Below are 69,693 nucleotides of genomic sequence, written 5' to 3' on the forward strand. Positions count from 1 at the left end.
ATATATATATATATATTGAGTTTAGAGAACTAAATTATGATTAACATAATGATTAAATATTATTGTGTGATTTGTTTGGTTGAAATGTAGCCCAAACCTCGTATGGCCCATGCATGCACATAATATGTCTCACACAATGATCATTCATTAAGCAAGTCCACTCTATAACTTTAAGTCTTTATCTAAAATGGGAAACGGCTGAACCAAGAAAAAGAAAACAAGCCACATATGTAGAAAATAAAAAGAAACAAGTTGGCCCAAGGAACAAATGTCTAAAACCCAAGTCAACACTCTCTTTGGTCAAACACCATCACAAATACTTGATCCAAAATTTAGTGGCTGAAATTTGAGAAAGAAAATACAAGTCCAATCACAAGCCCATGAAACAAACTTGATGAATTAAAAAGAAGAGAACCAAAGTTGCCCAAAACCTTCAATAACCTATACGGTGATCACAAAATCAAAGGATCCCACTTTGCAAAGTTATCATTCTTGGTTACTGAAACTCAAATTCCAACTTAATTAACTTTATTCCTTGATAACCAAAAGTCTTACACGTTACTTCATGTCTTGAGTAATGAAAGCGAAAATTCAATTTGATTTAATTCTATTTAATGCTTCTCTCGAAAGCTTTCTTCCTTTTTCCTTCTCTCTCCTCTGCTTCGGTCACATCAATCTTTCAAGGAATATGATAAAAGAAAGTAGAAGTCTCAGAAGAAAGATTTGAAGAAAAGCTATGAAGGATTTGTTCCACAAAAGGAAAAATCTGTGAAAAAGGACCAAAAGATTTCTTTGCCATGTAAGGAAAGAAAGGTCTCGATTCATGAAGCAAATCTATCTTGAAAGCACAGCAAAGATTCATTTCCATTTCTGTGAAGAGGATAGCCTCTAAGTCTCAAGAAGGAAGAAGCAAAAATAGAAAACTTGAAGCTGTCCTGGGTCAGAACCACATCAACATTCAGAATCAAATCTTAGGGCCAAAGTCAAGATCAATGGCCAAGATTGAAGAAGATGGATGAAAAAGGATGAGAGAGATGCATGCAACAGATTCGGGCTCTCTCTCTCTCTCTCTCTCTCTCTCTCTCTCTCTCTCTCTCTCTCTCTCTCTCTCTCTCTCTCTCTCTCTCTCTCTCTCTCTCTCTCTCTCTCTCTCTCTCTCTCTCTCATGAAGCCGCCGCTACTCTGATGTTGGAGAAGAAGACAGTGCTAGGGTTAAACGTGATTCAACTTTGGAAACTTCACTCTTCTATATTAAGGGTGAACGGCCAAGGGTTGAAGGTAAGGAGTGAGAGCACACGTTTGGGTTCCCATAGCTCTTTGAGCTGTTTATTCTTCTCCTTCATGACTTTCATTGAATATTTCTTTTTCTCAGTTTAGTCTATCTGTGTTTCATTGGTAAAAGGCAAAATGTGAGGTTTTGTAAGAAAAAGCCAATGAGTGAAAAAAAGAAGAGAGTTAAAGAAAAAGTCATAGTTATCTCAGAAATTCTTTGTATGTATTTCTGTTTTGTTGTCATGATCATGAGGGAATTTCCTTACAAATTGGGTTAGCACTTTACGGTTGAAAGCTAGGTTTGAATCCTAGTCAAGTTCAGGTTGGGTTAGAATCTGGACTTGTTCCCTTACAAGTTGGGTGAGCACTTTACTGTTGAAAGTTAGGGTAAGTCCTAGTTAAGTTCAGGTTGGGTTAAAATCTGGACTTGTCCCAGATAGAATTGGGTAGATTCTAGGGAGAATTAGTGAATGTATTTCTGTTGAAAGTTAGTGAAATTCTGTCACTGTTGTGATAAGACTGGATGTAAGCTACATTGCACTTAGCAGCTGAACCAGGATACATCTAGGTATGATTCTCTCTTCTCTGCTTCGTTTATGCTTCTGGCACTCAGAAGACAAAATGAAAAATGTCTCTCAATCTATTATGAGACAAAATGAAAATGTCTCTCAACTTCTTATGAGACAAAAGTAAAAATATCTCCTAAAATTTTTTTATAAGGGCAAAAGTAATATTCTACAAAAAAGGTAGCTAAGATTCAACCCCCCTTCACTTAGCCACTGATTACCATATATATATATATATATAACATGCCCCTATTTTAAATTTTAAATAATCCCACTACAAATAAATTAAGCCTAATTATTAAAATCCCCAAACCCACTTTATCTTTCTATTATTTTGACTATTAGTTAACCTAATTAAATTTAGTCTTCTTCTATTCTCAGATTCCAGCCGTCACTCATTTATTCTCTTAAACCCTCTTCTTAGTTTCATATTTTCAATCTTTTTTTTCTATTCCTTGTCTAGTGGTCATCTTCTCTTCATCAAAAGGTAAATTTTAAATTCTCCATTTTATTTTATATAGCTCTATATGACTCTATGTATCTTTCAATTTCATTGTTTCTATTTTTGATATTTTCAATTACAAATTTTAATTCAAACAATTATAGTTTAGGTATTAAGCTATTTTTTTATTCTATTCATGAATTTATATATTTTATTTTATTCTCAATTTAGTGATCCTTATTGAGTTAATAGTCAAAATTGTCCCTAAAAGATATTTCAATCTCCATTTTAGTTCTCAAAAATAAAATTAATCGAAATCGTCCCCGAAAGATACACGACTTGGTCACGTTAGTCTTTCCGTCAGTTGGATGATGACGTGTCATGTGGCATGATGTCGTGGTGGGTTAATGCTACGTGTCACAAGATGATTGGTTGACGTGTCAGATCAGTGACACCTGACACACCACGTAATGAAAAAAAAAGATGTAGAAAAAAAATAGTGGTATAACTTTATTTAGGTTAACATACATAAATTTTGTTTTTGAACATATAACTTTGTTTAGGTTAACAAATACATACATTATATATATATATTCCTGCAATATGTAATAATGTAAGAAAAAAATTTTAGAATAGAAAAGAATAAGAGAGATTTTGAGAAGAATTAAAGGAGAGATATAATTTTATTGAAAAAATTTTTAAGAAGAAAAGATACAATTACTAATTTTTTGTTTGTCAATTATATTTTTATTAAAATTAGTAGTATCAAAAAATATTTCAAATTTAATATTATCAAGAAAAAATAAAAAAAAATTATATAAGAACTACTTTGATTAATTTTTTAAATTTTAGAGATGAAAATGACTTACGTCTGAAATTTCAAGGACTATTTTGATTATAAATAACTTTTTTACATGTCAACTGCGGAGTTAATACTCAAAATGACCCCTGAAATTTGACCTATGACGCAATTAGTCCTTAAACTTTTAATTGACTCAAATTGTACCCTGAAATTTTGACTCGTGCCTCAATTTGGCCCTTTCGATGTTTTTCGTTACTGGAAAGCTAACATGGCAATTTTAAATGACACATGGCACTGTACGATTAGATGATGTGGCCAAAATTTTCAAGACATCAATTTAACCCCTCACAATTTGAACATAAAACCTAGCGCAGCCCAATTCTCTCAAATTGTCGTAGTAGTTTCTCCAATCTTGAAGTATGATGTTGGGTTCAAAGTGGCATCCGATGATAATTGTGATTGATGAATTAGTGCAAACTCCCCTTCAAGCTACACGCATGCACACACACACAAAAAAAAAAGGTTAAACAAGGTACTTCCACTTCTCGTTGCTCTAATAAGACAATGAAGTATGTGTTTGGATTACCGTTTGTAAACGGAAGTTTTTATAAAATTGGTTTTGTAAAATTGATTTTGATCAAAAGTGAGTTAGTATTAACTTGGTTTATGTTTGGTAATTTTTATTTAAAATAGATTATAATAAACTAAATATTGTTTGTATTACATTATTCAAAATCACTTATGAAAAATTACAGAAAAAAATATGAATTTAAATAATTATTTTATGTTATTTTATAATTTTATTTTAAATATTTAAATAAATTTTAATATTTTTTTAGTATTCTCAGTATTCTTTAATACTCTAATAGGATTAATAGAATCATAATACAAAATAAAAAAAATATTCCATACAAAAAGAAAATAACAATAACAGTAAAAAAAACTCATATAAAAAAAAACAAAAATTTTATAAAGAATAATAATATACATAAGAAAATATTAGAAAAAAATATTATAAAAAAAACAAACATATGAATAATGAAAGACATAATTGGTATACAGAAGATAAATTTTAATCTAACTTGAAAAGGTGAATGAAAAAGTTAGAATTTGTAACTTTTGGTAAATGTGGGTTAAAGATAGAAATCACTTCTACGTTTAGAGAACTCAAACGCACTTCTCTCTTCTCCAATGCAAATTCAAACACACTGGAAATAAGATTGTCAAAAATATACAATTATAATGGTAATTTCACGTACCTTTGCGACTTTTCCTGCAGTGCAACTTGCACAGACAAGTCCACTTTACCTTTGTTGGTTTTTTTAGAATATTTTTATTGACATTCTTTACATTACTCTCTTGTTGGTTCAGTTTCTTAATCTCCAATAGAACTTTGTCATCACTGGATTGGAAGGTTGCCCCTTTAACCAGAATAGACCTTACCAAACCCAAACCATCCAATTCTTTTGGGGGAATTGGGGCTGCGTTAGGTTTTATATTCAAATTGTGAGAGGTTAAATTGATGCCTTGAAAATTTTGGCCACATCATCTAACCGTACAGTGCCACGTGTCATTTAAAATTGCCATGTCAGCTTTCCGGTAACGAAAAACGTCAAAAGGGCCAAATTGAGATACGAGTCAAAATTTCAGGGTACAATTTGAGTCAATTGAAAGTTTAAGGGCTAAATTGTGTCGATGGTCAAATTTCAGGGGCCATTTTGAGTATTAACTCGTCAACTGCCACGTGTCACTGATCTGACACGTGGCGTGCCAGGTGTCACTAATTTGACACGTCAACCAATCATTTTGTGACACATGGTATTAACCCACCACGTCATCATGCCACGTGGCACTTAACGTGACACATCATCGTCCAACTGACGGAATAACTAACATGACCAAGTCGTGTATCTTTCGAGGACGATTTCGATTAATTTTGTCTTTCGAGGATCAAAATGGAGATCGGAGTATCTTTCAAGGACGATTTTGACTATTAACTTGATCCTTATTATTTATTTGTTTATCTTTTGTTTTATTCTATTATATGTAATTATGTTGCATATAAATTTTTAAAGTGAATTGATCAATTTACTAATTTGGAATATATATTTTTTTATTTTTAGAAATATTAATGAAAAAAATATTTCTCCACTAGAATATGAAGTCATTCCATTAGTCTATTCTAATAAAAAGAAGTTCTTAGAATTCAATGTAAAAAGTCTGATAGCTGATCCTGGACAACGACCCAAAATTTTAAATTATGATCCAAATAATAGAGATGAAATATGCACTTTTTTATTTTTAAATTTAAATTAATATATATTTTAATAGTAATGTGTATTATTTTTTTTTTCCTAACATAAATTTTCTGAATCCATCACTGACCATACAACGTAACGTACATTACTTACAAAAAATAATATATCATATGAAAATAACGTTTTTATATGAAAATGTGAGAATGTATTTATAATCATTGAATTAGTTTTAATAGTTAAGATTAGACATATCTAATAAATAACACTATAAATATATTTATTGAATTTATGACAATACATTTAAAGTCATTACATTTATGATCATTATTTTTAATTTTTATTAAAATATATCTAATAAAGATATTAAAATAATTAATTTCATATAACCATAAAAAAGCATAATTAAAAAACTTTACACAAACAATACTTTTTTAAAAAAATGGGATCATATAATAATTAAAATTATTCCATTTCAATATATATCCCTCGTATCCATATATATTGTTAATAATTTTCCGGGGCAAAAAAGCATTATTACTAACTTGTCTTAGGGACACTCCAGCTCGATGGTGTACACATTTTGATTCCGATTTATAGAGAATTTTGTTCTTTCAATTCGCCTGTTCGTTACTGTTTCAACGTTAGTTCCTTCTTTAATTTTTCGTGTGAACAGATTCAGGCTGTACTAAGCTATTTGATATAACCATCATGACGAACTCCTTTCACATACATGATATAGTGGGACGGATCCATAAATTAAATTTAAAAAAAAAATATTTTTTAGTAGTTTATTTTTAATTTATTTATTATATATATTTACTAATAATAATGATCTCAAAAATAAAGTTGTAATATATATTAAAATAGAATATTTTTAATTATTATATGATTTCAATTTTTTTAAAACATATTGTTTGTGTACATTTGTTTAATTATTTTTTTATGATTGTATTAAATTAATTATTTTAATATTTTTATTAGATATATTTTAATAAAAATTAAAAATAATTACTATAAATACAATAGCTTTAAATATATTATCATAAATTCAATAAATGTATTTATAATATTATTTATTAGATATGTTTAATTTTAATCATTAAAACTAATCTAATAACTATAAATATATTTTTACACACACACACATATATATATTCCATCAAAATATATATATACACACGATAAACAGTAGGTAGGCTGCAAAAAATAAAGAAAATGATGATTAAATTAAAGGAAGAACTAACTTAGAATAACAAATTGAACTCGTGTCTGATGATAGCAATTTTTTATTCTTGCAACACGATTGTAAAAACTGTGACATTATTAGCCTTGAGAAAACCTCAAATTAGTCTCTACCATATATTTGGTGATTAAACAACAAATTAATTTCCACAATATTTTTTTAGTACGCACATTCTTGAAATTATAGAAATAAAATACTTTATTTCCTAACTCACATGATTAACTAATATTTATTTAGGAGATCACTCATATAAAAATGGTAAAAACAATTTTTTTTAAGTTATTTATTTGGCAACATTTAGAAAACATACTCTAAAAAAATATAAATTAATAATAAAAGTATAAATTATAAATGAAATTGAAGATCTAAGAGACGAAAAAATTATATTAATAATTTTAAGTAATATTAATTCAGACGACATTAAATTTCTTAAATCATTACAAAATAATTTTGTTCAAAATTTTAATTTCAAAATAAGTTTTATTCAAAGAATTAAAAAAAAAATAAAAATTACTAAATTAAAAATAGAACAATTAGCAATAAGAATCAGTAGATTAAAATATAAATCTTTAAAAATAAAAAAATATTAAAAAATTATTAAAATTGTAAATAAAAATTCAACTCGTAAAAAATTATTAAATTTGTAAAATGAAAAAAAGTTAAATTAACGATTTTAAATAAAAGACCTAATATATAATAATATATTTATTAGACCAAATCAAACGTTTTTATTTAAAGGCGTTTTAAACGTCTTTTGCCTGATTCTCTGATTCTCTGTTCTTTATTTTTTTTGTTGCCTATAGTATTTTCTAATCTGATAGGTTAATGACTAATCCGTTGTGGATGAGAGCTTTATTTAAAGATTTGTCGCTGGTTAATGGGTTGCTCTATGCACAAGATAGAATTCGATACCAAATTACCAATACTTATTTAAGTGGACGAATGAGCTGATTACCTAAATTGATTATTTGCTCTTTATTTAACCCTGTCTCACATGACACCCACTAACCAACAAGGTAGCGTTCATAACTGAAGGGGCCGAGGGAAGAAATCCAAACAGATTGAAAGGACGAGGGGAATCTGGGCCATGATTTTATCTCCCCATCACCTCTTCATTACTGATTGCATTGCAAGTCCAAAGGACCACAGGTATTTAAATTTTTCTTTCCTATGGATTTCAAAACTAATTATTTTTTTTGTCATGCATTTCAATGTCTCTAAATAACAACAACAACAAAGCCTTGTCCCACTAAGTGGGGTCGGCTACATGAATCAAACGACGCCATTGTGCTCTGTCATGTATCATGTCTACAGAGAGACCGTTTACATGTAGATCTCGTTTGACCACCTCATGGATGGTCTTCTTAGGTCTTCCTCTGCCTTTCGCCCTTTGTCCATCTTCCATCTCATCCACCCTCCTGACTGGATGTTCTATCGGTCTTCTTCCCACATGTCCAAACCACCTGAGACGCGATTCAACCATCTTTTCCACAATGGGTGCTACTCCAACTCTCTCCCTTATATCTTCAATGTCTCTAAATAATAATAATAATAATAATAATAATAATAATAATAATGTCAGGGAGGGACCAATTTTGAGAGTTGACTCTTAGTCGATGGCTCCCACTTTTGGGATTCGTATTTTGACATACTTTTAACATATGAATAGACCCAACTACATTGTTGGGAACGAGCCGAAACAAATTGTACCCAAATAGAAAAAGGACCCACGCAAAGGGTCCAGTGTCTTAGGTGGTTTCGATGTCATTTTAATATGTCCTACAATAAGCCCAACCCAAAATCAACCATTCAGTTTGTTGCGACCAAAAGAAAGAAAAGATTCACGCCATCAACCAAAAAGAAAAATCGAGATTTGTGAACTGATAATAGGTATAGGCAGCGGAGAGATTTGTGAATAAGTTATTCTGCTATCGCTCACCTCATTGCTCAAATTATGTGGCATGTTTAGTGTGCACATTGCAGATATATATGCTTGGTGGGGGATATTTTCAGAACAAAAATGTTATTTATATTAAAATTAGTCACTAAAATCAATCACTAATATATTTATATATAAATATATGTAAAATTTAATTTATTTTTAATATTTATTTGTATTCCAACATATATTTTATACTAATAACTGATTTTAGTATACATATAATATAGTCATTTTTAGAATTGTGAATATAATGCCTGGTTCGATATTATATGTGTGTTATATAAACATACATACTATATTTATATTTAGTTTGGATAAACAGATTAATTAAACTCTTTTTGAAAAAAATAAATAATAAATATTTATATAAAAAATAATTTATAAATAAATTATTTTATATTTATTTTTTAATCTTAAAAATATTTGTTTTAAAAGAAAAATAATAAAAAAAATTATTATAAAAAATGAATTTTTTAATCTTTTATAAATATTTAAATAAATCTTTTAAAAAATTATAATTTAATTTTAAAAATTATACTAAATATTAATGTTATAATTTTTTATAAATTAAAAATTAAAAAAATTACTTATAAACATATTCAAATCGGTCCTTAGTGGAGTTGCCCAGTTGGTCCATGATTCCATGTGCTGTGTTTGTAAAAATAAACCAACAATGGACTCTTATTGGTTTTCACATGGTCAGGTTCTCAACTACTATACTAAGTATTGTGTGGGTAAATGTCATAACTATTCCGGGTTCAGCAAAAGCGTATGTATATAAAAATACAACTTATGAACAAAAGTAATATTTTAAGTTTATATTATATTTGAATTGTAATACTTGTATCAATTTAGTTTTCAAGTATCAATTTAATTTTCTAAGTTGGACAGATGAGCCGTGTAGAATAGAAGATCGAAAACAGTGTTTGAGGTGCTTCTGTATTATCATCTGTCATATTTAGATGAAAAAGAATAAGAAGATATTTCAGAATAAAAATAAAGGAGCTAAAAAAATCTTTCACATGACCATGCTTAACTGCGACGAGTGTAGAGATGTCCATTTCTAGTGTTGTTAATGGCTATGTCGAAGATGACTTGTAGATTTCCTTTCTTTGACTTTTGGTTTTTTTGGAATTGCCTGATCTATTTGTATTGTTTAACGATGTATGCTCCACTTGAGTATGTTGAGCTCTTTTGTTTTAAAAAAAATATCAAATATTATATAATATAAACAATAATTTTATACCATTTTTATAATTATACCTCTTAAAAATTTTTTTACATATATTCTAAATATTAATGGTCACATAATCAGTTATTCTAAAAAATGACTATATAAATAAGAATTATTGAAATAAGCTTAATATTAATGAATTCTAAATCCCTTGTGGCTACTCTCTTACTAGTTTTTCATTCTTGTACTAATTTACATGAATTCTAAATCCATAAGTAGCCTCTTTTCACATGGTATTTACTTTCCTATTTTTTTCACTTATAAAATATTAAAGGGAATACCAATTACCAAACACAATCTTGTAGTTTGACATTTATGTAGAGTAACGAATGTATGAAACATTCCTTGTGGTTTATATTCAACTTTGGTTGTGCGCCGTAACAACCCCTGCTCGCCACTTTTGCCACAAGTGAGAGACACACGGATTTGTGATTATTGATTAATCAACTTTAAGGTGGGAATGTAGGTATTTATATTAATTTAAGTAACCCAAATCTATGTTATGTTAGGCTAATATATGCAAAATCTGAGTTGTCATTCCCTTGGGTAATGGGTATTTTGCTTTCAATATGCAAGGTTTAGGTAAGAAGTGCGATAAACCTATCTAGTTAATGTTCCCTCCAAAACGATTCCATTCCCAATAAATAAAGATCTATGTAAATATCACAAGTAATGTTTAATAGTAAGTTATACTATATTTTTGAAATTATTTAAACCACTTGACATTCATTTGGTATCACTTATACTATATTTTTGAGTAAGTTAATAGTAAGTTAAGTCTTAATTAAAATAAGCACAAAGATAAGATAAGGAATAAGATATCAAGGGCAAAAGAAAGAAACCAAGAACACGTGGGAGAGCAGGCATGTTTTGGCTACAAGCATCTGGAATTTGTGGAACAAACTACTTGCCAACTTCCAAATTCATGAATGTTACTTCGAACCACTTTGGATGCATTCATTTTGGGCTCATCTTAGTTTGATTTATGTACCATTGGCATGTAATTTGTCATTTTTCTAAACAGTATATGTACTCTTGATTCATGCGAAATTTCCATCGTGTTTCTTTCCAACACTCTTTTTTTATTTTTAATTTGGACCCGTCATTATTTTATTTTAAAATGGCTAAAATTTGTGGCGGGCATGCTAACATAGTGTAACATGCACTTTTCCCGGGCTTTGCACTTATAAGGGAGAGTTTTGGTCGAGTGACAAGAAAATTAACCTTTGTTTTTACTTTAAGACAAAAATTTACAAAATGTAATAATAAATCAATCAATTACATGGGTAACGTTTGGCTATTGAACAGAGTGAGGAAAAAGAGGGGGGGACCAAAAAGACTTTTGTGAAGAGTGAAAACTCAGGTGCAGTCGTTTAGACGTAAAGTTGATACTTGAGAGCCATTAAATGATTTGACTGATTTGACTAAATTTTTATTTAACGGCTCTCATGTATCAATTTCACGTGAAGTCAATTTCACCTGCATTTTTACCTTTGTGAAGTGACGAGGACTTATTAAAAGTTAAGTGGAAGACTTAGCATAATAATAAGTCTAGGTCTTTTGTAATTTAGTATTACTAATTTTTGCATGTGATTTGTTATTCCACAGGCAACTAAAACCGAGAAGAATGTACAAATTGTGCTCGACTCTTCATCACATTTCCCAATCTTATTATGTATTGTTTATGTTTATTACTCAACCATTGCAATCAATCAATTTTGTTATTTGTTTGTATCTTATAGTATGTCGCTATAGCCAAATAAATTCCAAATTTCCAATAGACTTGGTTTGTCAAAAAGTAAATGAATAATGCTCTGAAATTAAACTATACAATGATGTCAATTGCTTATTAGACACGTTCAACCTATTTCGTTCTTCATTCTTCAATTTGTGCAGATGCTCCAGGTTTGATTCAGCCGAAAAAGTAGACTCTCTGAGCAAGTTGATTTACATATATTGGTGTAGAATCATTGGGTTTATAGGTGTACATTATCTTAGAATCTGTGTTACTATATTTATATGTCGTAAAAATAATTTCGATTTTTAACTCCAAAGAGGAGTATTATTGTAGTCTATCTGATCTCATGAACTCTGCAACTTGCTAAAATTTGTAGTCAATTTGCATCACGTGTTAAGAGTATGTATGCTGCTTAAACTGTACTACTAGTTTGAATAGTCATGTTTGCTAAAATTGAATAGTCTTATTTTCTATGTTCGTTATAATAATTATTTTAAAACTTGAATAGTTTTGACATGTTAGCAAAATAGCATCGAAGTCGATGATAGTAACATAAAAAGCTACACAGAAATTCTTATTTTCAAAATTACCATAAAGAAAACTCTTAAAATTGTGGCACAGAGGAGAAGCTCAATTTGATTCAGAGGAAGGAAGACTTGGTAAGATGAGATATTTTTTTACTTGCTAGATGTATGTATATCATGTTGACGGTAATTTAAGAACATGGTGATAATGTTTGTAGGCACTGAATGTGTTGTCAACTCGTAATTGGACAATTCATTGCATGACTGAAATTTTTGCATAAAACGGTAAAACCCCATCTATTTGAAGCACCATCAAATTAAATCTACCGTATTTACCATTAAGGACCATAATTAATATATATAATGTTAGTCAGAGGGACCTTCTTCCACTGAACACAAGAAAACAGACATTGTTCCGCAGCAGCTTTAATTTGGCCTCGTGTAAAATCTCAAAAATAATTTTTATTTTATTTCTCCAAAAAAAAAAAGAAAAAAAGAAAAAATCGCAATCATCGCATTAGCCAGCGGGTAGTGAAATAATTTGTGGATTTGAACTTCAAGTTGGAGAGTGAAGAGAGAGCGCCCCCGCCCCGTAACCCTCATTTGTTTCATGTTCTCTCCTCTCCCACCTGCCACGGTAACAACAACACTAGAACTAGAGCTCATGAAGCCCCTCTGCAGATTCTTAATAGTAGCCATGGCGGTGTTTTCTGTGGTGGAATCTTCCAAATCTATATCTTCATGCAACACCGGCAGCAGTAGCGTAGAGCAGAGGCTGGTAGCAAAGGCTTTCAAGTCTGTATCCGGCTTCAACTCTTCCTCCTCCTGGTTCCGAAAAGGAGTATTACTTTCCAACTGTTCATCCCAATCTCATGTCATCAGCATAAACCTTCCATCCAAGAATCTCACCGGAACCATCTCCTGGGGTTATCTCATCAACATCTCAAACCTCCAGCTTCTTGATCTCTCAGGGAATTCCTTACAAGGCCGTGTCCCAACTTGGTTATGGTCAACCTCATCCTTACGTCACCTAAACCTCTCCAACAACAGGTTTGGAGGTAGCGTCGTCTTCACTACCACCGCCGTCATTCAAACGCTCAACCTCTCCCACAACAGGTTCACCAATTGGGTGGTCCAACACCATCCATATCAACGCTACTCTTCCTTCTTCCCAAACCTTAAAATCCTTGACCTCTCTCACAACCACTTAAGGACACCCCTCCCTTCAGGCTTCACCAACCTCACCAACCTTCAATACCTTGACTTATCAAACAACAACCTCACCGGAACTTTCCCTTCCGATTTTCCTCCACTCAACAACCTCCACTTCCTAAACATCTCTTTCAACCGCTTCAACTCAACCGTTAGCCTCAACAAGTTCAACAAATTCGGCAAAGCCGCCTTTATCCACGCTGGCAAGAATTTCACCTACACCGCCACTACTCCAACTCACAGCAACAACCATTCCGCAACTACCACCCCAGCCTCACAAGTCATTCACACAAGATACAAACACAAACACAAACACAAGACACACATTATTATCGCGGTTTCGTGTGCTTCTTCCTTAGCGGTTATTTTTATCATTTGGGCGCTACTACGCATTGCTAGGAAGAAGAAGAAGGAGCGTTGCAAGATTAAGAAATGGGCAATATCGAAAGCGGAGGACATGATGAGCGGCGTGATGGTGGAGAAATCAGGGCCGTTCGAGTTCGAGACTGAGTCAGGGTCCACGTGGGTGGCTGATCTGAAGGAACCATGTTCTGCGGCCGTGGTGATGTTCGAGAAGCCGTTGATGAGCCTGACCTTCAGGGACCTCATCGCTGCCACGTCACACTTCGGGAAGGAGTCACTCCTGGCGGAAGGCAGGTGTGGACCCCTCTACAGGGCTGTACTCCCCGGCGATCTCCACGTGGCAATCAAGGTACTGGAATACGCCAGGGACGTTGATCCTCGTGACTCCATTGCAATGTTCGTTGACCTCTCAAAGCTCAAGCACCCAAATTTGTTGCCCCTCTCTGGTTACTGCATTGCAGGTACCATCACCGTACCCAATACTGATACCACATACAGTGTCTTTCATGTTTCAAAGTTTTTTTATTCTCTCAATTAATGTGCTTCACGGGCTTTAAATTTTCTAGTGTCCTCCCCACTGCTCCATAACATGTTCTGTCGCCATTTCCTGCGTTTACAATATTAAAATCTATCATCATTCGCTATGATTGCCTCTGGATTCTGGAAATTCGCGCGCCCTCTTTTTTAGTTTCCTATAAAATTAAATAAAATTAACTGCATGTCTCTAACCTAGGAGATGTCACTCTCACTCAACTTGAGAAATTTGAAGGCATCAATACGAGCGTGATTAGTATTTTATTAGTTTATTGAATATGTGGTGTGGTTTTGATTTTGAAGGTAAGGAGAAGCTGGTACTGTACGAGTTTATGGCAAACGGCGATTTGGGGAGGTGGCTACACGAGCTTCCAACGGGGGACACCAACGTGGAGGACTGGACACGCGACACGTGGGAGATTCAAAACGGCGTCGTTGAGGGGTCATCAGAGAAAATGGGGTGGCTAACACGTCACCGTATTGCGGTTGGGATAGCGCGTGGACTAGCTTACCTTCACCACGCGGGTTCCAAACCCGTCGTGCACGGCCACCTCGTTACCTCCAACATTCTACTCGCCGACGATTTCGAGCCACGAATATCGGATTTCGGGCTGCGGGGAGAACCGAATCCGAATTGCGGGACGGAGGGTGACGTGTACTGCTTCGGGATGGTGCTGATGGAGATGTTGACAGGGAAGGGAGGGACGGAGGAAACGGTGAGCGCGGTGAGGAAGGCGGTGAGGGAAGGGGAGGGGGTTAGGGTTCTGGAGGAGAGGCTGCTAGTGGGCGGTGAGTGGGAGAGTGAGATGGTGGAGAGCCTCCGAGTGGCGTACCTTTGCACAGCTGAGTCGCCTTCCAAGAGGCCCACTATGAGGCAGGTTTTGGGCTTGCTCAAAGACATTAGTCCAAACCAACCACTCACCCCGAGTTGACTCGTCTTTTCTTTTTCTTACTTTTGGATTCCACGGTTGACCCGGGATTCGGAATGTGAAAAGAGAAAGTCTAGGGAGCCAATGACGTAAGCGTACAATGTGAACAATGAAGGTTTAGAAAGTATTAGAGATATCATTATTAGTGTTACGTTATCCTGTCAGGTTACGCTTTTGGGATGAGTGGTTTCAGAACATGGTATAAGAATTTCAAATGTGGAAGGTCAAAAGTTCGAACCTTGGTGAACCCAAAATTAACTTTTTATAACATGAGATGTTTAAACCAAAGATTTAGCCCATTGTACATATTGTACAATTAAGCCATTGGCTCTCTAGCACTACTCATGTGAAAATGTTATTATTGTTGCCAATATTTATTATTGATATAATGAATTCAATTATTATTATAAATGTAGAGGCCATTCTTTCAAAATGAAAAAGAAAAAATAGTTGGAAAGGAGTCAAGGACAAAAAGGTGGACAGGATGAAGCCATGAAAGGGAGTATTTTCTTGGGTGCGCATACGGCGGCAGAGAATCCCACTGAGAGGTTCCTTATATTGTTGATTCGTTCTCTTTCTTAATTTTGTTTACCATCATATGGTAGCAGGTAGGTTAGCACCACCTGTCCACCAGGGTGGCTACTCACATTCGCACATACTTTTTATACGATGGAGATTTTTTTGGTTCCCATACTAATTTTATCTAATTTACTTAAAAATAAAATTAGAGTAAAATGAGATCTATTTTTTTTTTTTAATTTCATGAATAACATTTAAGCACTATAAAAAAGACCTTGTGTAAAATTGGCTACTCATGTTTAGGGATAACAATCAAGATTCGTAAAATAAACATGAGTATTCTATGATAAAAATACTTGAATATTAAAGTTTTTAAGGTGATTATCCAATACTACAATACGTTTACTCTTAAAATTGTTTGTCTACTTTATTTAATATTTGAGAATTTGATATTTATTATTAATTTTATATATAATATTTGTAGAATATTAAGTTTATTTATTTTAATTATAATAAAATTAACGTAATTTTATTGAAACGAATCACTTTTATGGGAATCCCTTAGAACTTTTCTTTTTGGAAAATAAAAATGAGAAAGAATATTTCTCTATTATAGAGAATAGAAATAGAAATGGATGAGGAGAAATTTCATAATGGTGAGCGGGAAGTGAAGCCTATATTAGCATTCCTACTTCGTATCTATCCTATATACGAAGGATGGTGTTAAAGTAGATATTCTTTTTTTATTGATCATCAAAAGCTCAATTAACACTATCTTTATTTAATAAGGAATCCATAACTTTTTACTCTTCTTCCGACGTTGGATGATGAAAGGCATATAGATGCTTGACGATGCAATTTCCTTTAATAAGAGGATGCATGAGAGGATACATATCTATATATGAGGCAAAATAAAAGGAGGATATCGAACTTTTCCATTTGTTGATTTTATTCGGATTTTAAATCAAATAAAAAAATATTAATTAAAATTACGATAAAAAATAGAATAAAATATATTTTTTGTCCATAAAATATGGTAGAAGTTTTAAAAATACTCTTAAATTTTATTTTGTTTCAATTCTGTCCCATAATAAGTTTTCGATTTGCATTAACTATATTCCTGGCCGCTTAGGACCAAATCAATAACAATTTCATAATAACAACCATCAACACAAGCAAATCAAACATAACTTTTATGTATTTTTGTTGGATTGGTCTTAAATTTTTTGAAAACTTAACTATCGAAAATACAAATCGAAAATTTTTGGGACAAAATTGAAATAAAATAAAATTTAAGAATATTTTTAAAATTTTTACTAAACTTCAAAAATAAAAAATATATTTTATCCAGAAAAAATAGGATCCACTTTATTTTTTGGTAAAAGAGAAAGTTGGATGAAAATGGGAGAATCTCGCCTAACTTTGGTGAATAATATACCCAATTTTAATGTGGTTTTTATTATTTTTGGAATTTTAAAAAATTGATTTGAGTTAAAAATCCGGTTTATTGCGTTGTGGAATTGTTTATGTTTGGCAAAGAATATCATATGCAGCAAGTTACGTAGGAAAAGTAAGAGATATATATAGAGAAAAGTTAGTTGTAGAGGAGACAGAAACAGGTAGCTGCTATGTATTGCGGGTTACGTGTTTGCTTGCTTTATTTACTCAAACTCTCAAAGGGACCATGTGCCTTATCATGTGGTTAAAGCGTGCAATAAAATTCGGTCCATTGTACATTAGCATGTTTTCTGAGGAGAGGTTATCTAAGTTGCTTCGAGTGATTTCTGTTCAAGGTAGCAAACTATCAAAAGTATAAATGGAAGAGTCATGCTGTTTTGGATGTATATTGTGAGAATGGAATAAGACCAACAACAATATTACCCAACCAATAAATATTATTATTTTAAATTAATAATAATTTATATTTAAATTTATAAGAATTTGCACAAAAAAAATATAATTTATATTTATCAAAATTAAATGAAAATTCACGTAAAATTGACTGTACATGAGTTTTTATCATTAAATTAATATAATTTTTTTTAATCAAATAGAGAGACTCGAACTCACAATCTCTAGATGAGTATAAGGAGACTATGCGGTTTGAATTATAGTTTGTTGGCATTAAATTAATATAATTTATATTTATAAAAGATAATTTAATATTTATACTGCTCAATAATCAAAATTACTAAAAATTACTAATCCAAAAAATTTCTCTTCTAATCATTCGATGGCTTTCGTACAAAATTCCATAAAATTGGCACGGATGCAATAGCTAACTCGTATATAAACTTGACTATTAATTTCGAAGGGTTTTCTTTTATTTATACAAGTGAATTTTCATACTTGTATAGTTGTATTATGATGGGATTCAAGTCAAACTATTTTGACCTTTGCTCCAATCAAATGAGATGGTTTCACAATGTCAATACCACACCTAGAAATTTACTAATCTGGACCAATAATAATCTTGTTTTTCTGTCTGTACCAGTTTGCACTATTATATACAGTAGTATCTTAAAACATTTATTATAACAAAACCTAGTAGAATTCTGTTAAATGCTCTTGATCACTCATTAATGTGTCTACTACATATATACCATATACGTAAGACTATCAGTAATTTAACGGCGAGTTGCTTTAAGTAATTAATCTAACTTTGATAAATCATCAATAATAGATCAAGACATGTACTTGATAATGTTTGTGTTCTCTCTCCTCGGATCTCTCTCTCTCGTAGTCTCGTGTCATAGGCAAGATCAATGCATATTGTGATATCACGTCAATGTAGTGTGAGAATTGATGAAGCTACTGATTCTTGGAAGAGTTCCCAATCAAAACGTGATCAATTAAATTAAATAAAAAGGGCCAAGTTAAAGATCTGAACATACATGTGGATCGGATCCATGTATGGTAAATTGGTGACCTTCTTTTAATAAAATCACCCTTTTATTTGTGGCCTTTATATTTTTCCGTTTCTTATATTAGGCCCAAAGAGAAAGTCATATGCAATAATTTCTTCTTTTTTGTCTTGATGTTTACGCCAACGTGACGAAGCAGAGGAGTCCCCTTCCCAGTTCCCACACAATTTTATTCAAAGAATACAATCCAAGATCCTAATTATTACAATTTTCTGGGACCAGTTCATATCTTATAATATACACTAGTTTCTTGAACAATTCATATTCATTATCACTAACATTTTCAGCATTAAGAAAAGTAGGTTTACATTTTACAGTATTCATAACTGTATGATGATAGATTAGTAAAGTGAGGTTCAATTTCGATATATATATATGGTTCTTTTGCTTTTTGCTTTATACATACACAGATGTTTCCAAACATGACACACAATCTGACTTCTTACTTTACAATCTTATTTCTTTTTTCTTTTACTAAAAAAACTCCATCATCTTGCTGTGAAATTGATAGGATAATTGAGCTGATTCCGAGTAAATTAAAGTAAGTGGCACAAAGACGGTGGTACCTGCATGCATGCAACTTGGAATCTAATTGGTTATTCGATTCACAAACTCAAATGTGAGTTGTAAATATATGCCATCCCTTCCACATTAAATTTTGTGCCACTGAGCAAGCTTTAGAATTCAGTATACGGGACCATGACAGGATTGACGAACCCACTACGTTGTGTTCTCCAAAATCCATCCATCAATGCATCGGTATATACTGCAATTCACACATTTTTGGGCCTATGGACAATAGTGTGGGCCTGCCAAGTTATCGTAGTTGGGCCTGAATGTAGCAACAATTCAAATTGAATCAATTTTCGAAGGAGTGGACTAGGGTCCATGGGGAAATAAAATATGCAATTTCCCTTTTTGGTTACTTCGTTCCATTGTGACTAGATTCAGCGTCATGAAAGTTAAGGTGCGAAAGCGAAAGTATAGGGTGACATGGATCCCCCCTATCCTGTTACTGTAGGGTATCACAAGTCAAATATGAAAGATCATGTATCCCTTGCCTTTGATAAGTCAACATAAATTAAATATGCTCATGTAATCTTACGGTTTTGTTTATAAATTGCACAAAGCTAGCACTTACTTTTTGTTAATTAATAATAATTTATAATAAAAATTATCATCGTATAAAGATATTTTATTTTAACTATTAAATGATAGATTTTAGGATTTAATTTTTATATGCTATAAAAATATTATTTTTATTTAAATTTTAAAGTGTGACAAAATAAATAAATCTCACTTTTTAAACTAAAATCATGGTAAAAAAGATGTTTTTGACAATTTTTATTAGAGTAGTTGCCAAAATTTATTGTTTGGATATACTTAAGTAACAGTCATCCGCTCCTCCGAGTTAAGTAAGAGTGACTTGGTTTGGTTGGTTGGATATACGTAGGATTTGTGCTTTTAGAGGTAACTTAATTAGGAGTATCATTTTGCGTCTTTTTTTTTTTTTCTTTATTTACATAAAGGAGCCCTACTGTACTATTTTTTTGAACCACTTTTAAAGTTTTAATAATCTGACATGGAAACGCACTATAGTGCAAGATGGACCATGATAATGATTCCTCGCTCATCAAATTTTGTATTATCTTCCTCTAAAAGTATTTGTGAACGCAGACTTTTTCTTTTGTTCAAGGAATGCTATGAATATTCTTGTAACATTCCAAGTTTTATTATTTCCTTAATTATCATTTTACTTGTGGCGTTATATGTTTTACTAACTCTGCTAAAAATTCATGCTTACCATAAATCCAATGTGAATCTAGAATATACACATTATAATTGATTTCTTTTGCTTCTCCTAACACAAGTACACAACTTGGTCTTCTAGGCTTTAATTTTATAGTGTAATGCTTATATGGCATGTTCCATTATTATCAATTAGTTACATAAAGGGATTGTTTGGACAAATTGTCTTGAATTTGGATATTAGAGATTTGTGCTCGGAGAAGCATCTATAATAATACTATACATTATAGCACATAAATTGATATGCCTAATAATCTAATAAGAATTTTTTTTTTTCCACATTTTTAACCTCACATGGAAACTCACCACTTAGCATTTTTTGTCATTAATATCCTTTTATGACGAACACACTTTAGTACTCACATTTAATGAAATAAAATAAAATAAAGAAAGAATATCGTTGTAAAGTGTAAAGTTTAATGGGAACAGTGAAGCAACGGTAACATTTGAGTTCAGTTTTTTGGAAGTTCCTTAAGGGGCATAATAGGAATAAAGGAAATTTAACGGAACCCTTTGATATAAATAGTGTTGTTCCTTAATAAATGAAAAAAGCACACCTTGGAAAGTTAGAACCGCTAACAACAAAATCGAACTGAGTTAGTGCTTAGTGTTAGTGGGCAGCAAGAGACCAATTTTCTTCTTCTCTTGCTCTCTTTTTCACTTTCACAATTGACTCCATTAGTTTCTGCCAGAATTTTCGGTCTTGTTCATTCACATTCACCAAGTGCTTTCTTCTTTTCAATCTGAGAGGATCAGAGCAAAGCCTCTGTGTTTTTCATGCTTCATAAGGATTAGTTGGATTTTGAAGGTTTTGCAAAAGTGGGGCGGTGATCAATGGCGGCTACTAAGGTAGAAGATATAAGCTACCCACCAATGGACCAACTTCAGGGCTTAGAGTACTGTATAGACTCAAATCCATCTTGGGGTATATCTCTATATCTATGTCTATGTCTTCTTCTCTCACATTCAGCTGCATTCTTTGGTTTTTCAAGTTTCTCAGTGTTTATGTGTGTAAACAGTGGAGACAATAGCTCTGGGATTTCAGCATTACATCCTGGCCTTGGGAACTGCTGTCATGATTCCTACATTGCTGGTTCCTTTGATGGGTGGAACTGATGTAAGCCTTTTCAAACTTGTTCATTTCATGGAATTCTTTCACATAGTATGCAAATCAAGGAAAAACCCTTCCTTTAATAAAATGTGATCTGCTAAATGTGGTAGGTGGGTCCCTCTCCATCCCAGTGAAAGGGACTAATGGAGGGTCCTGAAAAAATGAAAATGGCCTTACACTGGGTGATAGTCATAGATATTGTCTTATATGGTTTGCAGGGTGATAAAGTGAGGGTCGTACAAACCCTGCTATTTGTTGAAGGAATTAATACGCTTGTCCAGACACTCTTTGGAACCCGCTTGCCGACAGTGATCGGAGGTTCATATGCATTCATGGTCCCCATCATGTCCATCATTCATGATCCATCTCTGGCAATGATACAGGACCCTGAATTGGTTAGTGTTATTTTCTTTAACAATTCTATTTTGTTGTCTGCTCTCAACTTTGTCATAGTTAATGTTCTTAACAGAACCATAACTTTGTTAGTTGATTGGTAGGCAAACTTGAGTCAGATTAGTGGAATTCTATGTAATTGCTTTTCCATTTGTTTGTAGAGATTTCTTAGCACAATGAGAGCAGTCCAAGGTGCACTAATAGTAGCATCAAGCATACAAATAATTTTGGGTTTTAGTCAAATATGGGCCATTTGTTCCAGGTATGCTCAGTTTTTTTATTTTGTTGAAATGCATGTTACACTTTTTGAAGTCAAAGAGAGAAACTTGGATTGGAGAATTTGCCAAATAATTATTGTGCTTTACTTTGCATTCAGGTTTTTCAGTCCACTTGGAATGGTTCCAGTAATTGCATTAGTTGGTTTTGGACTATTTGACAGAGGGTTCCTTGTGGTACATATAACACCAGCCCCACTTACTGCATTATTAATAGTGAAATTTACAATTATTTTCTCATCACTAATATGGTTTAGTATACTATTCTGAATATGAATCATTTGTGTTAGGTTGGGAGCTGCGTTGAAATTGGAATTCCCATGCTAATACTGTTTATAGCCTTATCTCAGGTACAATTCAAAAGTAGGCAATAATGGATTAGGATTCTCTTGTGTCTATCTTTCTTAAGGCATATAATTTTCTGTCAAAACAAGCATGATAATATCACAATCCAATAGTTTTGAATGTGTTTTATGCAGTATTTGAAGAATTTTCAGATAAGACAAGTACCACTATTGGAGCGATTTGCTCTACTCATAGCAACCACAGTTATATGGGCATATGCAGTACTCTTAACAGCCGGAGGCGCATACAAAAACCGCCCGGAGATAACTCAACGTAGCTGCAGAACAGACAGGGCTAATCTCATTTCTACTGCTCCATGGTTTGTAGTTGGACCACAAAGATCCTTCTAGTTGAACATTTTTGCAGTGTATAGCAATTATTGTGTGGAGAATTGCCATTGACTTTTGCACATTTGGCAACAGGATCAAGATTCCATACCCTCTTCAGTGGGGTGCTCCTACATTTGATGCTGGTCATGCTTTTGGAATGATGGCTGCTGTTCTTGTCTCGTTAGTTGAGGTGACATATATAGAAAACCAATGATGTTGTATGATACATATAGCCAACTCTATTTAGCAAACAAAGTGCTTTAGTTTGTTACATTGATGATGATGAATGATCTATATCTTTTGACAGTCAACCGGGGCATACAAGGCTGCGTCTCGTCTAGCAAGTGCCACACCCCCTCCTGCTCATGTTCTGAGCCGTGGTATTGGTTGGCAGGGAATTGGAATCTTGCTGAGTGGCCTTTTTGGAACATTGTCTGGTTCAACGGTATCTGTGTAAGTGTTGTTCTTCATATGTCTGTAACTATGGCATTTTTTTGGGACAAGAAGGCTAATCCTTTTGGGATTGTGACAGAGAGAATGTGGGGCTTCTAGGAAGCAATCGAATTGGTAGCCGAAGGGTCATTCAAGTTTCAGCGGGCTTTATGATATTCTTCTCAATGTTAGGTGAGTGTAGCACTTGGAAAACTAAACCTATGGATTCACTCAAGCTAGTTCTCACATAAATGAAATGTATCGGTTTTTCTTTTCAGGAAAATTTGGAGCTTTGTTTGCATCCATACCATTCCCCATTTTCGCTGCTGTATACTGTGTCTTGTTTGGTCTTGTGGGTTAGTACTACTACCATTTCGCCTTTTCTTTTACTTGATTTGTCACTTTGTTTCCTTATGAGGATTTGCTATTCTCTTTTTCAGCTTCTGTGGGGCTATCATTTTTGCAATTCACCAACATGAACTCAATGAGGAACCTCTTCATTACTGGTGTTGCCCTCTACTTAGGTCTGTCTATTCCTGAGTACTTTAGAGAATACACCATCATGGCACATCGTGGCCCTGCTCATACAAGAGCTGGATGGGTAAGTGTACTTAAGTTCTTGAATGTTTCTTGTTTATCCATTATTTCCTAAAGCAAGAAATCATTTGTTTGTTTGTTTTTGCAGTTCAATGATTTCCTTAATACTATCTTCTTTTCTTCCCCAACTGTTGCATTGATTGTTGCTGTTTTCTTGGACAACACTCTTGACTACAAGGATAGTGCCAAGGATAGAGGAATGCCATGGTGGGCAAAGTTTAGAACATTTAAAGGAGATAGCCGTAACGAAGAGTTCTACACCCTCCCTTTCAATCTCAACCGGTTCTTCCCTCCATCCTAGAGAAAAATACTATGATAGAGATATGTTAGAGGAAAGGAAAATCATCATTTCCAGATAAGCTTGCATCTTATGATGATCAGTGCGAGAGAGAGAGAGAGTCAACATGTAACTTAAGGTGGCAGAAAGTGTTCTTCTGCTACCTCTCTTTATTTTTCACATGTCATATATTGAATTGGTTTATTTTTCATATAATAGAACAGTTATTTGTTCACCTTCCCATTTTTCTGGATTTTTTAATTCATTTCACTCTGATTTATCTTTGGTATATTGATTCTTTCAGTTCTTTGGATTCATAAGATGACAGTATTATAAACATAAAGGTATTAAGGGGTTATGGCTTTAATTACACACAGAAGCTAATATATATATATGTCATATATAAAAGTTATACCAAGTTATTATACAATGAATCTAAGTCAGATTACTTTTTATAAGTGTGCTATGTCAACAATTTTGAATAGATGATAATTTTGTAATTTTATAATATAACATAATAATAATAACAAAAATTTAATCATCTTAATCAATTAACTTTAATATATATCAATAGACAATTAAAGTAAAAAGAAATGGTTTAAAAATTCACAAATAATACGCCCACCGTGGGGCTCGAACCCACGACCACAAGGTTAAGAGCCTTGCGCTCTACCAACTGAGCTAGACGGGCTTGATAATTCAAATAACATAGTTATTTTTATTCACTTAAAAGGTCACAAATTCGAGTATCTATCTCTCTAATAAAAAAAAATATTTATATTAAAACTCTGCTAATAATTTTTAGTTACAAATACATAGTGTGGAGTTCAGCTATTTAAGCTTTGACACAACATTTACTTACATACTAGATATACATTTAAATATATCATGATTAATAAAATTTATTTATAATTTTATACTATATTTTTTGTATTTTTTTATTCTAAAAAATATTTGCACCATCAAGACAACAAATGAAGAGGATGAATTTATCAGTCTAAAATCAATTATATTAGATGATTTAGTTGACACTTAATCATCTCAAATTAGTTAAATTAGATTTAGACTCACGCAATGAATAAAATAGATATACATTGTATAAAATATATAAATTAATTTAAAATTTAATAATTATGAAATTAAAACTTTATACATAAGTTGGACTTTAAGTAAAATTGTGAAAATACCAAATCCAAATTTATTTATTTGATTTCATATTATTATCTTTATTTTTATTCTTATAAGACTACTTTTATTTATTTTTATATTATATTTAAATACTATAGTATAAATATAAAACTATTAAATAAAATATAATTTTGAATATAATGTTTCAATAGTTGAAATTAACATTCAATTTTTTAATTTTATTTTTTATAACTCACGACTACCATGTATTTCCAACAATATTACAACTAAATGATATTAAAAAATATAAATAGTTGGAAGGAAAAAAAAAGTGATATATGCACGATATAACTAATGTATACAATTACACTGAAAAATGAAAAAAAACAAAAAAAATGTAAAAGACATGATATATAATTGAAATTAACATTTAATTTTTTTAATTTTATTTTTCATAACTCATGATAATACCATGTATTTTTCAATATATTACAATTAAGTGATATTAGAAATATAAATTATTGAAAGAAAAAAAGGAATGATATAACTAATAAATACAATTAGATTAAAAACAAAAAAAAAATAAAAAATTGAAAATGTTTAATGTATTAGAAATTTATCCTTTAAACATATGTTTAGCAAACTAAAAAAAAAAAGTTGTAGTCATCAACAAAATTTTTCAAATACTTGAGCAAAATATTAGTAAGAATGGAGAAAAAAGAATAAGAGGTATGAGATTATGTGAAAAGAGGAGATAACAAGAGGTGTAAAGTGAAGATTGATTTATATAGTAAATATGAGAATGTGAGTATGAAAGAAGATGATCAATTATGTTTTATTACTTAATTTATATTTTTTATCTATTAAAAAGAAATAACATTAACATTGAAATCATATATATAGTATCCTATATAAAAGTAAAGAGTAAGAAAATATAAAAATATAGAATAACCTAAAGAAAAATAAATGCTATAAGAGTGACAAAAAAAATAAAGAAGAATCTTAAGTTATAATTCTATATAGTAATAATAAGAAAGAATAAATATAAAAGAAAATGAAGAATTATGTTTATACCTAATAAAGAAAAATAATATTAACATTGACGACATATAGTATCTCATATAAAAGTAAAGAATAAGAGAATATGAAAATAATAAAATATCCTAAAGAAAAATAAATGTTATGAGAATGAGAAAAAAAAAATCATAAACTATAATAATAAAGCACATGAGAAATAAAAGCAGAAGATTTAAAAGAATTTCATTTTAAAACAAAAGAATTAAAAAGTAATTCAATTAGGTAAGTAATAACTAATAAGCAAATTGTGCTAATTAGCTACTTATGTTGATGTTGCATAATATTAAAAAGTTAGAAGACTAACAATGTATCAAAAAATTATTTTAGACTTTGTTTTAATATATATTACTAGATTAATAGCTGTGTAATATGGGGAGAGTTAAATTAATTATACTATATAATATATATTTAAAATGTTAGATTGTTTAGGAAGATATTAGATAATATATAAGTTAACGTTAAACTTAAAAATTAATTTATAAAAAATATTGTACAATATATTTATTTAATAATTTATATATAATTCAGTATTATTATTCAACAAAAAAAAATACCATTTTAATATAGATAATAAGTATGTTTAACCATTATTAAATAATGATATGTAATAAATTTAATTGATTAAATTTTATTTTTAAATTTTATTAATAGCATATCAAAATTGATATAAATTTTGTAATGGTTAATAATAAATGATAATTTAAAATAATAAAAATTAATTCAAAATTTAAATACTATAAAATCAATAAAGTTATAGATAACATTTTTAGATCTATACTAATATATAGTATAAGTAATTCAGCTCTCTGTGCATTGGGCGTATTCGTCCATAGATCAAATCGGATATGTTATTATTGGAATAATTGTTGGAGACTCAGATGGTGAATATGCAAGCATGATAACTTATATGTTGTTCTATATCTCCATGAATCTAGGAACTTTTGCTTGCATTGTATTATTTGATCTACGTATCGGAACTGATAACATTCGAGAGGATTATACACAAAAGATCTTTTTTTGGCTCTCTTTTTAGCCATATGTCTCTTATTCTTAGGAGGTCTTCCTCCACTAGCAGATTGTGTTGATTGATGGTGTTAATTAAGGTTGTCTACACATGCACTCTGGAGATCTTGGCTGTCTGTAAATGCTTTTACCAAACTTTCTCATTGTAGCTTTCTGACCTTCCTGGATCATTTTCTTTACTCTTTCTTCAAAACTGTTCCATCCTATGGTACCATTCTCCCACAAGATTGCTGCCAGCCTCTTCTTGTTAGGCCTCAAAGTGGGAGCATGATCACCACCATAGTAGCTTCTGAATCCAGACACCATTGCTGAGAGTTGGCTACCAGAGTCTGTCATGGCAAATACATCAGCAGTTGCACATGCAATAAAGTCCAAAGCAGCAAGCTGCATTAACATCAAACCTTCATTGTTAAGTATTAGTAATCATGCTTCAACTGAATTTGAAAATTATTAACATGAATATTTATTACCTGAGAAGAAAAATTCTTAAAAGGTTCAAGTTCATTGGGAGCAAGGAAATCTTCCTTTGTAATAACATTGGGATAGAGCCTGGTGAAGGGATTCATTCTTGAATCTGCTCCATAAATACCAGAACCAGCCAAGTAAACGTAGGTTCCGCGCTTGAAACCAAGACCTGCTAGCACAAGTGCTGCTTCTTCTGGTGTCAATGGACATCTTCCCATTTTCCTCAAAACCATTGGAGATATAGGGCTACAACATCATATATATGTCATAATACAAGGGCATGTATCAAAACAATTTTTTGAAAAGTATATTGCAGAAACAATCATACCTTGTTGAATTCTTCAAGCGCTCAACAAGAAAAGGAAAATGGCTTTCTCTATAGGCTTGAAGTTCCCTTCTCTCACTTTCACCACCTCCAAACTCACAAAGGGAATAGGCAACCATATCAACTTCAAATCTCAAGTGCAATGCAAGATACTTGATTGACCCTTTGGCAGAATCATGATCTTTCTTCTTGTCAATGAACTTCCCTAGCAACTGAGTGTCTAACATGCTTCGCGAACCACTATGCTTTCTAATCCTTCTTACCAATAGCGCACCAACTTCTTGAATTTTCGGAACAAACTTCAAAGCATGGAAATTGCATTTGCATCTTAACCTCTGCAATTATTTCAGGGGTGGACCATTAGCCTTGAGGTAAACTATGCAACAAAAAGTATTCAAAACCATATTGTTGATAAGGTAAATGTTGTGACCTGAATATGAGAAGGCAAGGGATCAAAGCCAAGTCGATTTCCAAATCCAAGGAAGTGAACAAGCCCATTTTTTAAAAGAAGAGGAAGCACAATTTTAATATAGTCAGCAGCTGTAGCCTCCTTTGGAAGATCAGCATCTGTAATCTAAAATGCAAGGTGTTGTATTGTTATAGTTAATACAAGTGCAAGTTGTCTTATGAAGTGCACAAAAATGTAAGATGTTTATAATACCTGGCTGCCAATTGCTTCAGGGTCCAAAGATTTCATATGAGATGGGAGCTCCTTCACAATACTGATATCATCCTTCAACATATTCATGAAATGCTCCTCTTGGTATATGTCACCAAACTGGCTGTATATTTACCAAATTCATCAAATACTATCACTCAAAAATTGACCACAATGATATAAACAATTGCTTATTATATGATTTTACCTGGGGTCGTTCCAAACATTGCTGTAAAGAAACTTAGGAATAACAAGAGTTGCATTGAGGAGGGATGCCACAGCAACACCATTGCAAATCTGTAATCACTGAACTAGTTTGGTCACTTCCATTATTTGAGATGCCAAACAAACAAAATCCTAGCTTGTAGGATAGGAGCTAATGCATTAAACAATGTGAAAGAAAACAAAGTTTAATTTGTTCCATGTATTGAATCTCAATTACTATTATTTAGTGAACTAATGATTTGTTGTATGTCAAGTTCATCAATCTATCTATCTATGATCTATCCATTTATAATATATTAAAGAGAGACCATAATCGCTATAAACATGCATTATTGGATGATTTATTTCTTCTAACCACGTTAACTCAAACTGTCAAACTTACTGCAACTCGTTGTTGATTGAGACCTCCATTTGCACTGACTAAGATATAGCCATTATTTTCCACAAGGTTCCCTGTCACAATATCAAGGATAATAATAAGATGAAAACAAACTTGGCATTGCCATACACATATATGACGATAATAACATGATACGAACCTGGAGTGTTGTGAAGATTTCTGTGTGCACAAGGTTCCCATGAAGATGCTATTCCATACGGTTCCACCCACAAATTGGATGACTCTTGCTTCAACTCCTTCTATAATGCATAATAAAGTAGAAGTTACACAACATGCATGGTAACAGAAACCATAGACCATAATAATCTGAAAATTTGATACAAACCTCAGCAAGTGCGCTGGAAGCCATGTTTAAAAGCCTACCATACATTTCTATTGGTGATGATTGTTTCTTGCACGTGTAGGAATCTGCACTACTCTTCTCATTCAAATAAAATAATGCGTAAGTTGATAGAATTAATTCAAGAATATAGCATAATAAGGTGCTCTTATATATACCTGCTGAAGAAACGGACTTGAAGTATTAGAGGGTGTAGCAGAATCATGGGAAGAAATCGCAGTAACGTAATCAAGAAGGAAAAAACAAGCCAGAAATCCTAACATGATAGCCATGGTCATTATTACGTTCTTTTGGAGCCACAATTGCTTCTTCCCTGCATAGAGTCCCTTACAAGAACTAGTGCTGTATTTTGAAGCATCATCATGATGATGATGAAGCAACAAGGTAGTGTTGGAAGAATTCCAACCACTGATCCTTCTCCAACATGGAGGATCATTATTATTATTATTATTGCATCTATACTTTGTAGCCTTCATTATTCCTAATAAGCCTAAACTTCCATTCCCCATTATACCGTACATACTTGCCTAACTATTGGTTCCCTCTTCTTTCAAGATTAACAAAATGGGCATTACACGATGAAGTGATGATCATCCATTTCAAGTTTGGTGTGGCTAATGAGAATGTAATAAGTTTCTCATATGGATTCCAAGTGAAGCTAATTAAGGAGTAGGTGTTGATGTAAGAAAGCTAATAAGAAAGTACAAAAATGCCATGCACATATATATATATGATGAGTGAAGTGGAAGCAAAAATAGATGAAAACTGAAGCATGAAACAAATGTAACAGTCGTAACCATATTGAACAACGACTTGCCTGCAGTTGCCACCAAACAAACTAATTAAAGCGGGAAAACCTTCCAACTTGGTTTACAATTCACAATTTTACTTCTTTCAAAGGGTCACAGCGGTAACAAAATTTCAACGTTTTTTCCTTTTATGTTTTATGTTTGGTAATTATAGGTGGAACGGAATAGTTCAATTTCATAGCAATAACTTCACAACATAAAGTCGTTATTCTTAACAATATAATTTATTTCTAATTAGTTCTATCCACATCTTGGACAACTCAATAAAATCCCTTAAGAACAAAATCAAGGTTTAGTTGCGATTTATAATCTATTCTATTCAGTGATGTATAATATATGGGTTGATTTACCATCAATGTAATTGTTGCTCAGCGATATAATTATTTGAGAAATATTAAAGGATTATCAAAATTTATTGTTTTTAAGGATTAGTTAATTATTAATGTTTAAAAAATATAGGATAAAAGATCTTATTGAATTACTAAAATAAAAAAATTAAATTAATGACTAAAAATAATAAATTTTAATAATTTCTAATATTTTTTTAATGGAGGAAGAATTTCTAATCCATATATGATGACAAATTATGCGAAATGGTTTAAAAGCCCGTTTAGGAAGTTTTAAAAGTAACTTTTTTGAGTTTTTGACTTATAAAAAGTACTAATATTAATGTCTAGTGCAATTTTTAAAACCAAATCTAAAGTTATTTAAAAATTTATAAAAAAATTAAAAAAAAAATAATTTCTCTCATAATACTATTATTTTTTATCATATTTCTATAAAATAAGTATTTTTAAAATTAAAAATTCAAACACAAAATAATTTATTTATAAGTTATTTTTAATATAATTATTTATTATTTAAATTATTTTTAAAAAAAAATTAATTAAGTTGTTTATTCAAACTGACTCTAATTTGGACCCAACAATGGTAATTAAAACATAATGAATGATTAGCAGTTGAGAAGAGACCAAAATATAAATTATGCTGGGTGTTGTGTGGATTGTTGAATGTGAAATCCGTTAACTTTGGCGGGGTCGTTACTCGTTACCAACATAATAATATATTAATTTAAAAGCCGCTAGCATTCGTTCCCCTTTCTCTTTTCGCCCAACAATTCCCCTTTTCTTATAACTTCTAACTCTTTTTTTGCTTTGTTTTCTTTTTGTTGACCCTACGAAAAAAAGAAAGTTTCCTTTTTTCATTTTGAAAAGCATTTAATAAACTTTATCTGATGGATCCCCAGACATTGATTCTTTATCTGTGCTAATTTTATTTGAATAAATTAGGTATTTGTTTTTAAGCATTCAAAACTTGAATTCCTGCATGTAAAAACGAGGAAGAGTCAATTGACCTATCCCTGTAGAGCTGACCTTCAAATAAAATATAATGTACTTATTTATATTTTCATCGGTCAAGGTTGGTTTTTTATTTTTTATTTTTTATTTTTTAACTGCAACCCAGAAGTTTGACTGAATAAACAAGACATATATGGTTTGACATTGTTCATTTAAATGTCAAATTTGAACATAACAAATATTTATACAACTTTGACAATATTTTTCCATGCACTTAATTTCTAATTTCTAACTTCTCTCGTTGACTTATAATGAATTAATGATGCACACCTTTTTATTTATTTATTTTGACTGTTAATGTGTATATAAATTATCATCAAACCTAATAATGTGTTGCTAAAAAAAGAAAATTTGATATGAAAATTGCAGAGAGAGAGAGAGAGAATGGTGAATTGATAGTGAAAACTGAAAAGTTGTAAGGAAAAGGTTGAGAGCTGGAATCACATGGAGTTGTCGCTGAAGCTTGCTGTCTCCTCCATCCCAATCCCATTATTCCCTTGACAATCATCCATCCATCACTATCTTCTCTTCTTCACCCGCTTCCACTCCACTCCATTCTCTTTCTCTTCCTCCATGGCTCACCTTAAGGTACCTACTTTCCTCTGCTTTTCCCTTTTCGTCCTTTTCAAGTTTGTTCATGTCATTGATGTTTCATGTTTGGTTGGTGAGAGAAAGCTATCCAATTTATACAACTGGGTCTAAAAAAGCCTTCCACTTTTCCTTGTTTCAGACTTTAGAGGAGCGTGCTGTACACTAGTGTTCTTGTTTCTCCAATTGTATTTTTGTTTCCTTCCTAACGTGGCTCAGCAACTGTTAGGGTTTCTTATGGGAGAAATTCAGCTCCTTTGCACAACATTTTTGTCTATGAGCCCGAAAGACAAGATCCCTCTTTTGATTTTGATTTTTTTTTTTTTTTGGGTTGGTGGGTAGGGGACTAGGGGTGTCTTGTGACAAGTTCTGAACTGAGTTTTGTGTAGGACGATGAAGATATTTTACGAGTCAGTCTCAATTGGTTGTGATCTTTTGCTTGTTATTTACTAGTTCCTGTTGCCTTGTTTTAATTTGTTGTAGCAACTTACTAATAAGTTGAGATCTCTTCAGTTTGTTGGAAAAATAAAATTTTTAAAACTTGATTATTTCCTATGCAGTCAAAAGGATTATTTATTTATTTATTTTCAATATGTAGTGGTGCCAATGCTTTATATTTACAATAAGCAGTGTTTCAAGTTGGATAGTGAGACATGTGTACAGACACTCATTCACATCTATAAACCTAGCCAAGAAATCCATTGTGTGTTTTTTATCCAACAAGCTTACTGAGTGTGTTATTGTATCTGTTATATTTGCGAATTGGTTACCTATACTTTTCCTACTTTGCGTTGATTGTAGTGACAAATCATGTTGAACTGCCTTGCGAAATATTTGAAATTCTAGTATTGTTCATAATTGTGACAATTTTGACAGGAACTGCCCGCTTCTGTTGTTAATGGGAATGATTCCCTCCCTGGTAATATAATATCCACTACAATTGGTGGAAAAGATGGGGAGCCCAAACAGGTATTGTCCTTGTTCCCTGAGTTCATAGTTGTTATGATTTTCTTTCGTTGAGTTGTAAAATTTACAACATTATACCTTCATACTTTTGGATTTAGACAATTGCACATCTGAATCGTGATAGATCTTGGATTGAAACTTTAACATCTTTGTTATGAGAATTTCTGTAGACTATAAGTTACATGGCAGAACGTGTCGTGGGTACTGGGTCATTTGGAATCGTTTTCCAGGTATGCCAATACTTGATTTTATTCATCACTTTTATGCTGCAATCTCCACATCTTGTAATAATTCTTTCTTTTAGGCAAAATGCTTGGAAAATGGGGAGGCAGTAGCCATCAAGAAAGTTTTACAGGACAAAAGATATAAGTGTCGTGAACTAGAGTTAATGCGCATAATGGATCATCCAAATATCATCTGTCTGAAGCATCATTTCTTTTCCACTACAAGTACTGGTGAGCTGTTCCTTAATTTGGTGATGGAATATGTTCCCGAGTCTATGTATCGAGTCTTGAAGTTCTATAGCACTGCTAACCAAAGAATGCCTCTTATCTATGTTAAACTTTATATGTACCAGGTAAGTCTTAAACTTTATTTTAAAAATTAAAAGAAGGAAATAATTCTTTCCTTTTCACTTCTCACATGTTTGGCACACATCCAGATTTTCAGGGGGCTGGCTTATATCCACACTGTCCCTGGAGTATGCCACAGAGATTTGAAGCCACAAAATATACTGGTTGGCTTAATATGCTTTCTAAATGGACTTTATAAGTAATAGTCTTTCCCATAAGTAGCTATTATTTCCAGCTCTGATGTCATTCTTGTATTTTCCCAGGTTGACCCTGTTACACACCAGGTTAAGATATGTGATTTTGGAAGTGCAAAAGTGCTGGTATGTTGGCATAAATATATATTAATCCATCATATTATGTTTCCTTGTGTCGCTTGCATTATTATATTTAGTAACTTTGCCTAGGTTCTCCTGTAATTCTGTTAGAATATTAACCAAGTATTATCAATTGTAATGAACTTTCAACTTTTTAACAATGTCAATGAAGAGGATCTAACTGATATGTTTTTTTTTGTCAGGTCAAAGGAGAAACTAATATATCATATATATGTTCCCGGTTCTATCGCGCACCAGAACTCATATTTAGTGCTACTGAGTATACTACTTCAATTGATATTTGGTCAGCTGGTTGTGTCCTTGCTGAACTGCTTTTGGGCCAGGTTTATATCTGCTTTTTCTCTGAGTGTTTCAATGTGGCATTTATTGCGAATCATGCAAACAATCTTTGGTTTTGTTATTATCTACTGCCTATATGTCAACTGATATACAAATGGTATTTTGGCAGCCATTGTTTCCGGGTGAAAATGCAGTGGATCAGGTTGCAGAGATTTTCAAGGTGCTACAATTGATGCCACCTGCTATGTTTCTACTTTTCTATTCTGGTATTACCATGTCATTATTGTCATAAGAATTTAGACCTATAATATTATGTGGTTTCAGGTCCTTGGCACACCCACTCGAGAGGAAGTCCGCTGCATGAATCCAAACTACAACAACTTCAGGTTTCCACAGATAAAAGCACACCCATGGCACAAGGTTTGCATTTCTATCTCCCTTCTGCGACATGTTTTTTCATCTAATCAAAGTTGAGTAGATAGAAAGGGACATTCTAAAACATGACGATTTTTACAGATATTCCACAAAAAGATGCCTCCCGAAGCAATTGATCTCACTTCCCGGCTTCTGCAGTATTCCCCTAGTCTCCGATGTACTGCAGTGAGTGAGATTGCTGCAAATATGATTTACCTGTTCGGTTATTGGCTGATAATTTTACATATGCATAAATGAAAAGATAATTTAGAAGTTTGAGGATGGTTCTGCTTTTGTTCTGCAGCTAGAAGCTTGTGCACACCCATTCTTTGATGAACTTCGTGAACCCCATGCTCGCTTGCCAAATGGTCGTCCATTTCCACCACTATTCAACTTTAAACAAGAGGTGACTGTGCTGGAGCTTCAAATTCTTGGAAATTCTATTAAACTTGGATAATTTTGAATAGTATGATTCACTTTTCTGATCAACCATCAATATAAACATTCTATGTAAACAACTATGAATATAAAATATAGTCTTAAGAAAGAAACACCAGTTTTCAATCCGTCAGATTGCTTGTACCAAGGGGACCTCATAGGAGAAATCATGTTAACTATGAATCATCATGATCTGATAGTTATAGTTACTTTGGTATCTTAACTAGTAGTGATTTTTACCTGTTGTGCTGTTTGTTGTTACTGGTTACAGCTATCCACAGCACCTCCAGAGCTTGTTAACAAGTTGATCCCTGGCCACATGAAGCGGCAACTAGCGCTGCAACTTCCCCATTCTGCAGGAACATGATGTTAAGCCAAGGGCACAGTATTCTGGTTGGTAAGTTAACGCTTAACAGAGGAAGTTCCATCTTTTGTGTAATTTGCCATGTATTTTGCCGCACAACACAACCAGTGTAAAGTTTGCGCCCGACCGGAACTGAGGCTCGGGTTTCTGGACGGCTGCAGTTGATCCATCGGTTCAACCAACATATATACCTACTAAACTCCTTTTGCTTCTTTATGGTGGATCTATATTTCCCCAGGCAAATGGCTCTGGGATTCCATGATATTTGTAAACATCTACTTCTAGTATTGGTCACAATGCTTCTGTGAAGGGCAAAGTAAACCAGAGAGAGGATGGTTCATGAATGTTGAGGACGGATAAGGTTGATTTGTTGGGTCTGGCTATGTCCCCATGTCAATATATGTGACTCACTGGCCATGTTGCACATAAAAAAAAAAGTCATGTTCTTATTGAATGTCAATATGCTGTTTCTTCTCTTCAGTCTTCACCCTCTTATCCGTATTAAAGTTTATTTATATGAATTCTTATATTTCATGCGTGATATTGTTTTTTTTTTTTTTTTGGTGCTCATGATATTGTTATTTTATATACAGAGAATTATTTATTTCTCCCTTGTGTTCCAATATTCTCTGAACTTTTGAGGTTATGCCATGATTGATTAATAAGAATTTTGGGAAAAAAAATTAATCAAGATATTTTTATGTACGCAGACCATGTGAAGAACTTGCCTTAGGTATATTTCTTTATGGAAAAGTCTACGGGGCCAGCAATTTTATTGCATTTTGGCCAGCATGTAACCAGCAGAGAAAGGTGAGCCATTGGATGAAATCTCACACCAATCTCACACCATCAAATCATCATTGATGGCTAGTTGATGGCTACCAATCACAAATGTTGCTGGCCCTAGCATTGTTCTTTCTTTATTAAACATCAGCCGTATTTGGCAATGATTTATAAGTCATTTAGTACTAATTCTTAATGGAAACAGATCTGGTAATCTAACATGGCAGGTTGTTAAGATAGGCTAGAAAAAAATATCTTGTTGGATAGAGGTAATACTTTGTTAATTAAAATTAATTAATGAATTAGAAAGATCATCATTTTGCAGTTTGCACGTGACTTGCTGGTTATACCAACTTCCAGAGTCAACGTCTTAGTTAATCTTAGACCCAAGATTAAGACTGGTGTTATTATTCTGACTTTTAATTACACATTTCTTCATGATTACAAACAATATCAAAATAACACAATCTCAATCAGTGTACAAGACAGACAATATTGTATAGACAAAATATTTTTCAGGAAATGAATGCATCCATATGTTGAACAAATATCCCATGCCGTTGGAAGTAGTTATTCTTTAACTTTTTCATAGCTCAAGCTTACTGAAGCTTCAAATGTACCAAATCTATCGGCATTAGTCAATTTATACGTACCATTTTGCCCTATGTAACACTAACAACACGAGTTTCGTACTTTGAAAATTTGACCAGTATTTATTTGAGTGTTGACAGTTACCAGAGAGAATATCTTTCTTAGGAAAATCCAACTGGATGATACTTTTATCTGTTTAGCATATATCTCTAAATGTAATAAAGAATTGAGTCAATTGACACGTGAATATTGTCCCATTTAAGAACAACCTTCATTAGTTTGAATAAATTAAGGGAATACTTATTTTTGTCTTCACATTCGTACACACACCAAAATATATATAAGGTAAAGTGTATAGTAATGTGCAAGTAGACGTTAATTTAAGTTAGACATAACTAGCGCCAAATTTCTGTTAAAGATTCGCGGTTTAAGGAACTTGATTAATTAAGGTATAGTGTTAAAATAGAAAGATACTTGATTTTGTTTGTTTGCTCTGGGAGATGCAATTCATGGCAATAGCTAGATTCTTAACTTTCATTAATGTTTGTTTGTTAATGCAATTATGCAAATTCTGTTACTATGTCGTATGCTTAATCACAAATTAAATGTCAATTTTTTCATATCACAGAAGAAAAGCAAAGGTGGCAAGATAACTTCAAAAAGAAAAGTCATCAACAAACAGGAGTGTTTATTTTTGTTCCCACTTGTGTTATTACTAGTTGACTTGATATCAAACCATCACATGAATTGCGGTGCTCAAGAAAGTAGTATTTTATTTTTTTAACACAAAGCTGCATGAATAATCAATATAAAGTTAAATTCGTTAACAAGACTATAACATTTTTGGCAGGTAATTAGATAAAAATAGCTATTAAATGGAATAAATTTTGTATTTTGCAATTGAAAAAAATAAAATAAAATAAAAAAGTAAAAAGGGTTCTGTTGTGAAAAGCATGGAATGAAGACAAAAACCCTGAATTTGCTATCCTTTGCTTTGGACATGAAATGATTCAATTGCACTCAAACTCAATCCCTTTTTCTTACCATTTTCCAAGTTCCTTTCTTCACCTAACCCTGCTACTCTTCTTACCCTTCTGTTCACATTCACATTCATATATAAATTAAATATTAATAATGCTCTTTCTTACAACACCACCCACATCCATAAGCAGTAAAGCACTTACCTTCAACGCGGTGTGGATGGATTCTAACATGCCCAGACTTTAATTTCTTTCCATAAGTTAGTATTTTGAGGTAAACCCTTTCTCTTTTGTCACTTTCTCCTTGTTTGTTTGGGTGATTCATTATGGTTAATTTAGGTGATCCATCATATGACCAAAGTTCCTTTCTTTTTGCCTTTTTCATGATTTTGTTGCAATCTCTGAAGATTGTGTGTTAAATCATGAAGCGGGTGGTTGAATGATGTGGCTTTGCTACCTTTCATTTGATCACATTATTCATACTCTCTTAATAATTTTTGTTCTTTTGGGGTTTGTCAGCGTGGGATGCATGGGTTACTAGGAGTTTCCTTTCAGGTTTGGAAATACAAATTCAGTGGAAGGGATTGATTTTGGTGTGATGGATCAGGCAAGAAGCGAAGACAGTGCTGAGGTGTTGGATAATGTAGTTGGAGAAGGAGTTGCAACTGATGCAGGAGATGGTAGTGAATTGGTTGAGAGAGATGATGTAGTTGGAGAAAATGGAACTTCAGATCTGGGTTTGAATACGGAGCTAGAGGAGGAGGAGGAGACTCGAGTGGTTAAGGATCAGGAAACAGCTGACTTGCAAAAAATCAGTGATACATTGTGTGGGGTTGAGCAAGGAACTAGTTATAGCTCAAGAAATTTGGTCAGTGGGGAGGTTGTACTTGAGACCTGTGTTGTAATAGATCCTCCTGCTCAGATCGAGCATGTCCATGGAAAATCGAAATCAAAAGCCAATGAATCAGGGTTGAGCAAGCTAGCCATGAAAGCACCAAAGGCAGTGTCTGAGACAGATAAAAATTCATGTGCAATTGATATAAACAAAGAGTTTAGTGAGAACTTGGAAGGTGAAATGATTTGTAGAATTTGTCATCTGGCATCAGGGCAACCAATAGAAGCAATGATGGTTGGGACTGCAAACAATGAAACTAGTACAGATTTGATTCAACTTGGTTGTGCATGTAAGGATGAGCTAGGCATTGCACACAGTCATTGTGCTGAGGCATGGTTCAAGCTTAAAGGAAGCAGGTAACAGTCTCTTTTACCTCAATATCTGTTTTTCTCCTAATTTTATATATTCAAGTGTTTGGTGTTTTGGAATGTTATGATATGATTAAGATTTAAACATTGACCTTATTCATCGTGCTGGCACTACCTATTTTTAATGGACAATACCAAACATTTCATAAGGATTCCTAAATTTCCATTTCTTTAATAATGATATTTGTCTTAATTTCTGAAAAGAAACCGTCACTCCTGCATTCTTCTTGCTGTATGTGTGTGAATAATATGTGGTAGGGGTTTCAATGTTTTTGTTTTTTTGTATACATGACTTGTCCTGTGGAATTGCTGAAATTTTGTAGCATTACATAAAACCAGGAATGAAATTATACATGACTTGTTTTGTTTTGTTTGTTAGACTTGTTAATTGAATAATGTAATGTAGCTCATATCTATTTTGCTTCCAACTTTTACGTCTCTAGTTGGAGAACCTCTACCACATGACTGCACCCTGACACGTGGAGTTTCCATTGTAATGAACTTCAGGGTGAGTTGGGTAAACCTAGTGGGTTTTCCTTATTTGAGAAGGAGTTTGAATCCCCAAAAGAATTAATACATAACTATGTATCTCCTGCATGAACTGCTCATTGTTGAATGCCGAGTATGTTGTCAAAGTTACTAACCTTTTCACAATCACAGGTTGTGTGAAATATGTGGAGAGACTGCAAAAAATGTTTCAGAATCACAGGTTATCAATCATTCATTTATGGAAGAGTGGAACGAAAGTAGGTTCATCGACGGTGGTAATAGTACCTCAACCGGCTTCTTTGGAAGATGCTGGCGTGGACAGCCATTCTGTAACTTTTTGATGGCATGCTTGGTAATAGCTTTCGTTCTACCATGGTTCTTCCGTGTAAATATGTTCTAGAGAGAGAGTTAGTTAGACACTGTGATGAGTTCTTCATTGTTTCCGGCGCACATACTTCGGAAGGGGTGTTAACCTTGTCCAAATTTCCATATCTCAAGGTTTGTGCCTGAAGCTTCAATGTACAAAAAATGTTACCAGCTAGGGAACTCACGGCCAAATGGTTTCATTATATGACATTCCACGGATTTGAGTGTGTCTTCTCTTCTGAGATATATACATTGTTCATACAGAGAGATTACTTTAAGGGATCCAAAAGAGAAAGAGTAAAAAAAGTTACTTGTGGTGGTTTAGATGTTGTGTTAGAATTCAGTACCTAATTTGTTGAAAAAAAATGCAAACAAACAGTAACACCTTCTTCTCTTGTTCCTTTATTTTAATCTATGTTTTAGAATGTTGGCATGTCTGCCAAAGTTGAAAGAGAACCTAGTATATCTCAAAAGAGAAAAACTCAATGGCCATTAAAATTTATTTTTAGCCAATATTTTTAACTATCATTTTAATTTCTTTATCTAAGAATCTAACAACATATTTTTAGCTCATTTTTTAAAATATTGTTGGTCAAAAATAATAAATTCTGTTAGTCATCTAGTATTTCTATTTTCAAAATTCTAAAAGTTCTAACATACTCAGGCATGAGTACAATTGGTTTTGCGAGCCTTTGGTTTAGGCTACAACTCTTTTCTTTTAGTTGGCAGTAGGTTTAAGCCCTTTACTATTGCTCCAATTTTAGTTGCTCAAATCCGTGTATATGATACTATTATTCAACATAACAAACGCATTTTGTCAATAATATACTAATGCATATAATAGTAGTATATTTGTAAATAAGTTATATACACGCATGTAACAATCCGTTGTAGTCTAGGTGGTTAGGATACTCGGCTCTCACCCGTGAGACCCGGGTTCAAGTCCCGGCACCGGAAAATTTAGATTTTTTGTTCCTCAATAACTAGTGCTTTCCTTCACCCGACTTCCTCAATATATGACTAGTGCTTTCCTTCACCCGACCCGCACTCTAAGGGACCAAACATATATAATTATTTTAAATTAATTTTATTATTATGTTATATTAATTATAATTATTTTATTTTTAATCATATTAGTTGAATTAAAAAATATATTAAAAAAACATAAAATTAAAATTTATGAATAAATTTAAATTTAAATATAGATATCAACTTTTTAATAATAAATATATTTTTTATAAATAAATATATTATAATTTTTTGACATAAAATTTTTCAAGACCTGAATTTTTTTAGTCTAAACCCAATTTTAGTTTGAGTCATAATGTGATTTCTTCATATCTAGGATCAGATAAAAATTTTAAAAATAGACTCAATTATTATTTAAAATTGAATTTGGATCGAGACGAACCGACTTTACCTCAATTATATACACCTCTAGTTGAACTGGTGAAACCATATGTATCTGTTGTTATAGGCAATTTTAGATGCAATTGTCACCGCCGTCAAATCCTTTTTATGCATTCTAATGGCAGAGTTTTATTAGGGTAACACGGGCATGGTTTTCCAAATATTTTATTAAAAGACGGTTATTATTACAGCATCTATTTATTTTTAATATATAAGAGTAGATATATAAATTTATGCACATTATTTATAAAATATTTTTTTTTCTACTAATACGATATTAGTAACATTGCTTATTTGGCAAAATTTTAGAATCAACCACTAATTTTTTGCCAAATTAACTATTATTTTTAAATAAAAAAATTAAAATATACAAAAAATACAAGTAATAGAAATATATGTAAATTAGGCTGCATAATTACCAATGACAATAATTAAAAATTAATAGTGTCTAATTAAATTTGTAACCTACAAGAATTCATATCCCTATATTTATTATATTTTATCGTTATAAACAATACAATAAATTTATAACTTCAATAATTAATTTATTAATTTTTATAAATAATTCATTAAATATAATAAACATTCATATTACAAATGTCATAATAATCTATTAATCATAATAAATTTTACGTTATAAATATTTAAATTCCATACTATTTGACCTACTTATATAAGTCTCTTATCACAAGAAATTTATTTTCGCACTACACAACATCTCAAACTTACTCAATAGAATATCATTCTTTGGACAATATCATATCACCAAATAAACAAACAATTGGTTTATCAAAGTTTGTGTGGTTCGTTTATGCAAAATATTAACACCCACAAATGAAGAAAAATTTCTTTACTTAGAAATGATTATATTAGAGGAAAAGATACAAAACAAACATATTTATTATATTTTTAAATTGAACATTTTCCAACTCCATTTTGAATTTGTATCACTTGAGACATTGTCACAAAGTGGGTCAAAGAAAAATATTAACAGGTAATTTTACTTTATACTATTTCAATTATTCTTATTAAAAATAACTTATTTAAAAAAAATTTTACACATTTTTATTCTTTTTACTGTAGATATCATTAGAAAACTGCATGCACATCAAGAGAATAAAGAGAAAGAAAACCATACAAATTTAAGATATATCTTCGGAAGAAGAATATACTTGCAAAGATGAAACAAATAACACAATAAAAAGTGCATACAACTCAATAATTCATAAATAACATGCATTCACAAGAATTTACGACACAAAAAAAACAACAACTCTAACAATAACACCTTTTAAATTTAGCTTTAGTTTACACATATTTAATTTAATTTTACAAAATATAATTATTTTTAATATTTATTATATATTATCATTATCCGCGCATCGCGCGAGTCTCATTCTAGTACGTATAAAAAAACGTTAAATTGGAGTTCACTTTTTTATAACTATTTTCACAATGATATGATTCTTGGTTCAAGTCTTGTTGCAACAACATTTTCTTCCTTATATATATATATAATCAAATCTTTATTTATTCATATCTTCATTTCATATTATAAATTTATAATTATAAATAATATATTTAAAAAAATTGATTTAGACAAACAAAAATATCTATTTATTGTAATTTTAGATGTTATTATGTTAATTATAATTTCTCAATATTTTTAGAATTTATTAAAATTCTATAATTAAAAATTTATGATGATTGAAAAATAAAAAATACATTTAATTTGAGCATAAATATTTTTACATAATTTATATATTTGACGCTCCTAATTTTTTTTAAGATCCGCTACTGATCGGTTCATTTATGTGAACTATTAAGTGTGTGCTTGGATTAGAGTTGGTAAATCTGTGCTTGGATTAGAGTTGGTAAATCTGGAGTTTGAATGAAAGTAATTTTATAAAATTGATTTTGGATAGAAGTGAGTTTGTGCCAACATGATTTATGTTTGGCAATTCTATACTAAAATTGATTTTAATAAAATGAAATTATTTAGATAATATTAGTTAAAATCACTTTTAGATAGATAATTAGTTAATTACTAAAAAATATAATATTAAATTATAATATTATTTTTTAATATATTTAATCTTTTTTTATACTTCTTTTAGTATATTTTTTATATAATATTTTTTATAAAATTATATTTTAGTTTGTTATAATTTTTTAATAAAAATTAATATTTATTTATTAAATTAAAAATAACATATAAAATAATATATTTTAGTACTTTTTATAAGTACTCTCAATAATCTTATTTTGTTTACTGTTTTGGATTCTAATTTTTTACTAATTATGTTTTATTATTATTTATAAGTAATTTATCATTTTCAATAGGAACAATAATACATATTATAATAAATTAGAATAATAAACAATGAACAAGAATTATAATAATAAATTTTACAATATCAAACAAAAAAATATTCTATAATTTTGTTAGTACTCTCAGTATTCTTTTATTTAGTATTATTTTAGATCGTAAAATTTTATTACTTATGATTTCATTGTTATGCATGATTAGTTTTTTATTTACTTTATCATTTTTAATATGATCAATAATTTATATTATAATAGAATTACAATAATAAATTCAATAAAAAAATCAAAATATAAAAAAAGGTACTAAAAATTGAAAAAAATTTAAAATATTTGAAATGACTTGAAACAAATATAAAAATTCTTTTGAAAAAAATCAATAATGATCATTAAAGATGAACTCACGTTGAAGTGAACGCAGAAGCAACAATTTTTTGCTTCCAGTAAACGCGATTTTAAGTTGCAAAATCACTTCTGCGTTTAGAGAAAAAAAATTGCCAAACATAAAAAAGCAGCGTTCAAAGAACTTCAACGCACTTTTATCCTCTCAAATGGGTTTGCCAAACACACCCTAAATATGTCATAGTATGAGCATATTTCAATGAGATAATACTCAATTTGGTCCCTGAACTTACATGTAAGTCTCAATTTAGTCCCTGAAATTTCAATTGCCTCTATCTAGTCCCCAAACTTTGTGAACATAACTCATGTTAGTTCTTAAAACAATTTTCAACGTACAAATGTTAACGGAACACTGTCGTGACAGCCGGATGCCACACTAAACTTTGTAAAATGATGTCATTTTGGTTTTGGCACTCAAATAACCCAAAAACAACATCATAAATGGTGTTTATTAAAATTTTACCTAACAAAATAAGTAATACGATGCCGTTTTTGAGCTATTTAAATGTCAAAACCAAAACTGCATCATTTTACAAGTTTTAACGTGACATGTGATAGTCTACAACAGCGCTCTATTAACGTTTTTATACTAAAAATGGTCTCAGGGACTAATATGAGGCACGTTTATAAACTTCGGGGACTAAATAGAGGCAATTGAAACTTCAGGGACTAAATTGAGACTCGCGTGTAAGTTCAGGGACCAAATTGAGTATTATCTCTATTTCAATTGAAGGATATTTTAGATTATGTTTTTTAATTTGTGGGGATGTGCGGGAATATTTTAGTATAGAAATCTGATTTGGCAATGAAGTAAAATGAAAGAAGAAGAGTCTAATTAATTCAGTAGTTTGGCAATGAAAACTACTTTAGTTCAACTTAGATACACATTATGGAACCGTGGACAGTCATAGACAGCTCATATCCAACCATCTATAAGAAAATTAGCATCGGCCTTATAATTGGACCAGACCTATATACATCAACATTAATACATCATCATCGTCCTCTTTTTTCCACAACACAATATTATTCTTTACACCAAATCATATCCTGTCATATATTAACATCATTAGCAAGCAATTCCCAGCTTGGCCTTAATTATGTCCCTCTTCTAATCAATTAAAAAACTTTGTTCCACCCATGTGATCAAAACTAAAAGGTTTCAAAATTTTTTTTACTAATAATTGTTATTAAGAATACAAAATTGAATAATAAATATAAATAAATTTATTTATAAAATCCTTTTCTTTTAGGATGTTAGTAAAATCCAACTTTAAAATAGCAAAACTGTTAAATAGTATACTCGAGCAAAAGAAAATAATTAGATATGATAAGCTCATCGACATTGGGTCAGAAATCAAAGAAGGGAAAAGCATGAGAAAATAATTCCAGCCGAAAACATGAATGATACACAATATTAATTTATTTATTCGCCTAGTATTCCATTCATGTAACTCGTAGCAATGCACAAGAAATTATTGAAAAACAAATAATGGAAGGAAAAAAAAAGCTAGTTCTGTGATGCACCCCTCCCTCCCTTTGGTTACAATCTCAATCAAGAACAATCACAAAATAGCCAAAATGAAAAGAATTGAGACATTAGCAATTTGACAACATAGAAAAAGAAACATATTGACATCAATTTAATGATTCTTCCTATCCTATTGGGTACCTTCCATACATTATCCACACCAAAAATAAATAAATAAATTCTTCCCCATTTTTTCATTTTCTCTGATCCAGCAATCGCCCCTCTTTTTGCAACCAATGTATAATTAATCAGTGCATTTTAACAAAAGCATCAGACTTAAATAAATAATAATTTCTCCTAACCTAAGTCCTTAAAACCAATAGCATCACCGACAGCACTTTGAGCACAAGATCAGGAAAACAATGAGGAAAACAATGGAAGAAAGAGCAATGGCGACACCAAGAACCACCTTGTTAGGACCATGATGGTGCTCTTTCTTGTGACTGGTATCATCATCGTCATCATAATCATCATCACTGCTATCATCCTCAGAAGAAGAAGAATCCTTTGATGGTGGAGGAGACATTGGCATCCCATACTTATCACAGGGAGCAATCCCAAGCTTCAATTTTGAAGAGAAAAGTGTGTGATTGTAACACAATTCGCTGTTCCCACCAACCTTAATCACTTGCAACCTCTTCATGAAACTGGAGTTGAAAGGTACAACCCCACGAAAGTTGTTGTTTGCAAGATTCAAGTACTTGAGGCTCTTCATCTCAGATATGAACTTTGGAATTGTACCGTTGAGCTTGTTTGAACTCAGATCCATGTGAATCAACTCTGGTATAGCTGATATAGAATCTGGGATTGACCCAGAGAATGAATTTGAGGCCAAAGAGAGATTTTTCAATGAAATCAAGTCACCAATGGAAGAGGGTATCTCACCCTTGAACCCATTGGAAGAAAGATTCAAAGTTTCAAGGCTATCAAGCATGGTAATGGAAGGCGGAATGCTACCCTTGAGCTGGTTACCGGACAAATCGATGTGGGTAAGGTTGGAATGGACGTGCTTTGGAAGAAAACCAGTGAGATTAGCATTGGAAATGGTTAAAGTTTTGAGCTTGTTCATGTGGGCAAGAATGACGTAGGGACCTGAGGCCTTGATTTGGACATTGGAGAGAGAGAGATCGGTGAGGTTTGAGAGGTGGGAGAGGGAGACGCCGGAGATTCTGTGGGGGCAATTGAGGAGGTGAAGGGTTTGGAGTGTTGGTGAGAGGGATTTGAGTGCTGTGGATGAGAGTGAAACGTAGCTTGAGCAGTTTGAGAGGCGGAGGGAGATGATGTGTCGGAAGGGTTTCGAGTTGTCGCAGGTGGTTGTGTTGTGAAGTGGTGTTGGGGAACATGGGTTCTTTGAGGTTGGGATGTTGAGGGACTCGAGTGCCCTCAGTTGCTTTGGATCAAGGGGTGATGAGGATGAGGATGAGGATGAGGGAGATGAAGGTGAAGTAGATGCCTTTGGTGAGGGTAATGGTGAAGATGTGGGTGAGGGTGAGGATGGTTTAGAGAAGGGTGAAGGTTTGGGGGAAGGTGATGGCTTAGAAGAAGAGGGTGAAGTTTTAGGGGAAGGTGAGGGTGTTTGAGGGAGTGGTGGAGAGGATGATGAGATGATAATGGAGGGGAAAAACAGGAGAATGAGAAGAAGTAATGGAATTGGTTGTGATGGTTCCATTGCTGTGAGGGTTTGGAACTTGGAAGTGAGTGTGTGTGTGATGGATGGTTTTGAAGTAAGTACAAAAATGGGGTTATACCGGAACTGTAACAAATATAGAATATTGGAAAATCAGCTTTGCTACAAATTACAGAGAGAAGATCGATGGGTCCTTGTCTCCTTGATATTCTTCTATTTAAATAACAACGGTCAAAATGGGAAAAAAAATGTTTAATTAATTAATCTTATGATTTGCCAATAACTAGTTCATGGCTATTTCTTTTTCTTTCTGTTGAACTGGTGCCAATGTTTAATGAACCGGAAAATGCAGGTAGGTGAGTTTTCTTCACCTACAATGCTGATCAAAGAGTTTTCCAGATACACATTATGTAATCAATTAATGGAGTTGGTTATGCTAACATTTGCAATGAGTAATGGTTGGTGGATTCAAGTGGCATTTGCTTGGGATAAGGGGTGAGAATAATGATAATTATAAGTTTATAACTAAGTTTTTTTTTTAATAAGCCGCAAGCCTACCTGAATTATAAGCAGCAATGCAGCAAGACAGAAGACTTCTAATAAACTTCATTTACTATAGAATAAAATAATATTAAATATAATAGATGATTATCATAATCTTGTGTTTCTTTGGTATAGTACGGTGCAAAGAATAATGCTTACTTCAAATCTGTGAAAACTGAAAAGTGAAGTTTATTGAATGTTAAAATATGGGGCGGTAAAAGGAACAGCCACAAAATAAGGCCAATCTCATAGTACTAGTTATTCACTTATTCTGTATCAAATTAGTACATGTACGTGTAACTTGCATTAGATAATATATAAAAATATATAAAAAATTTTTTGAATTTTTTAAATAAAAATATATATAGTAATTTTTATTATAAAAATTTTATAAAATTAATTAAATTTAAAATTTAATTATTTTTAATATTAAAAATAATAAAATCAATCATTATTAATTTTATTTATTTCAAAATATAACAATTACTTGTTAATATTAATATATAATTTATTATTAAATTGAAATATTTATATTAGAATTCTATTATTTTAAAGATTTTTTTTTAGATAATATTAGTAGTTGAATATGTAAATATTTTTTTATGATTTATAAGTAAAATTTTTAAACTCCCTTACTTTTATGTTAAAAGTAAGTTCAATCTAATATGAGATTAAGTTTGTTTTTGAATTATCTTTTTTATTATCATAGCGAAAAAAAAAACTATTATAGAAAACTGTTTTTGTTAAAATTTATGTGGTTTTATATTCTTGTATCATATTCATTATTAGAATCAAAGTAATATGATTAACATTGTTGTTTAACTTGAAACTTATCAATATATTTTCTTTATTTTTGTGTTGAAGTAACTGTATTTATACCTGAAAACGGTTTTATATTTTTTTTCTTAGTTTAAACACTTATCAAAACTGCTAAAGATAAAATGAATGCACAATTGAATACATAATATATTGCGACAACGATGATAAATTTATTAGTCAAAAGTAATTTACAATATTTTTTTTTAATTTTAAGATAGATAATAAAAATTTTACTAAAAAAAAATCGGATACAATTTATACTTACCTTTTATATATAAGCACAATTGAATATAATTACTCATGATCCCTACAAAAGAAAAATAAGCCAAAAACACGAATAAGAAGACCTATAACAGCCTTCATCGATGTTATTTCATCACACAATTTCTCAAATTAGAAATAAAATTAAACACGTAAAGAATATAATTTAAACATTGAGAAGACCAATATGTGAAGAATTATGAAAAAGTAACTTATATGAGTCTATGAGATAAAAAAGATATAATTATAATAAAAATTTATAAAAATTAAACTTAAATAAATAAAAAAATAGAAGAGATGGAGTATAATAACGAATAATAATATTATATAATTTATAAAAAAATTAAAGATTAGAAATAATGTATCATAAGAGAAAAAAAAAATATCGAATGAAAAAATAATTGATAAATAAATGAGATTCTCTTCTAGTATATATGACTTTTTATAATGAATAAATTATGAAAAAAATAGAATAAAAAAGAAGAAGAAATGAAATTGTATTTTTTTAATAAATTAAATAAATTATAAAGACATGTTAATAGAAATATTAGATTTTATATTAAATTAAAAAGAAAAATAATAATGAATAAAAATTTAAAATTTAAAATCAAAATATTTAAGGTAAACAAATAAAAAAAAACTTTTAATAATCAACGACTCAAATATTAGTGAGATAATAAATTAAATCAAATAACATATATTTAAATTAATTAAACTAAATAATTGATATAATAAATCAATTATAATTATTTGGCTCAATGAAGTAAATTAAATAAATAAAAAATATCTTATAAATATAACACGTGAAAATTATAATATTTAAAAAAATTATTAATTAAAATACATAAAATAAAAAATTAATGCAAATTAAAATAAAATTAATTTTTTTATCTCAGTCAAATTAAATAATTAAAATTGATTAATTATAATTAATACGATAAAATAAAATATTAAATAATTTTATATTTATCTCAATCAAATAAAATAAATAAAAAATATTTTAGTAACATGCCATGTCACTATGCTATTAATTTGAAAAAAATCTAATTTTAATAATATATAATATATTTTATTGAATATATTTTTTATAATAAATTTTAAATATTTAAAATTTATTAATTCTATACTTTTATATTAAATATTAATTATTTAATCATTTTTAACAATCAGACACCAAACTTTTAAACACTATAAAAAACACTATATAATAATATATTTGTCGGAATAATGGTATTTTACTATTTTCAACTAGATTATTTTATTTGTTGGTATTTTTATTTTATTTGCATCAGGTGGATCAGATGAGTGGAATCCAGCTCTTGCATTGGGTTCCCCTTTGCCATGTTTACTTCTTTTGGGGCTCAACCTTTGATGGCTTTGTTTTCTCTTTAAACTATAATTAGCTGCTGCACCTTTTTATCGTTCTCTCAAGATTGATAACTGGACTTCATTATCATGCCAACAAAATTATTTTATAAAATGAAAACCGAAGCATTTGTGTATTTGCCATATATATATATATATATATATATATATATATATATATATATATGTAAAACTTTTCTGCATGTGGAATCTATTTTTTATATATTAAAATTATTCTCCAAACAATTGATTAGGTGAAAACTCAGGTGAAGTCGACTTCACATGAAGTTGATACTGAGAGCCGTTAGATGATTTGACTATATTTTTATCTAACGCTCTCAGATATCAACTTCACGTGAATTCGACTGCACCTGAGTTTCCACCTTACTTATTAGTCATTCAAAGGAACCAAATACTCGAGCACATTGTGTAGTAGCAAAAACAATTCCTTTAATTTTTATTTCTTTTTTAAAGGAAATACTAGTAGCATCATTTTGGTTCCCTCATTCTTACGTTTCATTTGTTGTACTTGCATTCTTTATTTCTTCTATGGGAAGAAAAAGCACAATAACTAGATTTTATATGTAAGATTATAAGAAACACTTTGAAACTACGTCAATACTGCGTGGCATACTTTTAATTGACGTTTATTTGTCTCTTTTTTTCTACAAGCTTCTAAGGAGCGCATATCATCCATGCATGCATAGTGTAATAAATGCCCATTTCAATTGAACTCTTAATATTTCATGTACTAAGGTCCAATGATATAAATCTAAACTTTATCGCTAGAGCTTGATTATTTTAGTATAGTGATCCATCAAATTCAATACAGCACATCATATCATTGTATCAACAGTTAAACCAAGTCTAAGTTGAGATTATTGTGCAACTAACTTTACACTTTTGAATCTGTGTTTCAAACCTTTTAGCTATTAGTAAGCATGGACTAATTTTGAGGGCCCAAACCACCCAAAAAGCATAGTATAATGATAACAATTCTTGCTTGTAGTGGCTTGTTAACAATCAATAGCAACACAGGTATCAGCTAAGGTAGCATCGTCAATTTTGTTGACAAATGGATTGATCTTAACCCAAATTAGAGAGAAGACAGAGGCCAGCAAGACTGACCAGAGCACAACAATGGTTGGAGTGCGGTTTTGGCGACCCATGAGACCCTTTAGGAATGGATACAAATGGAAAATCACCCAGAAGGCAAAGAACACCTTCCCAAAGAGTGGTCCCCAAGACTCATAGCCTCCATTGAGTGCATCAGAGAATCCAGCAACAACACCAACCATGTTGATTATGATAAGTGTTGTTGGAGGAATCAAGAGTGTAGTCCACTTCACTATGTAGAGTTCTCCAAACTCTGTGTCCTCAGCAGCCTTTGCTGTCACTGTGAAGTTGGTATCAACACCAGCCAGCATCTTAAGTAGTCCTTGGAACACTGCAAACAGATGTGCTGAAACACCTCCTATCACCCAGAACTGCTCGTTTCGCCACAAATCTTCAATGGTAACACCGCTCCAACGCAGCTCCAGCACACTTGTCACTATAATGGACAGGAAAAGGCCAAGAAACAGAACACTTGCAACATTCGAAAGCTGGGATCAAACCAAATAGATGAGAATTATGCATTTAGTTATGTTTTAGACCAATAATAAGAAATATGAAGTAACTATTACCGTTGGTATGATGAATTTTCCAGTGAGAAGACAAATTGCTGGCAAAGTACAATAAGCAATGAGAGGAAGGGATGTGAATGGATAGACAATGGTGTTGATATATGCCATTCTCTGCAGCCATTTGAGACGGCCACCGGCGCATCCATACCAGAGGGGACAGTGCCTGCTTAGGAAAATTTCAATTGATCCAAGTGCCCAACGAAGGACTTGGTGCAACCTATCAGACAAGTTGATAGGTGCTGACCCTTTGAATGCAGGCCTCAAGGGCATGCAGTATATTGACCTCCATCCTCTGCATTGCATCTTGAACCCTGTTAAGATATCCTCTGTCACTGAGCCATAGATCCATCCAAGCTGAAACACACACAAACATACATTTTAAAATGTGAAGATGGTATGGACTCATTACAAAGATTATTAGCATTTAATCCAAACCTCTTTTCCCCAGTCAGTCTTCTCTTCATATCCACAGCTAATAACATGAATTGCCTCCTTGATCAGCATGGCAGGATCCGCAGATTCAGGAACCCCACCATTCTCCATTAGTGTTGATCCAATGAAAACAGTAGACAAGCCAAAAGTTTTCTCAAGACCTGTTTGTGAAAGCAGCACTGACCTCTCATCCTCATTATAATCTGCAAGAAGAAAAGAATCCAGTAGTGTCACTTAAGAAAGATTCTGCTGCATCTTTCTCTAGTACTTATTGACATAATTCGATGTGCTTACTGTCCATCTCCTTGAGATTACAAAGGGCAGCGCTAATTTCTGCCCTCTTTGCATCTCTACAAATATCAGAGACATCTTTGTTGGACTTTGATGGGCAGCAACAGCATGATGAAGATGGTAAGTTCGGCATGGATGGTGGGCTATAGCCATAAAGCGCTTGCCGGTTGAAAACACATCCAGTCCCCACATACACTGGTCCTTGAATGCCATCAAGTCCTTTCATATTAACCTGAAATGGATGATTATTAATAGAACATTCATTACATATGACAGTTAGAAACAACAGAAGGTGTTGTCTCCACAATTTTCAATTCTGCAAAAACTTGTTTGGTGAACTGACCACATAAGGAGATGACATACTTTGATTGAATCTAGGAGAGAAACTCTGTTCTTTTCTATGAACTTACATCAAAGAAAACTGTATTGCGATTGGCATATCGATCACTACGATCAATACCATCAAATCTTTGGGGGAACTGCACATAACACACGTCTCTACCAACTTCTGGGTCCATGAGAAAACACATTGCTTCCCGAACTGCTTTGCTGTTGTTAACATAGTGATCACAGTCAAGATTGAGAATGAAAGGAGCATTTGTGAGAACTGCAGATACTCTCACCTGCATAAACCAAACAAACATCAAGCACTATAAACTCTTAATGACTTTATATGAAATACTAATACTAATGGAAATTGAAGTATCTATCCATACCAGTGCATTTTCAGCACCAGCTTTCTTGTGGTGTTGATAACCTGGTCTTTTCTCTCTGGAAACATAAACTAGCCTAGGAAGTTCATTTCCTTCAGTGTCATGAGCACCGCTGCGTCCAAGGAAAACCTGGAGGTTTGAGGCAGCCATGAGAGTACAATATTAACATTCAGATTAAATTCATTACAGACAGAAACAATGGATATACCTGAATCATGCCAGGATGATCACGAGAGTTATTTCCCGGCCAAGGTGTTCCATCTTGCATAGTCCACCCTTCTTCGGGGATTTTCTGAGCCTTTGCTACCATAGCATTGACCCGTACTTTATACTCTTCATACTCTCTCTAATAGAATTGAAAGGGAAACATGAAGGTGTTGCTCTAAGATACTCAATTTGAAAAACAAAGAGATGAATGAATATAGTGTTAAGTGGAGTTACTCAATTTGGAATTCCTTACCTTAATTGCTCTACGTTCCTTCACAAAAGAAGGCTGCACTTTGTCTTTGAGGTAGTCAATCTTCTGAGAGAAGTAATATTCAGGTGCACGTGGTTCAATGGAAAACTTCTTGCAAAATGGCACCCACTTTCTTGCAAAGTCAGCTGTCTCCACCAGCGACTCAAACGTGAGCATGGACGCGCCATCATCTGATACATAACAGGACACTTTATCTACAGGGTAGTCGATGGCAAGGATAGAAAGCACTGTATTAGCTGTGATCAATGGTGGTTCCTTCAGAGGATCCACTGTACTGACAAAGAAATCAACAGCAGCAAGCTGGCAGGGTTCACCCTCTCTTTCAAACCTGAAATCACGGTATATAAGTGATCATCAACATCCAAAGTACAAAGCAGAATGTATTGAAACATTTAAGAACTTTGTGCATTAACCTTGCAGACAGGTTGTCAATAAAAGTTTGCCTATTGACCGGACACCATTTTGGGAACTGGTCTAACACCCAGGAAAATGCAAACCAGATCTCACAGATGATAGATGTCAGCCACAGAGGAAAAGCACTTTCAACAGGATTTGTAACCCTATAATGAAAGAAAAGACCCAAGATTATGAGTCGCATGATTATCACAATTCTGTATGGTGCCAGTTTGGATTTTGATATTGGAATCAGTACTGAAAGTGGCGCAGCCACAGCAGCAGCATCTCCCTCTGTTGGCCTGCAAAAGATCATAAATTCATGACAGTATGACATATATACAGAATCAAATTAAGCACCACTTCAGGTAAATTATTTTATGTTTCTCATTGAACTCACCGTTTATCTTCCATATGCTGTTGTGGTGGAATTGGGGCCTGATTTTCATCCTTAGGTGCAGCCTTTTTCTTCTTGCTCTTTTTATCCTTTCCCTTCCAGCTTTTCAATCTGCTTTTCCAGCTTGACTTGCCAGATTCATCATTTACTTCTACAAGATCAACAAAACCATATTGTGATGATGAAGGACCGTGAATTCTTCATAAGTTGCATAGAAAATGTAGCTAAGTCTATATCATTTACCATTATCCACGGCAGAGACTGAACTGAGGTGTCTAGCATGGAGTCCAACATCCTGCAGAATTTTCAGTGGTGTGGTTTGTCAGTGCAAATGTTAACAGCTTTTCCTCTAATAATTGCTATAACTCATTACCTGAGAACTACTGGGCTGGGAAGCCATTACGGAGTGATCTTCAGAAACCATTATAACATCATCATCTTCATCCAGAATATCATCATCATTGCCGTTTGTTCTTGCTATAAAAAATACAAAAGGAAACATATGTAAGGTGGGGAAAACGGCATGTATTGAACAAGTAAAGTGTGAAAGATTTTCTGAGACATGGGAAGGGTTACCTTGATAAGGAACACCACAGCTCAAGCAAGCCGTATGACCCTCATTGATTTCATGCTGAAAACAATCCTTGCAAATTGGGACAGCGCAGTGATGACAAGCCACAAACACTTCCCCATTATCATTAAGCCCCACTTGTTCCCCACAAATGTTGCATAGGGGAACACCAGACTCGGTCATTTTTCCAGTTCAAGGTCAGTATATCTGGCTGGTATTACTGCTCCTACTATAGGTTTTATATGGAAGAGCACAAAGCAATTGGTGTTGGCCATGTTGGGAGGATGGAGCATAGCAAGTAGTGTGTTGTTTTTGGAGGTTGAGGGGTTGGGATCTTGGTTTCAGAAAGAGAGGGATGAGATGAGAGGCAATGTCTGTTATGTTTGATGGAGCAGTTGACAGTTGCACGGCCTACTTCTTTAACTATAAGCCCCGCCAACACAACATTATAGATGATAGGAAAAGTATAGATAACCAACAAGATTTTTGAACAATGTGTAAATAATGTGAATTAATAGGGTTAAAAGAGTAAATTTAATTAGTAGCATTAAATTAGGGTGTAGTGTATTTTCATTTGATTGGTAGTTGTTCATGTTGTTCAAAATTTTCATTGTTCCCCTAGCACTCCCCTGATGATACTACTTGATAAAGATACTGCACTATCAGCATGCAAAGTTCTATATCAGTGGGTTCATTTGTAGCTATTGAAATGTACGTTCTGATTCTAACTTGTTCCAACGTCATATCCCTCAAATATTTAATGTCTATCAACTATGACATTACTTCTGCAAATTGTGAATACTAGAAATCAAGGTTGTTTGCAATGCAATGTAGTCCATTTAGGAAAATAACTCAATCTAAGGACTGTGTGTGTGCGTGTAAATATATAGAGTGATTGTGGAATAGAATTTAAAGTTTCTAGCACTTAAAAAAAAAATTAAAAGGATATAGCATGTTTTTTATCTCTAAAAGTAATGCATGAATAAAATAAATTATATAATATATTAAAACAAATTATAAGTAAAAATCATAATTTTTTACAATAAAATAATAAAATTGGATTGATTTAAAAATATAGATCAAAACTTGATTCAATCCATATAATTTGTTAGAAAAAATCCCAATTAAATTTAAATTTATTACAATTTTGATCGATTTCAATCTGAATTGAATTAGATAAGCGATTTGGATTTATATACTCCAATTAGAAATGATATTTTATACTTTTTACACAGGATCCACATAGATAATTAGTTTGGAAAATCTCTGTATAGAAATTAGGAAAGAGTCTAACATAAGTAAAATGATAAGGAGATCACTTTAATAAAGATATTAAAAATGTCTTTTTTTAAAGATGTTTATATGTGTCATTTTATTATTGGACATTTTTATTAAACCAGTTAATAATTTATTTTTTAATAAACCAGAACAAAATCGATTTATTATAGCAATAATAATAAACTCAATTATCTGCATTATAATTATTAGACCCGATTTGATCCGATCGAATTACACAATCTAAATCAAATATCTTTAAATTTTTTGATAAAAAAACAAATATATCTCTAACTTTTTTTTTACAGACATTTAAATCCCTAAAAATTTAAAAATACAATTAGATTCCCAAAAAAAATTGAATTTATTGTTATTTTTATAAAAAAAATTGATGTTATTCTAATTTGTTAAAAAATTCAAAAATAACCGGTTCATTAATACATTAATACGTCCAATAATAATGCAACACGTAAGCGTCTTTATAAAAAGACGTTTTACACATCTTTATGAAAATATCCCGATAAGATAATATCCAAGTATCAAGGTTCATTTCATTATTCATTTTAGTTTCTTTAGACACCGGAGAATAACTTGAGCTTGCTCAGTGCTCTGTTTTCACTTTTCACTAACAACCGGTCTAATATGATAATCTCAAATGTAGGAACAAACACGAAAATGAGCACGACGAGAACATCAAACAAAACAAGTTTTACTTCTAAACACAACAACTACAAATTATTAGTCTTGACGAGAAAACCAGCCTAAAAATCAAATGGATACATGAAAAAAGTTGACAAGTAGCATGAAAAACTGGAAGATAACAAGTACACATGAAACGACTTGGACCGTGTGGACAAGCAAAAGAATAGGTCATAGTGAACCTCAAAGCAGCAATATATGCAGGTATGCCTAGATTAAATCTCTGCTGCTTTTATGTTGTTTCGCGCCCAGGAACATGATCCTCTGAGTAATCTGTTACTGAAAGTTCTGATTGCTCTCCAGGATAATTCACAAAAGCCACTTTCATCCAGTTTTAGACTAAGTTACGGAATAGACCTTTACTGATTTAGATGTGTCACACACGACAAGGTTGTCTGTATCTGCTGGGACGGTACACAGTGAATTGACCTGCCAAAGAAGGTGTTTACATGAATGCACAATAGACATACTAAGCTGAAGAATAATAAGTAACCAGCATCAAAATTTTGTATGGAATCATCGAAGAAAACTCACTTTATGGCCTACATTGATGGTAGAGTGTAGGATATCATTGTTGTCGCCTATTCCAGAATCACGATAACTGGACCAATTCCATACCTTCACCAACTGATCATTTCCTCCGGATATTATGAACTTCCCTCTTTCCCCAAACAACGAAAATTCCCTGAGTTACCCATGAGTTAGGGGGCAACTGACAAGCGAATATAGTCTTTACTACGATGATAAAGATTTGACTTACAGGCAAGAAACAGCTGCAGTATGGCCACCCAAAGTGTAATCCAAATGCAACCTCCTATTTCCGTTTTGACCTGCATCCACATTACTACTTGAACTGGTACCATCCTTTGATCTTGATTGAGATCCTTTTCGTGAATTTGACGAGCTCTTTGACCTATTAGCAGCAATTTCAGACTCAATATTAATCACACTAACAACTCCATCTCCCCTTGCAACAGCACAGATCTTATCTGATTTATCTAGCATGTCAACTTCTGGAACAGCTATTGCATAAACAAAAGCAGGATTGACACACTGGCCAGTGTTGCTACTGTTTGCCTCAAGTGAACCTGCAGCAAGAAGGGGCAGAAAGATTGAGTAGCGTTCTTTCCCTTTCATTTATTTTGTCTTTCATTATATATTACTCATCATTTTTTTGGGTATACATATCCATGATTGAGTAATTTAAAAAGAGAAAAAAGCCACCATATAAAAATATTCAAATCAACCATGAAAATAAAATCGGCAAGAAGATCATTAGAAAGCATTGCATGGAGTGGCATTATGCATGTATGCCTAACTACAGAGATGACTTTTTGCTTCTTCAAATTTAAAAAACTACTTGTTTCTGACTTGCATTCTCTAAAGTCAGTAGTCACTAATTCATGTTTCACTTCATTAAATTAAAATGTTTTTAAAACAGCCTAACCTTCCATTCATGGTTAAGGTCAAGATTTTGAACGGAGTCAAAAGCAATAGTTACACTTGAGCTTTCTTATTCTGCAGCATTTCTCAACCAAAAATGAGCAGAAGCATATTAGAACTAGCATCAAGTAAGATAAAAGAACTATGCCCCCAGACATAGATTTCAGTATGAATTTCAGTCAATAAATTGTATATTTCTGAAAATGAACTTGGGTTAAGTATTAGAGATATGACAAGGAAAAGAAAATGGTCCTGGGTATAAGAAAGCCATTCATTCTCTCCACTCTCCACTCTCCACTCTCCACATACCCAAATGAACTCGCTTATTCTCCCTACCTGCGTAATATCCTCCACCCTATAGAAAACCTTGCTTGTTAAAATCTTCTTGTTGATAACAAGGCATGAGGAGATTTATGTCATTGCCAAAATCAACAAACACAAAAGAAGGCTCTATAAAATAGTTAAAGTCATTTTAGGCAAAACTTAAATTAATAAGTACAGAGTTAGACATTATAAGGAAAAACATACCAAAATCCACAACTTTGTGTGATCGCCCTTTGGAGAAGTCCCAAATCAATAGCAAAGAATCAAGACCTCCACTAATTACTGCCAAAGAACAAAAGTTGAAGTCAGATTTCCATAGATATGAAGGGGGAGGGAGAAACGATAGATTTATTCATATAAGGGTAAAAGAGAAAGAACAAAGATAAGTACCTTCATACGATCTCCAAGGAAGAAATTGCACCGTGTTACATATCTACCACATAAAGTCAAGGCGAAACAAACAGTAACAGGATAAATAGATTATAGGGTAAAGTATTGTTTTAATTCCTAAAGTTTAGTCTAAGTCCTAATTATGTCCCTAACGTTTGAAACCTCCTATTTTGTCCCAAACATCTTATTTTGTTCTATTTTAGTCCTCTGGTCAAAATTAAAATTTTCTCTTCCAGAAACACCCCTTTCTTCCATTATCATCTTCTTCTAGGCAATGACAACAATCATAATTGTGGTGACCGTGGTGGTAGTTGTAGTGATTTGAGAGTGAAATTTGTTGAAGAATAAGAGAAAGAAGAAGATAATAATAGAGGGGAAAAGGTACTTTTAGAATAAAAACAATTAATTTTGACTACAAGACTAAAATAGGGTGACATAAGACATTTGAGGCAAACAATAGAACGTTTCAAACGTTAGGGACGAAATTAGAACTTAGCCGCAAAGTTAGAGACTATAACAGTACTATAATGTAATATACAAGGAACAGACCAAAAGTATAAGTAGCTTAAACACAAAACTCCAGATCTGCATAATTAGCATCCATGTTCCGAAGCACCACTAGGAATCAAGAAGGATACAGATGTATGACCAGCTCGTAGAGTTTTATAGAGGCATGGCTGGCGAATGTCAATAATCTTTCAAAGACAATTTCAATCAATAATGAAAGGGATGAAATTAGAAGCATACAGAATAAAACAAATAATATATCAAATTAGAATGGAAAAAGAAATTAGTTTTAAATCGTAAATGTGATTTCCATGTTCTCAGGAAAGTATAACCTAACTTTTATGTTTTTGTTTAATGAGAGAATAGAGTAAGAAAACTTGGTGAATGTCACCAACAGGAAATCAAAGAAATTTCAGGTGTCCAAACTCCAAAGGTCATGATGATCCCAATCAAAGTACCAAATATGAAAGGATAGCTCATAACAACTGATATATGTGGTATTGCATAGGAGAAATCAGACAGTACATGTTGAATAAATATGAAGCATACCTTCACCTCACCACTATCATCAGCTGCAGCAAGAAATGAGGATTTCAAGTTGCATACAACCTGCAAGACCATGAAAAATTGAACCATAAGGCCACTCCTTAACAAATGAAAGTGCACCTCCAGCTTTTTTTTTTCTTTTAAAAAAAGGAGAGAGAAAAGAGAAAGAAGGGGGGGGGGGGGAGGGGGAGGGGGAGGGGGGAGAAAAGAAAGAAAGAAAGTGCACCTCCATACAAGGAATCAAGGATAGCAGGATCAGTTTGTATTATAGCAGAATGGAAGAATGTGCAAGCAAATATTAGTTCAGGTATAATGCTGCAATCCAATTTAACGATTCAATAGTTTGTGTAGATCAAGAAACCACAGAACCAAATTAGTGTTCACAACAATGATTAAAATCCATTTCAAAATCTCATGCAAGAAAGCCAAGAGACAAACATGGCATCTCAAATAAACACTACACTTAACATTTCTCAGCTACATGTTGTGAAGTAGTGTCTACAAATACACCACAATTCATTTTATATTAATTTTTCTATTTACCACTTGTCCAACTAAATGACTTGGCATTTATAAAGCTTAGGAGAATTTGACAAATATTTGCAAGAGAAAACACTAGAATAAGAAACTGATGGGAAAATTATGATGGTAAAATGCTGAAATAGGTGAGGCAAAACCATGAAAATGTTACATTATTCATTCAGCCTTTTACATTAACCTGTGTTATGCAAGCATTTATTTACAGGTGGGAAATCAGATATATAAGACACAACGTTTCATTTTCACATGCCAAGAGAGCAGCAGAAACACTCAATAAGATCAAGAAAATGCATAGCAATATAACTGAATACAAGTCATACTGTTTACCTTGTTTATCTCCTCTTTGTTATAATTATAATTCTCCAGTGGCTTCCATTCTTTTGTGGCCTTCAGCAGGACAGAACATGATATACAGGGACTCAGTATAGAAAGTGGAACACAGAAGAGTGTATGATTTTGTAAAACTGGAAATCAAGCCTCTTTGTTGCCCATAAATTGCTTACCAGACGCACATCAAAACACTTGATTTCTGTTCCTGAGGAGGCATAAATCATATCTTCATTCCCTGTTCTCAAGCAAAAGTACTTTTGTCAGCTAAAAAATATTTTACTTCTTAGGGAATATGAAGTGTTAGTTAATGGTGTAGGAGTTATCAAATTTAGGATCACAAACATGTTGACAGGCTGTTCATAAAAGAAGTTATATTGGAAGCCCTCAATGAAGACTATCAAGCCAAGAATACATATGAAACCGCATGATTTATCTTTCAAGCTGCCACTAAGTTCCTGTATCATTAATCTTTGAGTGAAGGTATTAACATGTTATTAGTGTAAAGATGCACCACCAAGCACAACTATTTGCAATCAGTAAAAGATTAGTTAATCACTTTTCAGCTTGAAAGAAAGAGTTTATGACTAGAATCCCTTGTGAAACAGATACTAAAACAAATATTAAGAACAAATGACATTTAAAAGAAGAAAATGGTCTCACCAGTCTTGAAACACAAGGAAGTGACGGGTTCCACGCTAACATCCATAACCAGTCTCGCCACATCTTTGCACCGCATGTCAAACCAGCAAACACGACCATCCTTTTATTTCAATATTTTCAATTAAGAAACAGATAAAAATCAATGCGTTGAATCAGAACAAAACAGTTAAATTTAAAGCAACATGACGAGGAATCAGACATGACATAGCATATATTAAAAGGAAGCGTTATGAACCCTAGTTACGCAGCCACACGTGCAAGTCTTGGTAAGAGAAGGAAAACAGAAAGAACCTCGCCGGAGGTGACGATGACACGTGGCCTGTCACGTGAGGCAATACAGGAGGTAGTGCAGTCCTTGTGTCCTTTCAGCCGCCGAGGCTTACTATGCTTATCTGCCACCGCCGTTGCAGCTGCCTCCGATGACTCCGCCTCCGCCATCGACGGCCTACGTTACTTTGATGGCGGTGCTTATTATGCTGAACCTGTTAGCTGTATTGGAAGAGAATCACGTTGGGAATAGAAAATGGAAGCAGAATTTAATGTTGGGATAAAAATAACACCAAAGCAATTACATTTAAACTTTCATTATTCACAATATAACAAAACAATTTCGGGTTCCACTTTCTTATCTTTGATAATATATATATATATATATATATATATAACAAAACAATCTCCAATTATATACTAACAATTCACAATTATAAAATTTTGATACTCTCTAAAGAGTAAAGAGTGATTTTCCTCATTTTCAATAGTTAACACCTAATAGATTCACGATTTGATGGGTCCATGATCCGCACGAATAATAAAGAAATTTAAATAGTTGGCGGAAACTTTCAGACAATTAGACCCAAATGGAAGGGTCTATCCGATGAAAAAGAATAAAGGAAAAGAATATACCTCTTTCTATAGATACGTTACTACGATTCTATGTTACTACAATCCTAATTAGTTGTCTCATCGTACGAATTCTTACTTTGGTATCGGAGTGTCTTTACAGGTGGCCCCACCCGCCGACCAACCGATGACTCGCAGGCGCAACATCTCATCTCAACCTCACATTCAGGTCCCGATCTTCATCCCCAACACTTCCTCACCAACCGATTCAACGAACTCACAAAAAAATAGCATTGTTTACGGGGACCTGACGCGAGTTGATTATGGAAGCTTTCTTCCACCCAGAGGACAAGCTAGGAGAGGGTGGGGACAACGAATGCCAAGGGGGTCGCCTCATGAGTAGGGTGAGCACGGGAACCTCTCGGAGGCACCGACAAACCCCCTCTGGCCAAGACAACTCCCATGACCGGTCTCCAGAGAAGTGTCCCTTCGGGGGTACCGGCAGCGACAACTCTCAGATCATGCAAGAACTCAGATACAAGGTCCAAAACCTCGAGAAGAAATTGGCGGCGAGAGACCGCTACCACCCCAATCACAGCCGAAACTCCCGCTCATGCGAGCCATTCTCGCACTCGGTCTCCGTTGAGGAGATCGGAAGAGCGGCGGTAAGACGAGGAGAAGGATGATGGGTACGACCAGACTGACGGTCACACCCTCCTCCACCTCCAAGATAAGTCGAAGGATCAGGATCACAGGGAAGAGCAGAAAAGAAAACGCCGAGATCCCGTCGTGATCGGCGCTACTCATTTTCACTCCTCCATCCTCAAAATCTGACTACCTAAGATTTTTTATAAGTCAAAGGACATGAGATACGATGGTGCCAAAGACCCGCAAGAGCACATCACGGCCTTCGAGGTAGAATGAATCTGGATGGTGTAGGAGACGCGATCATGTGCTGCGCTTTTCCCGTAAAGAAAACAAGAACGGGAGGAAACAAGAACCTCTATTGTGACTACTACAAGGGATTTGAACATAAGACACATAATTGCTTCGACTTGAAGGATGCATTGGAACAAAGTATCCGAAAAGGGAAACTGAGTGAGTTTTCGCGGTTCATTCGGGAACCGAAGAGAAAGGAAAGGGAGTGTTCCGAGGAAGATCGTGCCCAGGTGGTCAAGCCGAAGCAAGACCCCCTAGAGAACTCGGACTCCACCCCTACGGTGGTAGTGAATGTAGTGGTTGGCAGGGACACCCCACCAAAGTCGAAGTCTGCAGCACGGAAAGATGCCAAGATACTTGTCGTGGTAGCTGGGGAGAGGCTTTCAACCAGAGAGCACCCGGAAATATCTTTCGGCCTAGGAGATCGGTGGTGCGACGACCTCCCGGAGGACCCGCCCATGGTGATCACAGCAAGAATCGGGACAGGCTTGGTCAAGTGAATTTTAGTCGACACAGGAGCAGACTCGAACATCATGTTTTGAAATATGTTCGACACCATGGGATTGAAGGAAAGCAACCTCAAGGATCACCATCACGAATTCGTAGGATTAGATGACAACTACATCAAGTCCGACGGCTCCGTTGTTCTGCCAATCCGTGTGAGTTCTAGGGCAAGCAAAAAATCCACAATGGCTGAGTTCGTAGTCCTGAGAGACTCCATGGCGTACAACGTCATCCTTGGAAGGAGAACAATCAACGACCTGCTCGTAGTCATTTGCATGAGGCTATTAACGATGAAGTTTGTGGCAGATGACGGGTCAGTAGGGATGATACGAGGAGACATGGAGATGGTTGTCGCTTGTGATAACGCCAGCTTTTCCTTACGAAAGAGGTTTAAGGAAGCAGTCGGTGTGTTCTTGGCAGATCTAGACGCTAGGATTGACGAGCAAATGAGGCACGAGCCCTAGGGCGACCTGGAAAAGTTTCGGGTAGGTGAAACAGAAGACGAATTCACATTCGTGAATCGCAACCCACCCTATGAAATGAAGGGACCTCTGATCGAAAGCTAATGGAGACCTCTTTGCTTGGACTCCAGCCGACATTCCCGAGATAGACCCAGATTTCATGTCCCACCGGCTGGCCGTGAGATCGGAGGTGAACCCTGTCGCGCAGAAGAGAAGGAAGATGTCGTCGAAAAGAGCAAACGAAGTAGCCAAGCAAACAACTAGTTTGTTGGAAGCTGGTTTCATCAGGGAACTATACTACTCCACATGGCTCTCGAATGTGGTTCTCGTGAAAAAGGCAAACGGAAAATAGAGAATGTGCGTGGACTACTCGAACCTTAATAAGGCTTGCCCAAAGGACTCATTTTCCCTCCCCAACATAGATGCCATGGTGGAGGCAGCGGCAGGATATAAGTTTTTGAGTTTCATGGACGCTTACTCGGGATACAATCAGATCCCAATGCACCAACTGATGAGGATAAAACGGCATTCATAATGCCAGGGGGAATGTATTGTTACAAGGTCATGCCGTTCGGCCTGAAAAATGCGGGGGCAACCTACCAAAGGCTGATGAATAAAGTCTTCAAGGACCACATAGGTAGGTCGGTAGAAGTCTATGTCGACGACATGCTAGTCAAAACGGCCGAGCTGGATAGTCTGGTAGCTGACCTATAGGTCATCTTCAACTCCCTTCGTAAACACAATATGAGGCTGAATCCCTTGAAATGTGCTTTTGCCATGGAAACAGGAAAGTTCTTAGGATTCATGATCACCAACACCAAGAGGGGGTAGAGGCTAACTCGGACAAATGCGAAGCACATGACAAGCCCCAGGTGTGTAAAAGATGTGCAAAGACTAGCAGGGAGGCTGACAGCCTTATCCCGCTTCCTCGGCGCGTCGGCTGCTAAAGCATTTCCATTCTTCAACCTGATGAAAAAGGGAATGACCTTTGAATGGGGCCCATCTTGCGATGAGGCCTTTAACCATTTTCAGAGGATCTTGTCGGAGCCATCAGTTTTCGAAAAGCCAAAAGAAGGGGAGTCCTTATACCTGTATCTAGTAGTAATAGAGGAAGCTTTGGCTACCACTTTAGTATGAGAGGAAGGCAAACAACAGCAACCCGTGTACTTCATAAGCAAAGTGCTCCAAGGGGTGGAGTTGGGATACACGAGGCTAGAAAAGGTGGCTTTCGCTTTGTTGGTATCCTCCCGGAAGTTAAGGCAATATTTTCAGGGACACCCGATCATGGTGAGAACCCGACCTAGTGGGGAGGATGATGGCTTGGGCAATAGAGTTGTCTCAATACGACATTCAATATGAGTCCCCGTCACACCATCAAAGCTCAGGCAATGGTCGACTTCTTGGTAGAGGTGGTCGGCGAACCTCCCGAGGCCCTGAACACACGGTGGAAGCTCTTTGTTGACAGAGCATCCAACCAAGCGTTTTGGGGGCTGGGATAATATTAAAAAGCTCAGAAAGAATGAATTATGAGCCATCCATCAAATTTGAGTTTCCAGTCTCCAACAATCAGGTAGAGTACGAAGCCATGATTGGGGGCTTAATACTAGCAAAAGAGGTGGAAGTAGCAAGGCTTGAAGTCAACAGTAACTCCTAGGTGGTAACGGCCCAGGTAAATGGGACATACCAAGCTCAAGACCCACTACTCAGAAGTACTTAGAAAAAACCAAACACTTGTGCAAGGACTTTGAGGAGGTGATTGTCCAGCATGTAACCAGGAAAAGGAACGCTGGAGCTGACCTCTTATCGAAGTTGGCCAGTACCAAGCCCGGAATGGAAAATCGGTCTTTCATCCAAGGCTTGGTGAAGGAGCTGTCGGTGGCCCTGTGCTTGGTCCAGAGCCAGGAGGAACCACCTTCTTAAATCGAGCCGATCCAACAGTTCCTTGAAAAGGGAGACCTGCCGAAAAACACGGAAGAAGCTAACGTTGTGAGAAGAGAAGCCGCCAAGTATACGGTGGTACAAAGTCAACTGTATAAGAGAGGGCTCAACCAACCTTTGCTTAAGTGTTTGTGGCTCGAGAAGACGGAGTATGTCTTGAAAGAGGTACACGAGTGATGTTGTGGACACCACATTGGAGGAAAGTCCTTGGCCCGGAAGCTTGTCAGAGCTGGTTATTATTGGCCCACTATGATAGCCGATGCTACGTTGCTAGCAAATATGTGAAGAAGTGCCTCAGATGCCAAGAAAATGCAAACTTCCATAAGGTGCCGGCAGAAGAGCTGACCTCCAACATGGCCTCCCGACCTTTCTCCTAGTGGGGAATTGATGTGTCAGGCCCATTTTTGACGGCCCCATGACAAGTCAAATACCTAATCGTGGCCATTGACTACTATATCAAGTGGGTAGAAGCAGAGCCATTGGTGAGTATATCATCCGCAAATTGTTAGAAATTTTTGTGGAGGCAAGTGATCGCCAGGTTCAGAATTCCTAAGATCGTGATATCGGATAATGGAACACAGTTCTCCGATAAGAAATTTGGAGAGTTCCTATCAGGTCTTGATATTAAGCAAAGGTTCTCCTCTGTGGAGCATCCTCAGAGCAACGAGAAAGCAGAGGCGGCGAACAAGGTCATCCTGAAAGGGTTGAAAAAGTGCTTGGAGCAAAGGAAAGACCTGTGCGCAGACGAGCTAGCCTTGGTCTTACGGTCTTACAGAACAACACCACAGTCTGCTACGAGGGAGACGCCTTTCTGGCTCACCTACGATGTAGATGTCTTAATTCCTGTCGAAATAGGAGAACCCAATCCAAGTCTATTGCTGGGAGGAGGCGACGAGGAGAGCGGAAAAAACCTGGTAGATGAAACCAGGGTAATGGCGCATTTGTCAGAAGTAGTACTAAAGCAAAGGTTGGCACTACGCTACAATCGCAAGGTATTAGCAAAAAATTTGAATTGGGAGACCTGGTACTGCGGAGCAGCAACATCGGCCCACCGACTCTGGGAAAGAAAAACTGTCCCCCAATTGGAAAGGACCTTACAGTGTGAAAGAGGTGCAAGGTAAAGATGCGTACAAGCTAGATCGACTAGACAGAAAGGAGGTATCGAGGACATGGAATGCCGGGAACCTCGGGAGATTCTACTCCTAGACGCCCAAGCGACCTTTCGATCACGCTTTGGTTATTTTTCTTCCTTATATCTTGTGTCCATTTTTATTTACTTTGTTTTAGTCTTGCAAACCTACTTGTACTGTATGGTATATAAAGGAAGGGGTACTCTTTCCCCTTACCATCAGCACGGAACGACAGCAAGGGATTTTGATGAGACCCATGTTTTAAAATCACTTGTACTTTGCTTAGAAAATTATTGCCAAGTTATGACTACAGCTTCCCTAGATTGATCAACCCGGAAGCCCCCTACGCAACGACACAAGGATATCCATCGAAATACGGCTGAATGACCAAATAAACACAAACGAGAAGTGAATAAACAGCCAAAAACGATTAAACATGCAAATAAATCTACAAGTTCATAGTACAAATCCACAAAGCCCATAAGTGAGAGTTCAAAAGGGCAACACATTGGCCCAACAACAAAAAAGAGTTTAAAATTACAAGCAAGAGAAGCTTCATTACAAATTCAAAGCGAGCTACTTCCTCGGTATGTCGACAATCTTGTCGTCCTGAATCATTTTAAAAGCACCAACAGCAAAGGTGTCGAAGTAGGGGTCAAGCAGCGAGACCAGGACCTTGATCGCCTCCTCCGTAGCAGTTATGGCATCCCGGGCATCCTTGATGATCTCTTTGTTCTTTTTCTCCATCACAGTAAGAACTTGTCCCGGACTGGAGCTAAATTTACTCTTCTTAGGGTTAGGAATCACAATTACTTCTTCCTCCTCAACCCGAGTAGTCGAAGATTGCTCAGCTGCTACCACTTTGCTGAGGTCAACCACCCCAACAATGTAGCCTATATTCAGTCTCCATCACAACAATGACGAAATTTCACTATCTTTCAACAGAATTATATTCATCAATTCTCTCTAGGATCTACCCAATCCTATCTGGGACAAGTCTAGATTCTAACCTAACCTGAACTTGACTAGGACTCACCCTAGCTTTCAACAGCAAAGTGCTAACCCAACTTGTAAGGAAATCCTCTCAAGATCATGACACAAAACAGAAATACTAACAAAAGATTTCTGAGATAACTTAGTCTTTTTTCCAAGTCTAGCTCACTGCCTTTTTTCACTTATTGGCTTTTTTTTTTTTACAAACATCACCATGTTTGCCTTTCACAATGAACCTTAGATAGACTAAACTAAAAAAAAAAGAATTACAAAATGAAAATCATGAAGGAGAAGAACATAAACAGCTCAGAGAGCTATGCGGACCCAAACTGTGTTTTTCTCTCCTTAATCCAATCCTTGGTCGTTCACTCATATTATAGAGGAGTGAAGTTTTCAGGGCTTGAAATGTTGCTTCAGCATATGTTAATTTTTCTTCTCCCAATACACAGATGCAACAGCGGCATTCACAGAGGAGAAAGAGAGAGAGTAGAAGCAGTGACATGCAAACTTACCTTCAGTCTTCTCTTTCAGCCTTTTTTTCATGCATCTTAAATCTGAGCCGTGCATTCTTACTTTGGCCCCAAGTTTGTTTCTTGACCGTAGATTCCAAATAGAGCACCATTAA

The 69,693-nt window shown here is 33.7% G+C and overlaps 8 protein-coding genes and 2 non-coding genes across 22 annotated transcripts; 5 read left to right on the top strand and 5 right to left on the bottom strand.

Moving 5' to 3' along the window:
- The first annotated feature begins 12,327 nt into the window (after window positions 1–12,327).
- Window positions 12,328–15,470, top strand: LOC112734960 (calmodulin-binding receptor kinase CaMRLK). The gene is made up of 2 exons (XM_025784503.3): window positions 12,328–14,057; window positions 14,434–15,470. Exons 1-2 carry the CDS (start codon window positions 12,632–12,634, stop codon window positions 15,060–15,062), a joined length of 2,055 nt encoding a protein of 684 aa, XP_025640288.1. The 5' UTR covers window positions 12,328–12,631; the 3' UTR covers window positions 15,063–15,470.
- Window positions 15,471–20,859: 5,389 nt separating this feature from the next.
- On the top strand, window positions 20,860–24,305 carry LOC112734961 (nucleobase-ascorbate transporter 2). The gene is made up of 13 exons (XM_025784504.3): window positions 20,860–21,236; window positions 21,331–21,428; window positions 21,641–21,817; window positions 21,977–22,077; window positions 22,192–22,267; window positions 22,381–22,440; window positions 22,570–22,754; window positions 22,858–22,954; window positions 23,072–23,217; window positions 23,297–23,388; window positions 23,475–23,552; window positions 23,637–23,797; window positions 23,882–24,305. Exons 1-13 carry the CDS (start codon window positions 21,146–21,148, stop codon window positions 24,092–24,094), a joined length of 1,575 nt encoding a protein of 524 aa, XP_025640289.1. The 5' UTR covers window positions 20,860–21,145; the 3' UTR covers window positions 24,095–24,305.
- Window positions 24,306–24,688: 383 nt separating this feature from the next.
- TRNAK-CUU (transfer RNA lysine (anticodon CUU)) lies at window positions 24,689–24,761 on the bottom strand. The gene has a single exon. It is a non-coding gene; the product is annotated as a tRNA-Lys (tRNA).
- A 2,344-nt stretch (window positions 24,762–27,105) lies between these two features.
- LOC112734962 (O-fucosyltransferase 8) lies at window positions 27,106–30,408 on the bottom strand. 3 transcript variants are annotated; one of them, XM_025784505.3, is made up of 10 exons: window positions 29,870–30,408; window positions 29,697–29,789; window positions 29,511–29,610; window positions 29,354–29,424; window positions 28,955–29,043; window positions 28,750–28,870; window positions 28,519–28,662; window positions 28,092–28,423; window positions 27,769–28,009; window positions 27,106–27,682 (listed from the first exon to the last, which is right to left on the bottom strand). In XM_025784505.3, the coding sequence occupies exons 1-10, from the start codon at window positions 30,230–30,232 to the stop codon at window positions 27,374–27,376; spliced, it is 1,863 nt and encodes a 620-aa protein (XP_025640290.1). In that variant the 5' UTR covers window positions 30,233–30,408; the 3' UTR covers window positions 27,106–27,373. The 3 variants fall into 3 exon arrangements, with proteins under 3 accessions (XP_025640290.1, XP_072085222.1, XP_072085223.1); XM_072229121.1 differs by having other exon boundaries at window positions 27,106–27,627; window positions 29,870–30,358; XM_072229122.1 differs by having other exon boundaries at window positions 27,106–27,699; window positions 29,870–30,357.
- A 1,802-nt stretch (window positions 30,409–32,210) lies between these two features.
- Window positions 32,211–36,941, top strand: LOC112734963 (shaggy-related protein kinase eta). Of its 4 annotated transcripts, none has more exons than XM_072229124.1 (13): window positions 32,211–32,466; window positions 32,609–33,435; window positions 33,603–33,662; window positions 33,737–34,009; window positions 34,094–34,168; window positions 34,268–34,324; window positions 34,522–34,662; window positions 34,788–34,838; window positions 34,943–35,038; window positions 35,135–35,218; window positions 35,337–35,438; window positions 35,742–35,867; window positions 36,545–36,941. In XM_072229124.1, the coding sequence occupies exons 3-12, from the start codon at window positions 33,615–33,617 to the stop codon at window positions 35,835–35,837; spliced, it is 1,023 nt and encodes a 340-aa protein (XP_072085225.1). In that variant the 5' UTR covers window positions 32,211–32,466; window positions 32,609–33,435; window positions 33,603–33,614; the 3' UTR covers window positions 35,838–35,867; window positions 36,545–36,941. The 4 variants fall into 4 exon arrangements, with proteins under 4 accessions (XP_072085225.1, XP_025640293.1, XP_072085224.1 ...); XM_025784508.3 differs by having other exon boundaries at window positions 33,343–33,435; XM_072229123.1 differs by lacking the exon at window positions 36,545–36,941 and having other exon boundaries at window positions 35,742–36,314.
- A 1,169-nt stretch (window positions 36,942–38,110) lies between these two features.
- LOC112734964 (uncharacterized) lies at window positions 38,111–40,848 on the top strand. The gene is made up of 3 exons (XM_025784510.2): window positions 38,111–38,462; window positions 38,708–39,439; window positions 40,112–40,848. The coding sequence occupies exons 2-3, from the start codon at window positions 38,787–38,789 to the stop codon at window positions 40,338–40,340; spliced, it is 882 nt and encodes a 293-aa protein (XP_025640295.1). The 5' UTR covers window positions 38,111–38,462; window positions 38,708–38,786; the 3' UTR covers window positions 40,341–40,848.
- Window positions 40,849–41,190: 342 nt separating this feature from the next.
- Window positions 41,191–41,263, top strand: TRNAE-CUC (transfer RNA glutamic acid (anticodon CUC)). The gene has a single exon. It is a non-coding gene; the product is annotated as a tRNA-Glu (tRNA).
- A 4,585-nt stretch (window positions 41,264–45,848) lies between these two features.
- On the bottom strand, window positions 45,849–47,984 carry LOC112734966 (receptor-like protein 51). The gene has a single exon (XM_025784512.3). The coding sequence runs from the start codon at window positions 47,641–47,643 to the stop codon at window positions 46,300–46,302; it is 1,344 nt and encodes a 447-aa protein (XP_025640297.1). The 5' UTR covers window positions 47,644–47,984; the 3' UTR covers window positions 45,849–46,299.
- Window positions 47,985–51,356: 3,372 nt separating this feature from the next.
- Window positions 51,357–55,991, bottom strand: LOC112734967 (cellulose synthase A catalytic subunit 8 [UDP-forming]). The gene is made up of 13 exons (XM_025784513.3): window positions 55,555–55,991; window positions 55,352–55,455; window positions 55,222–55,273; window positions 54,982–55,129; window positions 54,602–54,883; window positions 54,171–54,516; window positions 53,919–54,056; window positions 53,714–53,839; window positions 53,408–53,620; window positions 53,001–53,229; window positions 52,710–52,909; window positions 52,275–52,628; window positions 51,357–52,193 (listed from the first exon to the last, which is right to left on the bottom strand). The coding sequence occupies exons 1-13, from the start codon at window positions 55,730–55,732 to the stop codon at window positions 51,606–51,608; spliced, it is 2,958 nt and encodes a 985-aa protein (XP_025640298.1). The 5' UTR covers window positions 55,733–55,991; the 3' UTR covers window positions 51,357–51,605.
- Window positions 55,992–57,517: 1,526 nt separating this feature from the next.
- LOC112734969 (uncharacterized) lies at window positions 57,518–63,145 on the bottom strand. 8 transcript variants are annotated; one of them, XM_072229329.1, is made up of 12 exons: window positions 63,029–63,145; window positions 62,555–62,752; window positions 62,264–62,363; window positions 61,777–61,838; window positions 61,601–61,660; window positions 60,737–60,796; window positions 60,319–60,375; window positions 59,681–59,723; window positions 59,495–59,572; window positions 58,284–58,611; window positions 58,058–58,208; window positions 57,518–57,952 (listed from the first exon to the last, which is right to left on the bottom strand). In XM_072229329.1, exons 2-12 carry the CDS (start codon window positions 62,699–62,701, stop codon window positions 57,863–57,865), a joined length of 1,176 nt encoding a protein of 391 aa, XP_072085430.1. In that variant the 5' UTR covers window positions 62,702–62,752; window positions 63,029–63,145; the 3' UTR covers window positions 57,518–57,862. The 8 variants fall into 8 exon arrangements, with proteins under 8 accessions (XP_072085430.1, XP_072085428.1, XP_025640300.1 ...); XM_072229327.1 differs by lacking the exon at window positions 60,319–60,375 and adding an exon at window positions 60,230–60,298 and having other exon boundaries at window positions 63,029–63,046; XM_025784515.3 differs by lacking the exons at window positions 60,319–60,375; window positions 63,029–63,145 and adding exons at window positions 60,230–60,298; window positions 62,836–62,976.
- Between the last annotated feature and the right edge of the window lie 6,548 nt (window positions 63,146–69,693).

This window comes from Arachis hypogaea, chromosome 20 (genome assembly GCF_003086295.3).
Source record: "Arachis hypogaea cultivar Tifrunner chromosome 20, arahy.Tifrunner.gnm2.J5K5, whole genome shotgun sequence".
NCBI classification, from domain to species: domain Eukaryota; kingdom Viridiplantae; phylum Streptophyta; class Magnoliopsida; order Fabales; family Fabaceae; genus Arachis; species Arachis hypogaea.

What these genes read in the sequence shown, in the direction of transcription:
- LOC112734960 (XM_025784503.3), top strand. Translation starts at nt 12,632, where the DNA reads ATGTTCTCTCCTCTCCCACCTGCCACGGTAACAACAACACTAGAACTA. An exon ending in CTCTGGTTACTGCATTGCAG is followed by an intron (nt 14,058 to 14,433) that starts GTACCATCACCG and finishes TTGATTTTGAAG; the next exon opens with GTAAGGAGAAGCTGGTACTG.
- LOC112734961 (XM_025784504.3), top strand. Translation starts at nt 21,146, where the DNA reads ATGGCGGCTACTAAGGTAGAAGATATAAGCTACCCACCAATGGACCAA. An exon ending in AGACTCAAATCCATCTTGGG is followed by an intron (nt 21,237 to 21,330) that starts GTATATCTCTAT and finishes GTGTGTAAACAG; the next exon opens with TGGAGACAATAGCTCTGGGA. An exon ending in TTGACAGAGGGTTCCTTGTG is followed by an intron (nt 22,268 to 22,380) that starts GTACATATAACA and finishes CATTTGTGTTAG; the next exon opens with GTTGGGAGCTGCGTTGAAAT.
- LOC112734962 (XM_025784505.3), bottom strand. Translation starts at nt 30,232, where the DNA reads ATGTACGGTATAATGGGGAATGGAAGTTTAGGCTTATTAGGAATAATG. An exon ending in CTGAAGCAATTGGCAGCCAG is followed by an intron (nt 28,663 to 28,749) that starts GTATTATAAACA and finishes CTTGCATTTTAG; the next exon opens with ATTACAGATGCTGATCTTCC. An exon ending in CCTTGCCTTCTCATATTCAG is followed by an intron (nt 28,424 to 28,518) that starts GTCACAACATTT and finishes AAATAATTGCAG; the next exon opens with AGGTTAAGATGCAAATGCAA.
- LOC112734963 (XM_025784508.3), top strand. An exon ending in CTAGTCTCCGATGTACTGCA is followed by an intron (nt 35,219 to 35,336) that starts GTGAGTGAGATT and finishes TTTGTTCTGCAG; the next exon opens with CTAGAAGCTTGTGCACACCC. An exon ending in TATTCAACTTTAAACAAGAG is followed by an intron (nt 35,439 to 35,741) that starts GTGACTGTGCTG and finishes TACTGGTTACAG; the next exon opens with CTATCCACAGCACCTCCAGA.
- LOC112734964 (XM_025784510.2), top strand. Translation starts at nt 38,787, where the DNA reads ATGGATCAGGCAAGAAGCGAAGACAGTGCTGAGGTGTTGGATAATGTA. An exon ending in TTCAAGCTTAAAGGAAGCAG is followed by an intron (nt 39,440 to 40,111) that starts GTAACAGTCTCT and finishes TCACAATCACAG; the next exon opens with GTTGTGTGAAATATGTGGAG.
- LOC112734966 (XM_025784512.3), bottom strand. Translation starts at nt 47,643, where the DNA reads ATGGAACCATCACAACCAATTCCATTACTTCTTCTCATTCTCCTGTTT.
- LOC112734967 (XM_025784513.3), bottom strand. Translation starts at nt 55,732, where the DNA reads ATGACCGAGTCTGGTGTTCCCCTATGCAACATTTGTGGGGAACAAGTG. An exon ending in CTGTGGTGTTCCTTATCAAG is followed by an intron (nt 55,456 to 55,554) that starts GTAACCCTTCCC and finishes TATTTTTTATAG; the next exon opens with CAAGAACAAACGGCAATGAT. An exon ending in GCAATACAGTTTTCTTTGAT is followed by an intron (nt 53,230 to 53,407) that starts GTAAGTTCATAG and finishes CATCCATTTCAG; the next exon opens with GTTAATATGAAAGGACTTGA.
- LOC112734969 (XM_072229327.1), bottom strand. Translation starts at nt 62,701, where the DNA reads ATGGCGGAGGCGGAGTCATCGGAGGCAGCTGCAACGGCGGTGGCAGAT. An exon ending in ACAAAGAGGAGATAAACAAG is followed by an intron (nt 60,797 to 61,600) that starts GTAAACAGTATG and finishes ATGGTCTTGCAG; the next exon opens with GTTGTATGCAACTTGAAATC. An exon ending in ACACAAAGTTGTGGATTTTG is followed by an intron (nt 58,612 to 59,494) that starts GTATGTTTTTCC and finishes TTCTTGCTGCAG; the next exon opens with GTTCACTTGAGGCAAACAGT.